General features: G+C 52.5%; 13 protein-coding genes and 1 non-coding gene across 14 annotated transcripts; 8 read left to right on the plus strand and 6 right to left on the minus strand.

The window, feature by feature from the left end:
* Window positions 1-414: 414 nt before the first annotated feature.
* On the plus strand, window positions 415-1,431 carry BBK36DRAFT_6131 (UPF0005-domain-containing protein; the record flags this gene model as incomplete). The annotated part of the gene is made up of 3 exons (XM_024898359.1): window positions 415-576; window positions 689-862; window positions 940-1,431. 3 exons carry the CDS (start codon window positions 415-417, stop codon window positions 1,429-1,431), a joined length of 828 nt encoding a protein of 275 aa, XP_024748034.1.
* Window positions 1,432-2,378: 947 nt separating this feature from the next.
* BBK36DRAFT_1177213 (Septin) lies at window positions 2,379-4,047 on the minus strand (the record flags this gene model as incomplete). The annotated part of the gene is made up of 7 exons (XM_024896048.1): window positions 4,026-4,047; window positions 3,752-3,827; window positions 3,564-3,680; window positions 3,412-3,499; window positions 3,211-3,348; window positions 2,677-3,144; window positions 2,379-2,616 (listed from the first exon to the last, which is right to left on the minus strand). Exons 1-7 carry the CDS (start codon window positions 4,035-4,037, stop codon window positions 2,379-2,381), a joined length of 1,137 nt encoding a protein of 378 aa, XP_024748035.1. The 5' UTR covers window positions 4,038-4,047.
* Window positions 4,048-5,737: 1,690 nt separating this feature from the next.
* Window positions 5,738-7,061, plus strand: BBK36DRAFT_1177215 (WD40 repeat-like protein; the record flags this gene model as incomplete). Its single annotated transcript, XM_024896049.1, has 3 exons — window positions 5,738-5,846; window positions 6,003-6,100; window positions 6,165-7,061. 3 exons carry the CDS (start codon window positions 5,738-5,740, stop codon window positions 7,059-7,061), a joined length of 1,104 nt encoding a protein of 367 aa, XP_024748036.1.
* BBK36DRAFT_1135894 (RNA-binding domain-containing protein) lies at window positions 6,858-8,366 on the minus strand. The gene is made up of 3 exons (XM_024892797.1): window positions 8,346-8,366; window positions 8,215-8,290; window positions 6,858-8,147 (listed from the first exon to the last, which is right to left on the minus strand). The coding sequence occupies exons 2-3, from the start codon at window positions 8,268-8,270 to the stop codon at window positions 7,235-7,237; spliced, it is 969 nt and encodes a 322-aa protein (XP_024748037.1). The 5' UTR covers window positions 8,271-8,290; window positions 8,346-8,366; the 3' UTR covers window positions 6,858-7,234.
* A 601-nt stretch (window positions 8,367-8,967) lies between these two features.
* Window positions 8,968-10,888, plus strand: BBK36DRAFT_1177219 (hypothetical protein; the record flags this gene model as incomplete). Its single annotated transcript, XM_024896050.1, has 6 exons — window positions 8,968-9,112; window positions 9,196-9,345; window positions 9,414-9,805; window positions 9,895-9,961; window positions 10,014-10,654; window positions 10,736-10,888. The coding sequence occupies 6 exons, from the start codon at window positions 8,968-8,970 to the stop codon at window positions 10,886-10,888; spliced, it is 1,548 nt and encodes a 515-aa protein (XP_024748038.1).
* Window positions 10,889-11,577: 689 nt separating this feature from the next.
* On the minus strand, window positions 11,578-13,901 carry BBK36DRAFT_1123626 (hypothetical protein; the record flags this gene model as incomplete). The annotated part of the gene is made up of 3 exons (XM_024891080.1): window positions 11,578-11,882; window positions 11,979-13,595; window positions 13,643-13,901. The coding sequence occupies 3 exons, from the start codon at window positions 13,899-13,901 to the stop codon at window positions 11,578-11,580; spliced, it is 2,181 nt and encodes a 726-aa protein (XP_024748039.1).
* Window positions 13,902-15,555: 1,654 nt separating this feature from the next.
* Window positions 15,556-19,278, plus strand: BBK36DRAFT_1177226 (hypothetical protein; the record flags this gene model as incomplete). The annotated part of the gene is made up of 8 exons (XM_024896051.1): window positions 15,556-15,627; window positions 15,719-15,785; window positions 15,852-15,861; window positions 15,930-16,881; window positions 17,760-17,848; window positions 17,931-18,046; window positions 18,128-18,804; window positions 18,868-19,278. 8 exons carry the CDS (start codon window positions 15,556-15,558, stop codon window positions 19,276-19,278), a joined length of 2,394 nt encoding a protein of 797 aa, XP_024748040.1.
* Window positions 19,279-19,537: 259 nt separating this feature from the next.
* BBK36DRAFT_1123577 (hypothetical protein) lies at window positions 19,538-21,196 on the minus strand (the record flags this gene model as incomplete). The annotated part of the gene is made up of 1 exon (XM_024891070.1): window positions 19,538-21,196. The coding sequence occupies one exon, from the start codon at window positions 21,194-21,196 to the stop codon at window positions 19,538-19,540; it is 1,659 nt and encodes a 552-aa protein (XP_024748041.1).
* A 289-nt stretch (window positions 21,197-21,485) lies between these two features.
* Window positions 21,486-23,068, plus strand: BBK36DRAFT_56518 (hypothetical protein; the record flags this gene model as incomplete). Its single annotated transcript, XM_024898272.1, has 2 exons — window positions 21,486-21,671; window positions 21,725-23,068. The coding sequence occupies 2 exons, from the start codon at window positions 21,486-21,488 to the stop codon at window positions 23,066-23,068; spliced, it is 1,530 nt and encodes a 509-aa protein (XP_024748042.1).
* Window positions 23,069-29,231: 6,163 nt separating this feature from the next.
* BBK36DRAFT_1177233 (hypothetical protein) lies at window positions 29,232-31,688 on the plus strand (the record flags this gene model as incomplete). The annotated part of the gene is made up of 3 exons (XM_024896052.1): window positions 29,232-29,446; window positions 29,512-30,885; window positions 30,941-31,688. The coding sequence occupies 3 exons, from the start codon at window positions 29,232-29,234 to the stop codon at window positions 31,686-31,688; spliced, it is 2,337 nt and encodes a 778-aa protein (XP_024748043.1).
* A 1,396-nt stretch (window positions 31,689-33,084) lies between these two features.
* On the minus strand, window positions 33,085-33,189 carry BBK36DRAFT_t132. The gene has a single exon. It is a non-coding gene; the product is annotated as a tRNA-Ile (tRNA).
* An 8,215-nt stretch (window positions 33,190-41,404) lies between these two features.
* On the plus strand, window positions 41,405-45,242 carry BBK36DRAFT_1177237 (hypothetical protein; the record flags this gene model as incomplete). The annotated part of the gene is made up of 4 exons (XM_024896053.1): window positions 41,405-42,234; window positions 42,306-42,955; window positions 43,008-43,655; window positions 43,714-45,242. 4 exons carry the CDS (start codon window positions 41,405-41,407, stop codon window positions 45,240-45,242), a joined length of 3,657 nt encoding a protein of 1,218 aa, XP_024748044.1.
* Window positions 45,243-48,758: 3,516 nt separating this feature from the next.
* On the plus strand, window positions 48,759-50,353 carry BBK36DRAFT_1177248 (HAD-like protein). The gene is made up of 5 exons (XM_024896054.1): window positions 48,759-49,151; window positions 49,183-49,482; window positions 49,521-49,707; window positions 49,833-50,043; window positions 50,148-50,353. The coding sequence occupies exons 1-5, from the start codon at window positions 48,789-48,791 to the stop codon at window positions 50,320-50,322; spliced, it is 1,236 nt and encodes a 411-aa protein (XP_024748045.1). The 5' UTR covers window positions 48,759-48,788; the 3' UTR covers window positions 50,323-50,353.
* Window positions 50,354-62,311: 11,958 nt separating this feature from the next.
* BBK36DRAFT_1160892 (hypothetical protein) lies at window positions 62,312-63,187 on the minus strand (the record flags this gene model as incomplete). Its single annotated transcript, XM_024894327.1, has 1 exon — window positions 62,312-63,187. The coding sequence occupies one exon, from the start codon at window positions 63,185-63,187 to the stop codon at window positions 62,312-62,314; it is 876 nt and encodes a 291-aa protein (XP_024748046.1).
* Window positions 63,188-68,167: the final 4,980 nt, after the last annotated feature.

A 68,167-nucleotide genomic window follows, 5' to 3' on the forward strand; every position in this document is an offset into this window, starting at 1 on the left:
GTTCGTGCAGCTCTCGGTCAACCTACTCCGGACAACTGCCCACAGCGACTTTGGATGCTTCGAGAAATCGCACCTTGATAGAAGCCAAGAGCTCAGAGCTTCCTCTCCCACCAATCACGTACCGACTCTGCCTGCTGCACAGCCACAGTGTCATTTCCAACAAAGCAACTCATCCGCACCCGTCCCGCCCACCAGCCACACCGGATCCCCTCCTGACCCAGTAATATATCGTCTACATCATCTTCCGCCACAGTGATCGCCTCTTCCTGTTAATCTTCACCTCTTTCCTTTCACCTCAGCTTCCCCCATCGCATTCCTCCTCCAACCACAACAACTCCTCCTCGTGAGAATCCCCAGCTTTCTTATCCTCATCGCGGCGACAAAGAGAGACGGCGCGCGACGAAAAAGAGCATCATGGCGTCCACGGCGAAATACCAGCCCGCTCCCCAGCAGGAACCCGACGACGACTACACCCAGGCGCCGCCCGCCTACGGCACCGCGGCCTCGTCGTCGCATGATCCCGGCCTGTTCGCCGAGCCGCGCAGCAGCGACGACAACATCCCCGACGACTTCAAGGTTCGTCTCACTAGATTTCTCATTCTTTCTCTCGAGAGAGAGTCAGCGTCGCGCATGACATCTCGCTCCTATTAAGGAAGCTCTTTTGCTGACGTCACTTCCAACAAAACAGTTTGGAGGCTCTGTCGCTGAAGCCACCGTCGACATCCGCAACCAGTTCGTCCGCAAGGTCTACAGCATCCTCACCGTCCAGCTCGTTGCCACCGCCGCCCTGAGCTCCATCAGCTTCTTCAGCGATGCGTACAAGTCGTGGATCCAAAGCCATCCCGGCCTCGTCTGGGCATCTGTATGTCACCACCACAATCCACCTCCTCCAACTAACACCCGTCGCGAAGAGCTTCAGCTGACCCATCATGTCTACAGCTCTTTGGCGCCATGATCTTCATGGGCCTCACCTACTGGAAGCGCAAATCATACCCAACCAACCTCCTCTTCCTCTCCCTCTTCACCCTCACCGAGGCCTACTCCATCTCCGTCATCGTCTCCTTCTACCAGACCTCCATCGTCCTCAACGCCACCGTCCTCACCGCCGGCGTCTTCGTCTTCCTCACCCTCTTCGCCTGCCAGACAAAGTACGACTTCACCTCATGGATGCCCTACCTCTTCGGCGCCCTCTGGGGCCTCGTCATCTTCGGCTTCATGTCCATGTTCTTCCCGTACAGCTCGACGGGAGACCTCATCTACGGCGGCCTCGCGGCGCTCATCTTCAGCGGATACATCCTCGTGGACACCCAGCTGGTCCTGCGCCACCACCACGTCGAGGAGGAGATTGCCGCCGCCATCAGCTTGTACCTGGACATTATCAACCTCTTCCTCGCCATCCTTCGCATCCTCAACAACCAGTCTAACAACTAATGGCGCCAAGGGGCGATGGACAATTCGCTGGCAGCGGTTCCCTTTCTTGTGCATTCATGCAAAGAGCTTCGAGATTGTCACTATGGGCTCTTCTTCCTTCTTTTTCTTGTCTCTTCGTCTCAGCAGTTTTGTAGGATAATGGGATACAGCGGGTGGACACGGATGGGCAGCCCGCCTTGTTATTGTGTATTGTTGCTACTGTGCATTAATTGTTCATTTTGTTTTTCCTGCTTCACCTGTATTTGTCTGTGCTGGAGCGCAGAAATTGATTAACCAGCTCGTGTTTACTTAATTGATCAACATCTCGTCTCTGTGCATGTCGAACGTCAACGGACATGCGTGATGAAGGTTGTGAATGTATTTGATATCTGCATTAGAAGTCCACTACAGTAGCTAGAAAAAATAATAAAGACAGTAAAAAGAAAACAGGGAGACCAATTGACAACAGATGGCTATTGATGCGGCTAGTAAACAGGATACCTTGCAAGAGGGAGCATCGAGAGCAACGGCAGCCCCCCCAGCTCCTCCGGTAAGAGTGCCAAAGCATGCCATCCACTCTCGCCTCGCGCATTATTATGCTGAATAGCCGCACGCTTCCCACCTTTGTCCATCCGAGGCATCTCTCCTCGTCGGGGTATACGTTGTGTTCCAACGGCATTCCACCCTCTCCATTTGTTCCACCAGGAAAGTCCCCCCTTTCCCTCTCAGCCTCGTATCGTCCACCTCGGTACCACTTTGCGGCTCGTCGTAGGTCGCGATAGAATAAGTAAATGCAAAAGGAGAAGAAAATCAAACTCGATTCTGTAGCGGCCGGGGGAATGTTCTGATGTCTTTGCTCTTCAGTGAGTACGAGAGGTAAAACCCAACGCCGGCAGCGGTAAATAGACCAACGTCGCAATTTGCTTTTATAATGCCGAAGAAAGCCCTAATGCGTGATTGAGGATGGTTTACTCGTCGCCGTTGAGGCTGGCATCCATCGCGGGCGATGGCTGGGCCGTGGTCTCGCGCTGCATGCGGGCCTCTATCTCGCGGAGCTGGGACTCGCGCGCCAGCAGCTCCTGTCGCTTCTCGTTGATCTCGCGCTGCACCTTGAGCTCGATCTCGCGGAGCTTCTCCTCCTCGCGTCGGAGCTGTTCCTCCTTGAGACGGACTGACTGGGAGGCCAGATCCTCGGGGTTCATGGAGCTATCAAGACTTTACACATCAGTTCACCGTCGCATCAAGACAGGGGAGTGGTATACATACCCAGAGGCACCGCCATCCACGCTCTTAGACAGTTTCTCGGTACGGTAGTTCTCATACAAGAAATCGTGGGTGATTTCTTTCAGGTCAGCCAGGTGGCTGTGGAGGAGGGCTGATCGGATGGCCAGGAAGTCTGAGTGGCGAGGGTTCTCGACTTCGACGACACCCCACGGGTACTGGCGGGCTCGGACCTGGCGGCCACCAATGTCGACAACGTCCTCCGAACCGACAATGGCAAAGGGCATGAGTCCTCTGAGCTCGGCGTTCTCCTCAACCGTGTCCTCGTCATCCTCCTCGATGTCGTAAGGGAAGTTGTACACGGGGATTCTGTAGTGCTCAATGTCCTCCATGACCAGCTTCTTTGACTCTGCCAGCTCCTGAGGAGTCAGGGTATCGGCGCGGCCAATAACGGGGATAACGTTGACACGGGGCGCAAGGCGCTTCATCAGTTCGATATCGAGCTCCCGGAGGCTAGTGGAGAGGCGCGTCAGTACGAAAAGGTATAGCCATCTTGGCAGCAGAAAGGTGATTGCTTACCCGTGACCGGTGGGGGTGATGAAGTAGAGCATGGCGTGGACACGGTTGTCCCTGAAGCGAGGGTTACGCTTGATACGAGACTCCTCGGCCAAGATGTCGTCATATTGTCTCTCGAGGTAGCCAACGATTTCTGAGAAGCTGTACGCGACGGTTTAGCATGCGACGCAGCATGGACGAAAGGGCAATGGGTGCGGGGCTAACCTGGCCTCGTTGTCAATCTGGTCGCCAAATCCGGGGGTGTCGACGATGGTCAGCGAGATTCGAGTGCCTTCCTCGTCAAGCTCAAGCTCTAATGACGCGGTTAGCAGCTGTCCAGCAAGATAGTGGACCATTTTGGGCTCGATATCACGTACCAACCGTAAGGGGCTTGATCTTGACGCCCTCCTCAATGTGCGCGTTGGTAGCATCGTCGGCTTCCTTATGCTCGAGGACAGACTTGCCGCAGAGCGTGTTGACGAAGGTGGTCCGGCCTGTAGCGAGGCTGTGAGTCTGGAAATTCTTCCTCGGAGTGCATCGCGAATGGGGAGGAGAGTGGCCATACCAGTTCCAGAAGCACCACACACCATCAGGCAGAACTGAATGCCTTTCTTGACATTCTTCTTCCTGCGAATAACCTTCTGCAACGTCGAGAACAGTTAGCTGCGTCTTCTCTATTTGTGAAGCTCCTTCTGGCCCGCGTCTGGACGCCACGGGGCGCGACAATGGGCCGAAAGTGCATCAGGCACGGCCATGGTTCGGGCGGGCGTGCATCGTCATTCGCGAGCTGACACGCCCCCCCCCCCCAATTTTGCGGGAAACGGAGAGAGCACACGTACGGAGGACATCATGGAAGGCGAGTTGTGGCAGAGAAGGCCCTAGAGCGGCGACGGAGCGGTTGCAGAAGCTGGAGCGAGGAGACAAGAGGCAGAGGCTGTGCCAAGTCGAAGCTCTTGCAGGAGGAAACGGGGAGAATTGGTGCGGTGGTGGTGATAAGAGCTGGAGGACCAGGAGAAGTGCTAAAGGGGAAGAAGGCGTTGTTCTGGCGTCTGGGTGCAATTTCACCTGCTCTTGCGGCGTTCCCTCAGGGGCCACCAACGCCCAGCCTAGGCCTAGAACAGGCAGACCGCCCCTGCCACGTCCCCCGGCTGTAGCTCCCCCCAAGCCCCTATGCTGCCAGTGGACAGTGTCCATTGGCTCTGGGGCCTGGTGCGACGCTGCCAGCGGAGCGGCGCTAGCCCGGAAAGGCACGCCTGCACTATCAGACGGAACTTGATATCTGCAGCTGAATATTGAACTGGCATGGGTAGAGGCTGTTAGCACGTTTGCGCCAATCTCCGTGCGAGCGTCCCAGCTGCAACTGTGGCAGATCCTCGTACTTTATTTCCTCCGTGCCTGGTGAATGATTGAAATGATGGGGTGGCCTTTTTACCATCGCGATTTGGACAGCTGCGTCGTACAAGTATGGGCCTCTTCGGAAATTCACCGGGAAACACAGCAGCTTGTAAGTCGCACCGCGCATTGTTTGCCATCAGCCTCGACGTCGACATGCAGTGCGGTATTCACCGATGAAGCACAAGCAGCATGAGCGAATGCCTTGGTGCTGATACTGACTTGCAAGGATGACAATACAGAGGTTCTCCTCCGTTGATTCCACGAAGCTACAGCCTTCAAGGCTTTGGCACATCTTGGTTGAGCTCTCCAATCCTAGCTAGAGTACTTGCGTCGTAGCATTACTGGCGATACAAGATACTCACAGCTGCTTCATCATCATATACATAGAGAAGCCTTCGGAGAGCATTGGAAGCTCTCTGTTCAAGTCGCAATAGATAGAACAGCCCTACTTACTGCTCTGAACCACGTCAGAATTGAGATGGTACATGCCTCGGTAGCTGTGCGTACCTTCACCTGCTCAACGTCCCCAGACCAGACGTCGAAAGGGGCAACGGACAGCCTTCTAGCGCTGTGCCACCTCCAGCCGGCGGATCCCTAGCGCCGAGCTCGACCTTAAGCTTCCGACAGCCTGGAACTGAACTCTCAGCATCCCGCTACTGCTGTCGCCTCCGCATTAAAGCACCGAGGCCAGCATACATAACCAAGCCAGGCCCTGTGCATCATCCATCCAATGTGCGCTCATCAGGGACACACCGATATCCGCCTTGTCCATCGCTCGTAACCCATCCGGCTGTTTGAAAGACACTGACGATCCCTGCTCACTTCGATATATTCCGGCCTCAGGTACCAAATCCCCATCTTCACTGCAGGCTATTATTAGCCATACCGAATCTGCCCAAAACGGACAGCTGACGGGACCCAGTCGCAGTCCGCTCGAGATTGCCGAACATCGCCATTATCATCAAAACAACAGTCAAAGGTAGGCGATTCCTCGCTGCAGACACCCGCTCAGACGAGGCGAGCAACAAGTCTGATCTTCTTCTTCACAGAAAGCCTCGGGTGTTATCGGGATCCAACCTCACAGCTCACCTGATCACCGCTTTCTGACTTCATCTGAAGGCATCCGCTGCTCTCGGTGTGAGGCCGCTTCGCCGCTATGAATGTACGGCTTCCGATAGAGTCGTCGTCGCCCACGGCGGTTCTCTTTGTGGCCTTCAACAAGGATGCGAGCTGTTTTTCCGTGGGCTTGGAATCAGGGATATGCGGTATGCCATGGGAACATGTTGGACGAGACTCTCAACAGCCGGCTAACCGTGACTTAGTCTTTCAAACCAAATCATGCCAGCTCAAGGGATCGAGAGGTTGATGCTGTCGTGGCTCTTATGCTCTGATGACGTCCATAATAGCTAACATCTGACAAGATTTTAACGCTGGCATCGGCCTCGTCCAAATGATGGGCACATCAAACTACCTCGCCCTGGCCGGCGGCGGTAAATCTCCCAAGTTCGCCATCAACAAGGTGAGCACTCACTTCGGTTTAGGGTATGCGGAAATCGCGGTTTTTTGACGCGGTGTACGTGTAGGCCATCATCTGGGACGACCTGAAGGGGAAAATTGCGTTGGAAATCACAGCCGTCAGCGCCATCCGCGGCGCCCAGCTGAGTAGAGAGCACATCGCCATCGTCCTTCAAAACAGCGTGCGCGTCTACACCTTCTCCAAACCCCCCGAGCTGCTTCACAACTACGAAACGGCGGACAATCTGCTCGGCCTCTGCAGTCTCTCGGAAAAGAAGCTAGCTTTCCCGGGCCGCACTACTGGACAGATTCAAATTGTCGACCTCAGCACCGGCAACGTCAGTATCATCCCGGCTCACTCATCTGCCCTCAGGGCCATCCAGCTCAGTGCCGACGGAGAGCTGTTGGCGAGCGCCAGCGAAACGGGCACCCTCATCCGCGTCTATTCTACCAGTAACTGTGCGAGAATAGCGGAGCTCCGCAGGGGCATTGATCCGGCGACCATATTCTCCCTCGCCTTTTCGCCGTCTGGATCATTGCTGGCCTGCACCTCCGACAAGGCGACGCTGCACATCTTTGACGTGCCTCAGCCCAACAAGGGAACGGGCGGCGCTCGCAGCTCTCAGCACAGCGGTCAAGCCCAGGAGGCAGACCCGGGCAAATGGGGCATCCTTAGCAGGCTCCCCTATATGCCACGAGTCTTCTCCGACGTCTACTCCTTTACCTCGGCGCCCTTTGACGCCGGTAACGAATCCACGTTAGGCGGCATCCCTTTTTCCGAGGCCACTGCTCTGGGTACCACGAGGCCACCCAAGGGCATCATTGGGTGGATCAGCGAAGACAGCCTCGTGGTTGTCGGCGCAGGCCAACAGGCAAAGTGGGAAAAGTTTACGCTGGTTACAGGTGAGGACGGAAAGCGTCACTGTGTCCGCGAGGGCTGGAAGCGATATCTGGGAACTTCGTAAAGGAAGAAATATACGGACTGCCTACTACACAGGGATACAGGGAAGATGATTTATTTTAGATGCAGCGGGAGGAAGTACGGCGTTTGTTCAGAGCAGATTTATGACTGCTCAGTCGAGTGTGGGAAACGATTTGCTTTTTGGGTATTGATAGTATGAGGGCTTTGGATAATTTTCTAATCTTGATGACGCCGAGGAGACCGGCTTCTACTCTTGCGGTGCGATCTTCTCCTGCGGTCGTCGTCGTCTTCATCTTCTCGCCGCCTCCTGTGTCTCTCGCGCTCGTCGTCTCTTCTGTGAGATCTGTCATCGCGTTCGGATCTCTTCTCCCGCCGTCTTTCAGGATCCTGTGAATCATCTCGAGATCTATCTCTGTGTCGCCTGTGACGATCTCTCGAGTCGTCTCTGTGTCGATGTCGTCTCGATTCGCCCTCCACTCGCTTTTCTTTCTCCCCTGACTTGTCATCCCTCCGTGATCTTTCCCGTCGGTCATCATCATCGTCCCTATCCCGTCTTGATCTGTGATGCCTGTGATGCCTGTGACTCTCTGACTTCTCTTTCTTATCCGCTCTCCGTCGAGCTTCCTCCACCTCCTTCTTCTTTTCCTCAATCAAAAAGTCCTTCATGGGGTCATCGTCGTCGTGGTCTCGCATCAAGAGCGCCAATTCCCTCTCCTCAGGCAGAAGCGGTCTCTGCACCTCCTCTTTGCCGCTCTCGTCCTCCTCCTCGTCGGACACAGCCTTGCCTTCCCTGCGCTGGATATCTTCCCAGCCAACCTTGAACTGCTCCTGGTCCTCGTCGTCTCGCGGCTGGTATCGTGCATGGTCCACCCTAAGCAGTCGTCCGCCGATTTCTGTGCCGCCTAGATTGTCTACTGCGAGGTCGGTGCTCCTCTGGTCTTCGTACTTCAGCCAGCCAAAGCCCTTTGACTTGCCCGTCTCCTTGTCGCGGACGAGTTTGAGGAAGACGGGTTCGCCGTATTGGGAGAAGATGGTGATGATGTCGCCTTCGGAGAGATCGTAGGGGAGGCCGCCAAAGTAGACGAAGGCTGTATCGCGGTAGTCGACATGCCAGGACGCGTTTGGAGAGCTGCCATAGAGTCAGCTTTCGCCATGTGATCGATACTTTTGCTGATCAAAGGGCCATGGGAACTTACATTCCGTTTTCAATCTCCTTTTTGTTGAGCTCCTGGATGGCGCGTATTTGATTCATGTTGCTCTGCGCTCGAGATGGACTTTGCTACAGTTGACTCTCCTTGCCGTCTTCAAGCGATCAATTGCCCAAAATGATGCAAGGCTGAGCTCTGTGCTTCAATCGCGGTGATGTCGGCTCATCAAACAAGGCTGCGAGCTTTAGTGACCGGCTGCCCACTAGAGCGGCCTGGAGCTCCCCCATAACGTCTGACGACCGCTGCCGCTAGGCCTTCGTTAGCGCTGTGTTGCTGTCCCGGGTCATCTCCGGCCCTCCCCAAAGCAGCACAGGCGACCCTTGTTCGAATCGGTCCCGATGAAGGAAACGCTGCTGCTGCAGCTATCTGGAAATCTCTCGCCCTCCAAGGCATAGGCTTCACAGTTCTTGAACTCTGAGCTGTAGCTTGACGAGCAACAGTGGTAATTTTCGCTTGCTGGCAGCTTCTTTTTCCCGCCACGTCGCATCATTGTTGGCATCTTGAGCACGATGCTCCACCAAGATCCCTAGACCTTCTCTCATCCCACCTTACCTTAGGAACGAACTGCTGCTACGACTTCAAGCGCGAGCGTTTCCCCCCTAAACAACCCCGCGGCCGGATCAACGCGTACGGTCTAGACGGACACGCACATGCTCCAACTCGGCGACCGTTTGCCTTCTTCTTCACACGCATTTCGGGCCTAAGGACGCTGCCAACTCGGCGGTGCGGAGACTCGCAGCCATGGCCAACAGGATATCGACATATACCATGACGTCGAGGAACAGCGACAGTCAGAATGGCGAGCCCAAGAGGAATCTGTGGACGTCAATGCTAGAGTCAGTTGCCAGCGGCAAGAGATTACCGGAAAAGAACCTCTTGGTCTTGGGTACGAGCGGGCGTTTCTCCCTGTGTATAGGGGAGCAATCCTCCAGCTAGTCGGGCGGATTCACTGACCGAGTTTCACTTCAGGAGGCACTCCGGAATCGCAACGGGAGTTTCTGGAATCGCTGGCCGGATCCGAACCGAGGCGCAACTTTGACCGGCAAAAGATCCCGCCGATTGCGAACAACTATGCCCTGGGCTATACGTATTACGATGTTCTCGACGCGGATCAAGACGGTTAGCCAACCTTTCCCCGCGAATTGCCGGATCGTCGACAAGGCGCTGGTGACTGATAGACTGCATAGACACGCTTGCTCGAGTTTCTCTCTACCTCCTTTCCCAGCCCTCGGGCGAGTTCGCTTCCCTCATCGCCCCATTGCTTACGCCCGAGACGATACCGAACACGGCGCTGGTAATACTGTTGGACTGGTCGCACCCTCATCTATGGCTGCGACAGATCTGGACCTGGTTGCAGGTGTTTCAAGAGGTTCTGGAGCATCTGAGCAGGGATGTGCAGACCGAGATGGAAGACGTCATGAACGCATGGAAAGAGAGGGGAAGAGGAGGCTCGTCGGTCAACCTGGACGGCACGCCCTCTGCGACTGTCGCCAATGGCGATAGCAATGGCTCACTACCGCTTGGTCCCGGCGAGTGGACTGAGCCTCTTGGGCTGCCATTATGTGTTGTGTGCCAGAACGTGAGCCTGATTCCACGGCCCTCCCTCTGCGCGCTTTCGGTTTGCTAACACAAGTACTTTAGTCGCAAAAGATTGACTTCCTGGAGAAGAACAAAGGGTGGAAAGAGCCGGACTTTGACGGAGTGCTGCAAAATTTACGAACAGTCCTGCTGAGACGTAAGTGTGATAGCCGCTTCTTCAGCATTCGAAGTTGCTGACCATGACTTAGACGGCGCCTCTCTCATATACACATCACAAGGCACAACGTCTCAACTTCCCATTCTCATCCATTCAACCCTTGGCATCACCTCTCTTCTGAAGCGCCAACCCCTGAAGCACAATGTCATCGACCGAGATAAGATTGTTGTCCCCCCGAACTGGGACTCATGGGGCAAGATTAGGGTTCTGGGCGGCTCATTCGATACGGAAAAGGTGTCTCAATACTGGTCCGAGGATATCAAGATACCCCTCGGCGCCCCACCTCCAAGCATAGCGCTCCCCGACCCCGAAGACGACGACGAAAATGGCTCCGGCCAGCCTCCTCAGGTGGAGAGCGCCATTGCCCTTTACGAGGACTGGTGCAAGAATCCGAACAGCGGAGGGCTCGCCCTTGTAGAGAGCGCCATGAACGAGGGGACGGAAGTGGCGGTCGAGAGCGAAGACACGCAGGAGTTCCTGGAGCGACAGCTCAAGATTCTGGAGGCGTACAAGTCAAAGGTACCGGAAAAGGCGACGGATGGCTCCGCTTCCGGGGCCGCGCGGAAGGTGGATTACGGCGACGAGAAGACTGTGAATGAGCATATTGGGCCGGTGCAGTTCAATATGGGCGGCATTCAGGTCGACGCTGACGATATGCTGCAACGCCTTAAGGTAATGATTATCCCCCCTCCCTCTTCTTCCTCAAACCCCCCCCCAAAAAAAAGGAGGATCTAACCTTCTCTTCTGCTACAGGACCGCAATGCACACATCGCAGCCGATGCTCCCTCGACCGAGCCAGAGGCCGCAGTTAGTAACATGGCCAAGGACTTTGATAACGAGCAGCTGCATGATTTCTTCTCAGGGTTGATGAACAGGACGGCGGGCGCGGGTGATGGTGGGCGCTGATATTGAAGAGAGGAGAAAGATTGGTTGGGCTGGATTGGCGTACCTAGCTGGTTGTGTGTGTGTGGCTGGTGAGAACATGAATCATTCGTCTTTCTGATTACAAGCAAGCAGCTAGTTTTTGTTTCTCTATGAGCGAGCAAGCATGGCTTATGTGAAAGATTTTCAGAGCAAGAGGGGAAAGGTTAATATGCTTGGAAAAAAAAGAAAGGGTTTATTCTGGTCAAGGGGAAAGGGAAGGGAATAAGGGGGGCCGGGGGTGGAAGGATGGTGTCGGTTGGCGCGAGTGAGGCAAAATCAAATCCATGCAACTTGTAGAAATAGATACCCTTTAATGATAAGGATGAAAGATGACGACCTAAAGTGAAGACTTGCATCATTCTTATGACTCTTGATGGAGAGCAAAGAGGATCCTGTTTCACACGTTGATTTGTCTATATATAGGTACCTGATATGAAAGTTGAGTTTTGTTTTGCCATAACCTCATCCTTATTTGTCCCCTTCCATCCAAAACGCAAAGAAACCAGATCCAAGGCAGCCAATAAACCCATGGAGAAGGGATCAAAGATCAAGATATTAACAAAAGACAGGGCCGTAAAAGAATAAACTCCCCGACCCTAATCCAAATCCATTGCCGACCCGCATCAAGTCATAACAGAAAACGACAGTCAGGGGGGAACGAGACGGCAACATTATGCCTTCTGCCGCGTCGCCTTGTACCGCACATTCATAGTCTTCCTCTCCAGGCCCAATCCCAGCCTGGCCACTACGACACCGCCCAGCAGGCCGGGGAACAGCCATGGGTGCTGCAGCATCTCGGCTTCAAAGGCGTTGATCGTCTCCCGTGCATAGGCAGTGAATTTCTCATCTTCCAGCAGCTCGCCCAATCGGAACAGGTTGGACACGGAGACGCCGTTGGTGGAAGGCAGGGACGTGTCCATGCCGTCCTTGAGACGCAGGATCGTGTGCGGAGAGTTTGCGGTTGTCGAGTAGAAAGCTCCGGCGGGATCGTAGAAGAGCGAAACTTGGGTTTCTGGGGAAAAAAAAAATTAGTACGTGGCATCGGGAAACGGCCGAAGATGGAAACACTTACTCTGCAGCTCGTCGGCGAATTCAACGTAGCTTTCGTCGCCGGTAACATCAAAGAGGTCCAAAAGACCATGGATCAGATACGCATAGTCGTCCGCAAAACCTTCAGTGTGCCTGCCGTCGCTCCATATCCGGTACAGGATCTTGTTCTTCACGTCCCACAGCTTCTCCTTGATAAAGGCCACGCACTCCTTGGCTTTGTTCAGGTACTTTTGGCTCTTCTCCGGGTTGAGCTCCTTCAAGGCCGTCGACGTCCGCGCCAGAGACGATACTACCAGCCCGTTCCAGCCAGCGACAACCTTGTCATCCACATCAGGGTGCGGCCGCTCTTTCTCTCGCCTCTTCTTTAGAGCCATTCTGGCAGTTTCAATGTTCTTCTTCACCGTCTCGACGGGAACATTAAACTGCTTGCTCAGCTCTTCGGGCGTTTTCCGTATCCTCAAAATGTTTTGGTTGATAAAGTCGTCGTTCGGGTCATGGTCTTCGTCCACATTTCCGTCTTCCTGCACGTCCCAGTAGGCTTCCACCATGGGGCTAATATGTCCGTCCTCAGAATTGACAACGGAAGCAAACTCGCGCCGCGTCCAAAGGTAGTATGCTCCCTCTCTCTTCTCACCGTCTCCCTTCTTCGCGGATGAGTCGGCAGCTTCAGAGGAGGCAAAGCCACCGTTGGGCAGGGCAATGGGCGGAGATGTAAGATACTCGCCAAGCTCGACGACGACATCGTAAAATTCGCTGTCCTCCTTCCCACCACTCCTTTGCCACGCCTCGAGGTATAGTTGTAGAAGGGATGCGTTATCGGTCACCATCTTTTCAAAGTTGGGTATGCTCCAATCGGGGGTCACTGAGCACCTAGCAAAACCAGTCCTCCCAATATGATCGTGCAGTGCGCCATCGCGAATCTTGCGCAGGGTATCCACAGCCATGTCCAGTGCATGCTTACACTCGGCCTCGCCCACGACATCCTGGACTGGAGAGGGGAAGTTGACAAGGTTCAACAAAAAGGCCAGCTTGGGCGGCGTCAGGAACTTGGGTGCCAGTCCGAATCCGCCATACACCGGGTCAAACGTCCCGGCAATGTGTGTATAAGCCTCCTCGAGCTGGTCAAGATCCAGCTCGCTGGACACGGCGCTGCTCTCGCCCGCCTTGGCCGCGGGCTGGTTGGTCGCCGGAGCAGCCCATCCAGCGGGAGCGATCTGCTGTTGCTGTGGAGCCGCGATGCTTCGTTTCCCCAGCGTGCCCTCGGCCGCAAATTCACGCAGTTGGCCAATGACCTCGGTTGCCTCTTTGCGGCATCTGGCCTGCTGATCCTTCCAGATGTTGCGCACTTTCTTCAGGATGACGAGGAAGTCCAAGGGCTCGTCGCCGTGCTCCTCTGTGGCCCTCCTGGCGACGCTGGGGCCGGGCCAGTAGGTGCCGCCAAACACGGGCTCCAGCTCAGGCGTGAGGAAGAGGTTCAGCGGCCATCCTCCAGAGTTGCTGACGGCCTGGACGTAGTTCATGTAAATGGTGTCGATGTCGGGGCGGACTTCGCGGTCGACGATGATGGGGATGAAGGAGTGGTTCAGGACGGCGGCGCAGTCGGGATTCATAAAGGACTCGATAGCCATGAGGCGAGAGACTGGGAATGCGTCAGCGAAATCCAGCGGATGGCGGGAGCATACTCACAGTGACAGGCCCTATATCCGATGTGCAGGAAGATGAGCTTGTTCTCCCTCCTCGCCCGTTCAACAGCCTCGTTGTCCAGCAGCTGCCACGCCACGAGACTGTCGGCATAGGCCTTGACAAATGGCGAGCTGCCCTGCTTCGCGCAGTTTTGGAGAGGCTGCAGCTTTGCTTCTATGCTGTTGCTGCTGCTCTCGCCTCTCTCCGATGGCGGCGAGGACTTCATGGCGACGGCAGACGCCGTCAGCTCCGAGACGACCATGGCGGCAGTTGGGCTTTCGCGTGTTCGATTGTAAGTAGAGGTCGATGGATGCGTCAACTCCCCCGCCAAGCACTGGGATGCGACTCTGTTTCGTCACCCGTCGAGACACAAGATTGTTCTCTGCGTTTCTGTATGTGATGACATGTGTTAGCCATCAACCGCGTTGCGGCTTTTGCGACTGTCCGCGACGAGCAGCACCAGGTGAGATCAGGCAGATGCCGTACCTACAGGAAGTAGAACAGATAAGGCGCCGGGTCTTATCGCGGGTTAATGGGAGAGAAGACGTAAATGCAGGGAATCGATTCGGGAGACGTCGGTGCAACGTTGAGCAGCGCCCAGCTATATTTGTTGCGTAGCTTGCCAGCTATTATCGGGACAGATGATACTGGACGGGCAGACGTCGGGATCTGACCCCGCCGAGGGGCTGACAAGTTTGGACGGTCTGGATACCCTAGACCAAATGCGGGAGGGGCGAGGCCAGGCGATGAGATGGACAAAGTGACTGGTCGATGCTGCTGATATGGCGTAGAGTAACTAGAGATAGGTAAGTAGCTATTGGGCTGAATGTGAGTAGCTGAGGCTGGGATGTTTGTGAGAGGTATGTATGTATGTCATGGAAGCATGGAGTTGGCCTTATTCGTGGTCGAGGTTACATTGTGCTGGGGAAAGTGGATTGACTAGCATGAGGCTTGTCTCTTTGACAGTTGCGTAAACACTTCATACACCTAACTCAATCAACACGCAACCCAAGGAATACCTAGAGAACTGGATGTTATCGCATATATGTTGAATGGACCATCTCTTTGGTGGTGCCGCTTGCCGATACGAGTTGCAGCACACCGCGATGCTCAATGGCTTGCCACTATTGAACCTTACACCCAATATGCCATCCATCACATTCGACCCAGTGCTAAGGTATCCGTCTGAAGCTATGTGTAAGGGCAGCGTCAAATATGCCATGTTGGCTGTCCTACTGTACCTTAATCCCAGAATACAACTCCCTCGCTTGGTTCATCAAGCCGCATCTGCAGATGATGCGCACTTGGGTTTCACGGCGCTGTTGCTCAACTGGACATGGAGATTTGACGTGATTGCTTCATCTTTTGAGCAGCATCATCAGCCCAATACATTGCGCCATTACATCATCATTGACGGCACATGATGAGGCTCAAAGCGACTGATCCTGTCATTCTACTACACATTCGACAGAGAGACAAGAAATATTAGCTCCTTATATCATCCAGAAATGGGCATCCCCGGACGTGAATACAGACAGGCATCAATCACTTGTGCCTCCTCGTGCAATCACAATCTGCCAGCCAAGATGCTGCAAGTTGCCGTGTCACGCCCCCCTCACAGCGCACCGGCCACAGCGCCTCGCCCAGTAGAAAGCCCCTGACGGCGTCGCCCAGCAGGTACCGCCAGGTGGTTCCTACAGCGCTAATGCAGCGTCTCCTGCACGCTGAGCCGCTAGGCGCTACGTATCCGCAGGGTACCTCGTACATGTAACCTCGAACCTTTACGGCATCTCGGACCAGTCCTACAAGGTAAGCTTCAACCTTCGTCATCTCCTTCATCCTCCCTCTTTTTCCCTTTTCTTCTTTTTTCCCATTCCGATTCTCTTTCGCCTCTTCTTCTTTATCCTCCGCACTCCATGGCAGAGCCTCAGTACACAGTCTTCATCAGGGTTCCCATCCCTCGCCGGGGATTCGTCGATCCACCTCCCGTACGCCTCTCTACTACTCCATCCATGTCTGCCGCATAGCTCCATCTGCAGCAGTGACAACATCGCGACACCTGCTAACACGCCCGCCCAGGTCAGTTGGGATGCCGCCAAAGACGAAGCTCTTTGGAAGATTCTCTCCGGCCACAAGGAGATAGACTGTATGATGGGCCCCCTTTGCAGCAGATGTTGAGAGGCCGAAGATGATCTTGCTAACAGATGCTCAGGGAACCTAGTGTATGCGACTCCCACCATCACATGCCGTGCCGATCCATTCTCCTGAACTGCCGACTGACCATTCCCAGCGCCGACCGGTTCGAGGTCCCCGTCGACTTCCTGGTACAGCAGGTGGCCTACCTGAACGAACGACACCAGTCTCACTTCCTCGCCCAAGTTCGAAAAGCCACGGCCGCAGCTAAAGGCTCGGCCACGCAGTCGCCCGTTCCTGGAGCCGACGCAGGACATCTGAGGACGCCGTCGGCCTTGTCGATCCGCCGCGATGTGTCCACGCTGCGAAACGAGAGCGGCGCCCCTGGCCCTGCCATCAACTCGCCGATTCGCCCGGCTATGTCTCGCAATACCTCGGCCACCACGACAGTTATGAGGGATGGCGGCGGCGCTTCCCCGAGGATAGGCACTCGTCCCAGCCTGCGAGCGCTTGATCAGGCTGCGCGGACGCGGCTGTCATCGCTGCCCATTCCGTCGCCGTCTCCCAAGTCTCCCGAACTACCCGTTGCCGAAACCAACAGAGCGAACTCACCCGGCCCAGCCGAGTCGAGCTCATCTTCCTCATCCGACGACGAATCATTAGCGGTCCAGTCCCGCATCATCCGCCGACCACCACGATATCAGCCGCCGCAGGACTCTTATGCTGGCTACCCCGGCGACGAGGATGACGAATCGGAGCCTGCGTTTAGACCGTATAACGCACCGTCTGCTGGGCCTTCGTCGCCGGACCTGTCGTCCACACTGAAGCTGAGGAGCGGAGATGGCCGCAGCGGGGCGAGGCGCAATCCAAGGCCATTCGCGAAAGAGTCTCACCACTCACAGACCTCCGACTCATCAGCGAGCTCCCCTGCCATGCCGCTGCGGCCGGTCAAGGCACGAGAGAGCAACAACGCAGACCCGTCGTCCCCTTCTCGTCGCGCAACAGACACTCGAAGCTCGCGGGACAATAGTGAGGGCACGCCTAGCATCAGCAGTAGCTTTAGTGACTTGGATGGTATGCCCTTGTATCTGACCATCTTTGCAAGACTTGTCTAACATGTTCGTGGATACAGATGCATCAGTTACGCGGTCCGCCATGGAGGAAGCTCTAGCGAGCCGGATGGATCGCGGCAGCGCAAGTCGCTTCAGCTTTCCATTTCGAAGCCGCTGACCTTTTAATCCCTCCATTGAAGTTTGTGGCTCGGGCGTTGTGTATGCTTACGGGTTGATTTAGTCGGGTGTTTGGGAAAGCTTCATAATATGGATGGTGTGGCGTTATCTGGTTGGATCAATGGTAGTTTGGTGACACCTTGATGACAGTAATCCACGGAATGAATGTGAGCAGGACGTCAGTGTGTGCTTGCTGATCATGCGTCCGGGAGATGGCATGGTTCTTCCTTAGTAGAGTAGCCAAGATTTCTTGGGCATTTCTCTCTCGCTTGATGCCTTACGACTCTCATCTAAATCATGAATATTTGTTTAAAACGACCAGGTCTCTAAGGCGAGATGAGATATACGGCTGGTAGATGCTTGCATCACCTCCTTTCTCTGTCACATACCAACCTTGGTAGCAGCGTTATGTTGCGGTCAGAGCTGCACTGGCACTGACAGCGCAGTCGGTAACATACGTGCTTGCTCTTTGTCGACGGCTGCTCACAGCTGGCACTCGGCTCTGCGCATTCAACACTCGAAAAGCTTCTATCAATGTCTCCGTGTCCCTACTTAGCTCGCAAGGCACACAAGGTTCCTGAGGCACGAACTCCAAACTGTTAATCTGCTTTTATCTCCTTCTTTGCGCATCAGGTTGTTCCCAACTGCTTACCAACTCTGATTATCTCCTCTCCACCTCACAAGCACCCATGGTGAAAGAAAGGGCATTCTTCTTGCCTATTTTCTTTTACTCTCCAATCTCCTCAAGTAGAGGATAGAGGCACGGAGAAGCTGCAGTCATGTTTCGTCGTCTGTGGTCCGGCCTCCCAGAGGACGTTACTTTCCCCTCTGATCTCAAGGGCCTTGGGTTTGTCTCCCTGATCTGCTGCTTCCTCCAACTTCATGGCTTCCATCTTCGTTTTGTGTCTCCGACTGATGGCTTGAAATAGATACTTTATCAACGATGAGGATGAGATTCGCTCTATTGAGGACCCGGATAATTACTTCAAGTTCTTCATTAATCGCAACCCGCGAATTTGCGCTCGCCAGCGCTTTGCGTTCAACCGTGAGCTGCTTGCATCATAGCCCAGCCTACGAATGATGACTACCTCTGGTAGCATATAGCTGACAGTACGATGCTCTGTAGATGCCATGGAATCCATCGTCCACGAACGTCTGGAAAAAGAAGGCATGCAGAAAATCTGTCTCCCCCAAGGAGCACCCGCCACAGAGCCACACATACCCATCTTCATCACCCCAAACCTCGAGACGAAAACCCGCATCGTCGTCATCTTCGGCGAACCTACGCAGGAGCTCGGTCTCGTGGCCGGCCGCGTGGCAAACGGACCCGGAGGCATCAATGAAGGGAGCATGGTCTCGGTGGTTCGCGCCCTCGCATCGCAGCGCTCCTCTCCCGACGACGCCTCTCCGCCGGGTATCGTCCTGGCGAACACGGGCCAGACGTACTGGTGGCCTGAGGGAAAGAGGGCCATTACCGTTTCCGCGAGCGCGGCTTTGCCGCTGCCTAGCTTGTTGCATAGAGGGATTCGGGAAGTGCCGTCTCTGAATAGGATCCCTGGCCATGAGAATCCGACGGAGCATGTCAGGTCTATTTTTGACAAGGTGCTTGGTTCTATGGCAGGCGATCAGGTAGTGGTGGATGTCGTGGCTGTTGGAGAGGCGTGCGAGATTGTGGAAAAGTTTCTGGATGGCAAAGAAGCCTGGGATGCTTGGGGAAAGAGACTCGGTTCTCTGATCCTGCTGGGCCCGGTGTTTGAGGCAGATGGGTTGATGAACGGAGAGTTCAAGGATTTTTTGGCCAAGGTATGATATGTGGTCGACCTCTTGCCTCAGCAAAAGTATTCGGGCTAACACAGTCATTTCCAGAGAGCTCGTGGCTATCTCCTCTGCTCTGAGCCCCCCGGAGTCCCTCTGGCCCCCCCTGAAGGCAACCCGGAGCTCAGTATCCTCCCCATGGGCTTTCCATGCGTCTCTTCCTCCGAGCCGTCCTACGTCGAAATGATTCTCATCCAGGCACGATCTCACATCCTCTCGCATCTCCAGTATGTTGCTCTGAACCCAGATTACCAGAATCACGTCATTACGGCGGCTGATTGCCTGCGCCCTGCTCTGACTGAACAGGACTGGAACGAGTTACCCGAGCACGACAAGCCAGTGATTACCAAGGCTGATCCGGCCGAGTTGAAGAAAGAGTTGAAGCAAGCGAGGCGCTGGAAGAAGTTTGCAGAGACAGGAGTGGCTCCGGACACAGACTCGGAGTCGGACTCAGACATCTAAGGGGGTGATATTGAGGATGATGGTTTTCGTTCGGCATTTCTTCCGTGCTTTGGCAGACATACGCTGAGGTCTACATCCTCTTGGAAGTGAACTTGAGATATGATGGGAAGCAATTATTTGCCATTTCCAATGAATAATAATAATAATACATGACATTCTGCAAGTCCTTTTATCGGACAGCACATTTTGATACATTTGCGGCAATGAATAACCAACCTCATAACCCCATGGTAGCCAGCACAATAGTGAATGAAAGCAATTATACCTTAAAGAAGGACACAATGCCCGGCTTTGGTGCCTGCACATCCTCCAACAGCTCCCGCGTCCGCTTCATGCGGTCCTGGATCACCACCTCCTCTGCCTCCCAGCGACTTTCCGAGTCCTGCGACGACCCGCCGCTCCAGAAGGAGAACATGGACGACGGAGAGCCAGACGCCTTCTTCTTCTTCTCCTCCCTTGCCAGTCTCGATACCATGACGGACCAGTTGTCCAGCCCCGTGGACAGGCAGTTTCTGCACGTGGACTTTGCCTCGCGGGCGGTGTCTTGGCTGAGTTTCGGGCTTCGGAGCTGCTCCTCTGCCAGATCCACGCCGTCTCTTGTCCAGGCTAGGCCGTCGTCTTTGGAGCCCGTCGCGTAGAGGATTTCGCCAATGTAGAGGTTGAGAGCGGCTTCCTGGCAGCGCTCAAAAGGGCTTCGCCAGGGAGGCTGGGTGCCGTCTGGGGGAGGAGGGGGGTAATCAGGAGGAGCAAAGAAGCTGAGAATCTGTCTGGTGAAGGATTGGGGTTTGCGTTTGGGGGTGGCTGCGCGGGGAGGATCGTCGGAGAGGGAGCGGCGGGCTTTTAGGATGGAGAGGTAGATTGGTAGGGCGGAGGTGACGTCGCCCTTGCGGGCTATATGGTTGGCTGTGGCTGTGAGGGCGTCAAGGAGGTTCAAGGAGGGAGGCTCAGCACGCTCCTTAAGGATCAAGGTCATTGGGTCGTAGGGCAACTTCCTGGGGTCCAGGCCGGAGGTTGCCTCTGCCAGGGCCAGTTGGTAGAGAGAGTCGGCGCCTTCGGTGTTATTCTTGAACTCCATGAAGCTGGCGAATTCCAGGCATGCCTGCACCTTTTGGCGCGGGGTCAGGCCCTTGGTCGCCAGGATCTTGGTATACCAGTTGTCGGCGGAGGGGTAGGCGGTTTCGCAGTCCTCCTCGCGCGGGGCGGACGGGTTCCCCGGCGGGATCGGGGTCGGGTGAGGGTTCGACGGTCCAATGACGAACTCGGGAGGGGTGACGATGTTGCGCGTCGTGTCTCGCAGCCAGCCGTCGACGTGCTCCGCGGCCTTGGCGGCGAGCATGATGGCCTCGAAGTAGCCCCTGCGCCACTCCTCCGACTTGGCCGAGATGTCGCATGCGATGAACTCGCCCGGCACCTCCAGCCGGGGATCAACTGCGTCCGATAGCTTCACCACATCCTGGCCGTCCACCGCGGGGTCTTCCAGCCGGATGACGACGCCGCGCGAGAGCTCCAGCGCCCGCGCCCAGTTGATGTGGCCGTTCTTTGGGTCCTTGAAGTTGTTCGCGTCGCGGAGGAACTTTCTCGTCAGGTAGTGCCATTCGGGCGGCGTCGGGAACTCTCTCTCGATGGCCTCTTCGTTGAAGGCGAAGAAGATGGTCAAGACGCAGATGACGACTCCCCAGAGCGTCAGCGTGTAGCGCACGACCAGCTTCGCCTCATGTTTCCACCACCGCTTTCGCTCGGATGTGAAGCGCCGTACTGAGTTTGGGCTCGATCTGGGTATGAAGAGGAAGGGGAGGATCGGTCGTGAGCGGTTCGTTGTCGTCGTGAGGCGGGACTGAATGGCGAAGCTTCTCAGGCATCGCGGTCGAGAGCCTGCGGGATGAAGCGCGAGCCTCCGGGTCACTAATCTGGGAGCCATGGCAGCGCTGGGCTGGAGGAACCGAAGTCCCGGGCTGGGGAGAGGCGGAGCAATTGGCAGAGAGATTGGTTCTTCTCAGCCTTATTGAGGGTTGCGACAATCGAGTCTTGGAGCATCATTTTTGTCTGACCTCACCGGCCAAGGTGGGTTAAGCCTGGCTGACTCATCACCACAAAATTCTTTAGTGGGCCGATTGCTTGCGTGCGTGTGAGCCTATCAAATAGTCTAGTATCTGATTCTTTTGAAGAAGAGAACTTGGAATGTTTTTGAAGTACAGCATGTGACCGTCATGCCTTCATTCTTAACAGACACCATTTCAAATCCTCGGATTCAGCTGTTGGCAACAGCAGCTGCTTCTGGGGCCGCTGTAGCTGGACTCATCTTCGGCTACCAAGCCTTGGAAAGAGAGGAGCGTCTATCGGAACTGAAGAGCTCAATACCGTCTTTCTCAAACGACAATGGCCGCTCTGGAAGGGTAAGTTGAGCCCTTGAGTCTACAAAATTACTCGAAGCTTATCATTTCTACAGTTGAACAGTTTTGGGGCCTCATCAGAATCAGGACTGGACCCTGAAGATGCTCGAAACATTGCCCTGGCTAGGCGTGCGCAAGCTGGCGACTTTGACGAGGAACTTATCCTAGAGCAACTCGCCCGCAACCAGGTTTTCCTTACTCCCGAGGGTCTACAGAAGCTGCGGGACTCGTTCGTCATAGTAGTGGGTTGCGGAGGCGTCGGTTCACACTGCACTGCTGCCCTGGCTCGGTCAGGAGTCTCAAAGATTCGGCTCATCGATTTCGACCAGGTGACCCTGAGTTCCCTCAACAGACATGCTGTTGCTACTCTGGCGGATGTGGGCACCCCCAAAGTTCAATGCCTTTACCGACGACTCATTGCCATTGCTCCCTGGATCAAGTTCGACCTTCGACAGGAGAAGTTTGACCAAAACGTTGCTGAAGCGATGTTGGCGCCCTGGGCAGAGGGTGGCCGCAAGCCAGACTTTATCATTGACGCCATTGACAACATTGACACAAAGGTGGCCCTGTTGAAGCACTGCTACGATAACAAGTTGCCTGTGATTAGCTGTATGGGGGCGGGATGCAAGGGAGACCCTACCAAGATTGTCATTGGCGATATTGGAATAAGTAAAGACGACGGACTCTCCCGCGCGACTCGACGACGACTAAAGCTTCTGGGAATTACCAGCGGCATTCCTGTCGTGTATTCTACTGAGCAATCTGGCGAGGGAAAAGCTGAGCTGCTGCCACTCCCCGAAGAAGAGTTCCAGAAGGGATCTGTGGGTGATCTCGGAGTTATGGCCAACTTTCGAGTGCGAATCCTCCCAGTTCTGGGGACAATGCCCGCCATATTCGGACTCACGGCTGCCAACCACGTCATCCTCAGGATCACGGGATACCCTATCTCGTACGTCCCGGGCAAGGCGCGGGAGAAGATGTACGAAGGTATCCTCACCTATGTTCAAGGCTCTGAGGACAAGCTCGCCCGATTGTTCGTGCCGGACACTACCGGACTCAAGACGCCTCTGACGCTTGGGGACGTGGCATTCCTGACCGAGGAGCTGTATGGCGGTCGCAGCATCTTGAGTGGAATTCCTACAAGGCTTGTCCTGATTAGGTGGAAGAAGCCGGAGACTTCGAGTATGACGGTTATTAACGAGGGTAGCAAGGACGAGCAAAAGTGCTCTACAATCCGCCTGGGAGATCTTGTGTGTATGACGAAGGAAGAGGCCACGAGGCACGAGAAGGAAGTCTTCAAGGCAGGCAAATCCGTGGAAGAGTTGTATGATGCGGAGACTATACAGCGGGTGGAGGAGCGGATGAAGGAAGCTGAGAAGTATGAATGGTTTCGCAGATAGATTGCTGAATACTTCATGAAGATTCACTTCTCCATATCGTCATCGCCGGATAGACACCGAGCCTTCCGGTTTCAGGCTTCCTCGGAATGAGAATATCTCTTCTGCACGGTGACGATATCTATCCTGGAAACACAAAAAGGCGGCGGCTGCTCCCGATGGCACCCAGGGGGACATGCATATGCCAAGTCACCATAGGGGAAAAGGCAACAAGTCAGCAGACCCTTTTGACCGCCTTGACGATATTATTAGAAATACTACTTTGAATTGTTGGCGGTATTACAAGTGTGGCCTAACTGCATATTGCAAGCATTCGTCACTTCGTCTTATCTTTGAGCTGTCACTCATCTGAGCCGCATTTGCTGATGTTTCTTCCTTTACAGAACTCTGGCAACCCAAGGTAGGTTAATTAAGAGGCGTTTCTGACCGGTTGCTTTCCCTGCTCCCATGTACGCTTTTTCTGGGACTACCTGCAGGGGTCGTAGGTGGATTTTCTTCCTCCGGGTGTCCGCTTTTGCATGCATCGTGTCTCCAGAAAGACTGAGCCACGCAAGATAGGACAGAGCATTTCCAATGAAGGCAAAAACGTGGGTCTGATATCATGTTCTCAAGAACGGAACTGCTTCTTTCCGGTGCCCTACTCTTCATTCTCACCGAGCAATGCACAAGGACACGCGAGCAAAGCAAGGGGGAGACCCCAGACCAACGGAAGGCGGAATGTTGTTGCGTAGCCATTAGGCCTCATCCTTGCATTAATTACAAGTCTGAAAGTAAAACGCGTCCCAAGTCATAGAAGACTTTTTGGTGTTCATTGGCGTTTAGATTATAGACTCTGTCTGGTATAGAGTAGTATTCAACAATGTGATGGGATGAGTGATAGGATTGCATTGCAGCGGCTGGATTAGATGGCAAGCCACCACTCAGTGTAGAGACTCCGGTTCCAATGAATTAAATGACTTAAAATTCTCTCAAAAGCCATCAATATAAGAGAAGGGGGGCTTGAGGGGGGGGTTCGAACCTCAGCCATTCCTGTCTTCCTTTTCCTTCTAATTTGACTAACAGGCTTGCCGTTCCTTGCAAGGATAGTTATTCGTACGCAAAAGCCATTTAATCCATTGGAAGTTTTCATTTCTCGCCTTACAGCCTCTACCTCCCAATGTTCCAGGATCTGGATGGTCACCTCTTATTGGGCCAGTTTTGCGCTGAGATTCCTTAAGAGCGCCTCTTCGTCTGCCTTTTGCCTCCTCAGAGATATTCATGCAAGAAATGTCAAGGCAGATGTGTTGGTTGCCTGAATCTGAGTTTCGCAACAAGTACCATTCCGCCGAGAATTCTATCTCGTGGTTTCCCAAGGTGGCATACGTGTGCGAGTGATACCTGAAAGATGGGGAGCTTTGCCGCTGCTGTCGTACTTATTGTGACACTGAAACAGGCACGCGTCAGATAGTGGTTGCCTCACGAGAAGTGCTGCTTGAGAAGGGGTTTGCCACTTCTCAATAGTAATGACTATTGATTGTTAGGTGCTTTACTGCATATGCGATACGCCACCTCATGATGTTTGCTACCGAGGACGATAACGATACCCTTGCTGCATATAGTCTGTGTTTCGACACCACCTTGAAAAGAGCATCAAAACCTATCGTGGAGTTCGGATATGATTTTTCCGTGGACGCCTCGAAAAATGAGCAGATATAGACGTGATCTTGGAAGAGAGTGGCGAGTTGTTCGATGATCAAGCGAGAAAGGCGGCGAATGGCACCACTTGCTGCCCAGCAGCAATCAACCAGCCTCCCCAAGTTGATTAACTGTTCAATGCATTGCCTCTTCCAAGTTGTAATAATGAGGCTTGCGATGAGATTCGTTAAGCACGGCGATCTTTCTTAGATACGAAAAGGGTTCAAACAGTCTATTTATGGCTGTGGCGATATGATATTGGTATGAGAGCATTGGACCAACCCGGCTATTTTATTGGACTACAATATTCTCCTGTTGTCGATCGTTCATAGTTTCGGAGAACGCCAGCAAATCAACGAGGAAGGCAAAGGTGATCGGCAATCAAGAGAACTGCAAAACTCCGGTTCCTATATTAGGCATACGTCCCAATGGACAAGCGGGTATCAGAAAAAGCGAGACTAAAATTCGGGGATCAGCACACAGAGCTACAATTACGCGCATCTTTTGCAGCGTTAGGTGTCGAGAGAAATGTATGCTCTTGTTCCAATTTTGTATGCGGATATTATTTTTTCAGTCTCGCTTTTTCTGATACCCGCTTGATGGAGTTTATTTCGGCATCAATTCCACCTGTTGCCTGGACTCACAAGAAAAATACGAGCAAGCAGGCGTAAGAACGCGGAAGTGCTGTGCAGTTGGAAATGGCCTTTGCAACTTCCGTAAAGAGAAAACAACGAAGACGTCTTTACCTATCAATAAAAAATGAATGTAATATAATTGGTCGGTGCGGGTGCTTACCGCTCGTATGCGGTTGAGCCTACATCTGACGTGTTGTGTGCTGATTTTATATGCATTTCAAACAGCAACATAAAACCAATCACACGTACAGCTTTTATAATCAACTCGACTGCCGAAAATCGCCGGGAATAGTGAACTTTTGATTGTATGAGATATCAGACGTCCACATACTAGCTTACATGCAACTGCCGAGTCTTATTGGACTTCAGTCGACACCTTTGATAGCTCGCAAATCTCACGTGCATACATGCGAGACCGGAATTTTTGAATTACGTTCTTCTCCATTACACTATTAAGGTAGAGAATGACTTGGTGTTGGGTATTTGAGTTCATGGAGAGAGGTACAATCCATTATCGTGGCCTTGCACAGAACACAGCAAACCTTTGATACAAATCCATACCGATGCAACAACGTATACGTCACCAATGACAATATATATTCACGAACTCGGGTAGTTGTCCTGCGTTGGAGAATATATACGAGGAGTATGACGTTTCCATAATATATATGTCAGCTCATCATGTACGTGATAACTGGACATACGTGTCCTTCATTACCTGCATCTCATTTGTCGGTCTGAACCCTTACATGCTCAGGCAGGGAAGTTTCATAGGCATCGACGAAGGCCACGATATTTGATATTCACGAAGCCTGTGAAAGATATGATCCATTCACGGCGACCCCGAGCCATTTCGCCACGGAATATGTTACCTTCATGATAGATCAGCATAGCAGCTGTGTGGAGGGGGGCGAAGTCGGGGCTTCGTCACCTCTCTCGCCCCAAGACGGCATGAATGCATGTCAAGTGTGAAGGCTCAAACAGCCAATAGAGGACAATATCAACATGCCTCCTTCTTTAGAATCCTTGATAGCTGACGATGGCTTTACAGCACATTCGTCTTCGGGCACATTGTCTCGACCAACAATATCTTGATATTCTACCGTACATGCAGTTTAGCTCGCTTCAAGAGAACGCCGCCTAACACCTGATGCCCCTGCCTAACTTACAACCTATAAGGACGACCATAGGACCCTGAAGAACAGCTGGGGACCATTAGAATCCAACCGAACATAGACGCCTCGCTCTGCCTTGTTCTTTGTCGCCGAACCAACCACCCAAGTTTCAAAAGCCCAAAGCCTGCGCCCCTTCAGGTTCTTGCGCCGTGAGCGTGTGTTGCCATCTCGTGATGATTCGACAAAGAATTTGAAAACTCGGCGAGTTCAATTCGGTGAGGATTTGGAGCTGGCATCTTGGTGGACAGGCAAGGCATCCGAAACTGTCACCACAAGCCAGTGAACGTGTGAGACAAATAACATCGGGGTCTCTAAAGGGATGTAAGGCTTCGGCAACATAGGCACGCGCCCGTTGCAGCTCTCCCTTCCGCGACTCACCCTCTCACCGGCGCATCGTCGCAGTCTCCCTCGAATACTCATCACCGGCCGAAGAGGCGGACCCCACGACGACTTCGATCGAAAGACAAGGCAGCCCTTCTCGCTACAATGTGCCCATTCACACCAAAACACATACGAGAAAGGCGTCCTGTTACCTAAGACCTGAATGGCAATTAACGTAGCACGCCGTGCGACTCGAATACGACGATGGTAACACCTGAGTTGTGCGGCTGAGGGCGATTGTGAGATGCGGCACCTGTTTCGGACAGCAATTCAAGGTTGATATTCGAGCCTGGTTTTTCTCTTGCCTCCGATGTGGATGGGCCATGTGAAAATTTCGTCGTGATTGTGCCCGTAATTGTGCCCTGCGCAGATGGACAAACAATTGCATTGCTACTGACATGGCTTCCAGTGAATGGCTGGGCGCTTCTTATTGTGCATGTACGGCAAACAATTTCTCATCGAAAAAGAGGGTGATATGATGAGTGCTCTCAAGGGGCAAAAGGATAAAAATATCAGGGCCATCGAGTCAGCTGCAATCTATGTTTGCTCCAATATTTCATCTAGGCAGTCGTCGTAGCCTGCCGTTTGTAGAGTGGTGAGTGGTGAAGGTTATACTGGATGTGAAGCGTAGAACGTACTCGTAACCGCTGGAGAAGCTGTTTTTGCCATCCGACCAGTTGGGGCACATCGAGAAGGAGGATGTGAGAACAAGGTGACTATGCGGCTCTGTGGACGTTGGACGCGGCAAGGCAGCTATATGGGTCCCGATCAGGACTGCAGAGGTGACAGCCCTCTCCCCATGGGGTGTAAATAAAGCACTGAGCTTTAGGAACATTGAAGGTATACATAAAAGTAAGGCATCGTGGGATTCTGATTGAGATTGGCAGCTCGTTTGATGGTGGGCTTGGTGCCTAGGACAGAATGTCATAATAGTCGTACTCGGTGAGGTAAAGAATCCGTCTTCTCTTTATACATGCGCTTGCAAGTATTGACTCCTCTTCGTGAGCATGGGATGTTAATGATCCTGACCATCAGCATGCCCCAGTCACTGGATAGCACGGCCTTGTCGCTTAGGTACCTAGTAGCTGATGTCATGATTGTAGCACTGTGCAACCTATACCTACCTACCTTACGGGTAACTGAGGCTCTTTCAAGATGAAATCGTAGCCCCCAACCCGAAGCTCCTACAAGTTCAGCTAGGTAACTTATGTATCGGGAGCCTTCATGATGCCTGCAGCCTTATGTACATGTGCCCTACACTCCCTTGAGGTACTTAAGTGAAGGCGGGGCTGAAGTTGGTTACCCAAACGAGGTACCTTATGTTGTTTGCGACCCATCAGAAAAAAAAAATTACATACCTTACGTTCATACTAGGTAGTAATTACCCAGGCACTCACCTCGTAGTTCGCCGCGGCCAGTTGATTGCTTCCCTGGTGTATCTAACCTGGAAGTGTTTAAAAGGGCTTCCCCTTCCTCTTTTCCTGATGCGATCCATCACTCTCATCTGCACTCGTTTGCTTCTCCCTCTACAAAGAGATGCTGCAGCCAGACACAGAGACACATTGCACACTTTGCCGTTGGACTTCATGACTGTTCAAGAATATTTTTTACACACCTACTCTTTTCTTTATCATCCTCGGCATCGTTATTGTCTCTCTGATTACAGCTCCCAAGCATTGTAGTCGGAGCACATCGGTCTCTATAATAAAAACTGCATCTGCGGCTCCAGATCACGTCGGTGGTGGTAAGCGGACCCTTAAAAGTCCCCATGTTGTTGAGCCTCAAAAAAGGCACACTGGTTCGCGCCCCAGTGCCCCACTGAAATATCCAATCCCTACCCCCCTGCAAGCCACCACGCTTGGGCTTAGGCGGGCCCCTGCGAGGTTGCTTGCAGCTGCAGCAGCCACCCGGAAGAAACCTTGGAAGGCTGCACTTATTAAGCAACATACATCCACCAGCTTTACTCCTTCCAGACTCTCACAAAGAGCTTCACGATTTCATTCAAACCCTTCTGCGGCATCTCCAGCACCGCTAGGCCGCGCCCGAATCACCGCCCTTGCTGCATCTTCGGAATGCCCTCAGCTAACGGCTCAAGCAGTACTAGATCCGATCCGGTTTTGCGCGCCTGACTGGTTACTGAAGCCTCGTGCCAGCCCTGTGTCCCGTCAAAATCCACTCAACTCATCAGCCTTATTGCACACACTGGCTCCGGCTAGCCCCCAACATCTGCAGCTACCTTCAGCTTATCACAAGTCAGCACAAATACCAAGTAGTACATACATCTCTCAGCTCCGCCACATCATGTCTTCGGTCCAACCTGATATCTCCAAGATCTTTGTCAACTACCTCCGCAACTCCCGCCAGTTCAGTTGCCCCATCTGCCAAAAGGACGTCAAGCCACCAACCCTCGATGGCTTCAAGAACCATGTTCAGGACAGCGCGGCCAAGCATCCCACCGAGGAGAAGGCCATTCTGGAAGCGTTCCAGAAAATGAAGCTTGGCTCTGCCAAGGCGCAGTGAGTCTCCTTCGCTATGACGTCTGACTGCATAGGGCCATGTCACCCATTAACCTCCGACACAGAAGCCAGCCTACATCTGCCACAGATAATGACCAAGCCAGACGGTCAAGGAAAAGGTCGGGAGGAACAGCCGCCCTTGACCTTCCAGACGACCCACAGAATGCTGGTCGACTGCAGCCCAACAACAATGAGGGCTCTGATACTGAATCTCGCAATAAGAAGCTTTGCTCCCCGAGTAGTAGTCCCCCGCCCTCCGCAACACCCAACAGGCGTGGGCGTGGGAGGCAGCAGGTTGACAGCGCCAAAGAGTTCGACCGCGGAACAAAGGGCTCGAGCACTCGGCAGCTCTGGAGCCCTGTCACTGGTGACCTCCCGAGACCTGCTCAAGCCGCGCCTCCAGCATCCGGTCAGCGGTCGGGTCAGCGGTCGGGTCAGCGGTCTAGGCAGCCGCCGCGCGCGAGAGTAGCCCAGCATGAAATGGAGCAGCCTGATCCTGAGCCGGGCCCGTCCGCCCAGGCCGACGCAGAAGATGTTTGGGAAGAGGACCCGTCTGTGACCCAGATGATTCGCCAGCCGGAGACCAGGCCCATTTCCCAAGAGCAGCTCGTCGCCGAGGTCAAGGGCATCTATGCCGGGCTTGTGATGGTTGAAAGCAAATGTATTGAAGTCGACAACGCCCAGTCAGCGAATAAAGACTCGCCGCAGCAGCTCAACAACGAGCAGTGGCAGGCTCTCATTGCTCTTCACCGCACACTGCTGCATGAGCATCACGATTTTTTTCTGGCGAGTCAGCATCCGTCTGCCAGTCCGGCGCTTCGACGGCTGGCATCCAAGTATGCCATGCCTGCGCGCATGTGGCGCCATGGAATCCACTCATTTCTCGAGCTCCTCAGACATAGATTGCCTCTGTCTCTCGAACACATGCTCACTTTCATCTACATCGCCTACAGCATGATGGCTCTTTTATACGAGACTGTACCGGCCTTTGAAGATACGTGGATCGAGTGCCTTGGAGACCTGGGCAGATATCGCATGGCTATCGAGGATGATGATATTAGAGACCGCGAAACTTGGACGGCCGTTTCTCGATACTGGTATTCAAAGGCGTCGGACAAGCTTCCCACGACGGGCCGGCTTTATCACCACTTGGCTATTCTCGCTCGGCCCAACGCGCTCCAGCAGACATATTACTATACTAAGTCGCTGTGCGTCCCGATCCCGTTTCTCAGCGCCAGGGAGAGCGTCATGACTTTATTTGACCCAGTTTTAAGTTCGGGCCCCCCCAGGCTTGAACCGGTCGACCTTGCTTTCGTTCGCATACTTGCAATCTTCTTCTGTGGAAAAGAAAAGGATCTCCTGGGGACTTCCTGCAGGCAGTTTTTGAGCCTTTTGGACGGACACATTGCCCGCATGACCAAGGGTTGGCTGGAAGCCGGGTAAGCATATGTGGTCTCTGATTTCGGCTGTTCGTTGTTACTGATCCTTCTACAGGTATTATATGGGCATCTCCATTACGTGCTCCCTCCTTGGCTTTGGCAGTGATTCCAATGTGTTAAAGAGCGCCATTCTCCCTAAACGGTCCGACGAGATGGACGTTGCTGGCGAGACCGCCTTGCCGGAAGCGGTTCCGACAGACACTTTTCATCAATCGCTCTCGCTGGCGGTGCAAACGCTCGAGATAGTGATTCAGCGGTGGGGGGATATGAATATATTGCCCTTTATTCACACACAAATGGTATTCATCCATCACTTATCAAAATTCCCCTCTGCGATGAAGCACATTGAACAAAAGTACCCCTGGAAGCTCATTGCGACGATGCTCAACTATCTGAAACAATCATGCAAGACTGAGCCTCGCATGGACAGCGAGGCGTTTCCCGGAGCAGAAAATCTGGATCATTACAGGCCACTTCCGGAAGATTACGCCATGCGAGGGCTGATTTACACAGAGGAATACTTTCCACTCAAGTGGTTCGCGGGCGAGGCTGTTGAGGAGGACGAGAAGTACTTTGAACAAGCTTCGATGGTGGACGTCAGAAAAGAGAGAATTTTATGGATTGGACGACAAATCGCTAAACAAGGCAAGTGGATTTTATGGGAGGCGGAAAGCGCGAAATTTACCGTGCCCGCCGAGTATAACGTTGAATATACTCCTAAAACGCCCGCCGAGGGCGCCCGGGAGATTGTCAGTCTCGGTGCCGATTCGCAGAACATGAGTTCTCCGCGTCAAGCATACTGAAAACTCCATCAATCTCCACATACAGTGTTTGGTAAATCTGCATGCATGGGCCGTTCGACGGACGTTTGATCATTGGAGCGAGAGGCGCCTGGAGCAAATGCGCTTAGGCAGCGTGTGGAATATGCTTTCTTTACGTGGTTTGTTTCTTTTGTCTTTTCCCAAGAACACTCCCTTGGTCCCCTTTGTTTGATTTTATCATTGCATTGTTCTAGAGTTCTCTTTATAATATACGATGTTAAGAGATACAATCGAGGCTCCACCCTTGCAGCCAGCCCCTGAATTTGAATGTTACATTTTCTGGGGAACGCTGGGGAGATGTGACGATCTATTGTTAGGTTGCCTGCGACAGGTCATATTGGGCTTGCTTTAGTCCATTTCGATGCATAGTACTGTGTACGTAGTCAAGGCTTACTGCTGCACAGCGGAGAAATTCAAAGAGATCACGATCGACTGGGGCACCGGCATCTGGAACCGGAGTAGATATCTCATCACAGGTCTTTTCTGGTGATGAAGCGAACGACGTTGATCCCGCATAGAATAATGTGGGCAAAGAATCTAGTATAAGGATTTGGAATTGTGTCAGGTGGTCCTATTGCACACCCAGGTGAACGACGTGCGGTTGTTGGTTGTGAGGTCTGGGCATTGGTCAATCTAGATTCAGTTGGCATCATGACTGTAACGAACTGCCGCCTCTTCAGGGAGGTAGATCATAGCTCAGCCCTATAACTACATCTCTGCAACGGCAACGACAGATCAGGTTGGTTTATGACTGGGCGCACATGTGTTGTGTTCAACGCCGGCATCGAACCTCACTCGTTCCGAGACTGCCCCCCTGCTGGACCCGGGACCCGCCCAAGTTCATACTGAGTACATGTACGTTCATGCCGGACCCGATAAGACTACTGGGTAAGGCTATATTTATCCTCTATAGGGCTGCTGGCATGGGGTTTGCTCACATATCAACCAGATCAGCTAAGAACCCCAGACTATCCACTCCTCCTGGGGAAATGCGGCTCCTCGAGGTACGTACTCATTCTAGCTCAAGGCAGTCTTTCCTGCATATGCAAGGCAGAGCCGGCTGATTTCTAGAATATTACCACTAGGAGATGCCGGCATATTGCACGTGGTGGAAGCATGGCGAGCAGAGCACGTGGGCACCACACTTCCTTTAATATAGGAGCGGAGCTCTTCCAGTATAGTGGGAGTAGGCAGATGATGGGAAGCTCGGTGGGCGTGTAAAGTCACGATCTTCTTTGGATCAACTTGAGTGCACGAGACAAGGTAATGTAGTCACATATCATATTATCTTTGATAGTGTCCTGGGAAAGTTTACGAGGTTGGGGCAAAAAGGAAAAAAGAGCAAAAAATAAGGAATTCGACGGCAACTGGGATGTTTTGCTCCCGGCAGGGCTTGAACCTGCGACCTTCGCATTACCAATGCTTTTTAGCGCAAGGCTTGAAAGTATTAGTACGAAGCTCTAACCAACTGAGCTACGGAAGCCTTCGATTCGTTGGAGAAGTTCGGTCGGTAGCTCGACTATGACGGCTGTGTTGTTACATCGCACGGACTTGCGACGTTGTGAGAGCCCGTTGAGGGGGTTACAGTTGGAGTTCTGCCTGGAAGTTGGAGTATAGGCTACGTGATGGAGTCACAATTCGGGTCTATATTTGGCGATTCCCCCCGACGAAAGGGCTGCATTTGATGGCGATTCCTGTACAAAAGTGCTTTGACTTGAGACAAGGCGTCCGTGGTCTGGAATGTAAGATAAGCCTGCACTGACGGAAGGCCTTCTTCTACATGATCAATGGTGGTAATCGTGCAGCCTTCTGGGGGTCAGGCTGATGCCTCCTCCCTTTTTGGTTTCCCCGCTTACCCTACTTGTTTCATCATCGTCGTCAATGCGTTTCATGGTTGGGGAAGATGTACAGTCTCTCATATAAGGCAGCAGTCTTCTTCCTTTAGGCAAAAACAACGGTGACATGCTCACCACACACGCTGGCTATAACTGATGAAGAGGTTGTCTCATGCGCCCTGAAGGAATTACGGGAGGGGAGTTCGGTGACTGATGACGTGATCTGAAGGTTACAGTATTGTTGTGAATACTATATTTGAAGGGCGCATGTGTACTCCTTACACGCAAAGGAATGATGAGGGGTAAAGAGTGTGTGTGTGTAAGGTATAGAAAGTGGTGGATGCGGGGTTCAGCCTTGCGATGGGATCAGTCAAATATCCGGGCATAATGCTGAATATCGTATTGGTGCACATCAAATATGCGGCAAAGACTTGATAAAGAAACATTCCAGGGGCACGTGAGGGGTTTTCTGGTGCTGTAGCCGAATTCACTCAGAATGACCTCAGATTATGGAATACAGCTTCGTTGTGGGTTGCTGCAAGACCCCATCTCTCAAGCTTTCGGTGACGATAGTAACATGGAAGGTAGGCATCCACATAGGCACGTCGTATGCCTCGTATGCGGTCCCAAAGGTAACGGACCCCAGGCAAGTGTGTTAGTTTTCACAATGTCCGAGTTCCGGCCGGTCATGCCGGGGTTTTGGTACGAGGACAGTCCTGGTATTTCGTGGGATGTGCGTACTATTTGTATGTCGACAAGGAATGAGACCACAGACCCCAAAGCTTGACTGGGAGACATGATTGCCTGATTACCCTCCCGGCGCTACAAAAAGGGGAGCTGCGGGATTGTAACACGCTTTCGACAGGACATTGGGTAAAGCTTGTTGGCCAGAGGTTTTCCTTCGGGATCGCTGGTAGCATCCTTTCTCCATTAGTACCCTGTTAGGTGTTGATGATGGGTCCTTTGTAATGAAAACCGCGCTAATGCGGTTGCCTTTTTTGCCTGCACTTTTTACTCGCTCAAACGTGATCCTTTTGAACGGGTTGTTACACAACAGCGATTCGTTAATGCTTGGTACCTGAACTTATTTAGACATCCCACATCGTCCAGCGGGAGTGCCGGGCTGAAATTTTTCGATGTATTCTGCAGGAGATTGTCTGGAATATTTGCTTTCTTTTGTCGTGGGATCAGCTTTACTCTTGGATAGCAGTGCCTGTGAACCAAGTCTGTTGATAGCGGTGTGCCTGTGGCTATCCTTGACTCCACACATCGAGGGTATGCAGTCAGCCGTGTAAGTGTATGAGTTGTCTCACCACAACACCTTGATGGCCGGGACATGTCGCAAGAGGATTCTAGCTAAGTGAGGAATGTGACGGGAAGACGTCGGGTCGCCTTCTTGTCTGCCTGCCGACGGGATCCTATAGCGGCGCTCCGCCGCTCCGCCGTTGTACTAGCATGGACTCACAAGGCACCTATTGTATCTCAGGTAGGCAACTGCTCGTAGTCCATACAATGTCTTTCCGTGATTGGGTTCGGAAAATTCACGCTGAGGGAGTTTCGTCTGCAACTGGCCAGTAGTCCATGAATTCAGCTGACGCCTAAAAGCGGCTGAAGAGAGCACAGGGTTATCTCGCTAATGGACGGAGCTTCCCATTGGCAGCTCAGCAATTATCGTACACCGAAGAGGAACTCAGCTCTTAACTGTTCAGTCAGGCAGCTGTACTAATTTACCCTAATTTGTTCGCGCAACGACGTCGGTATATGAAACATTTAGGACCCAAGTATTGAATCTCAGGCGAGATGAGAGCGCCCTCGACGTCACCCATCGATGCTCTATGAGCTGCGAAGAAGATCTAGAACAATCCCGAAATCATTTACAGTCTAAACGCGGCAATGTCATGTTACAAACTCCCACGAGGCTACCATTCAGAGTCGGAGCCTCAGCTCTGTTGAACTACACCCCTTTCATGAACTACCAACCACCAACCACAAAAGTTATATGCGCTCACAACACAATCGGGAAGCCCTTGCAGCCTCGCATAGCTACTCACCCGACGGTCATATCAGACATGGATCCGACATTCTCTCATACAGCTACCTCTTCCAGAGCATCCGAGGTCTGCGCGAGTAATTGCCAGCAACGAGGAAAATTTGCTCATATCGCCACTCTTGGCGGCATCTTCGGCTCAAATCAGTACTATCTCATATTGCCTTACGCAAGAACCGAGCTTTCTCCTTCTCTCTGAGGGTGATATCGCGTTGGCCAAGAATCTTCAGCGGAGTATATGGCAAACGTAACCCTGTGGCTGAGTTTTCGGAACCCGATCTTGCCCAAATACTCCGAGTCGCCAAGGGGAGCAGGCTGCCTTGCTGTATGCCTAAACATATCCACAAAAAACTGCTTATGAGAGTACCTCTCCAAATATTACATGGGGATCATGAGACCCGTCTTTGCTGCGAGTGATCCGGTCGATCTCCAGTGGAGGGACGGCTCGTGCTCCGTGAGCGGTCCAGTCGGATGCTAGGATCAAGGAATCGAATCCTGTCCTAATCTAGTCAGCGCATAAGAATAGTATTACAAGGACTGCGGGTACGGTGACCATCCATGTACCTCCTGGTAACGCTTCGCTGCACTCCTGGAGCTGTGTATGGCCCTTTGTAGCCTACCGAGCGTAAGAGCTGTCGGGAGCTTCTGCCTGGCTTACTATATCCCCGGGCTCTAGGCATCCCAATGATGACATCGTCCGGAGAAATTATGTTGATAATTGAATCATCCTCCGAGCAATAGAAATCGGTGAGACGACAAAAGGAGTTTGTAATTTGATTCATGAGCTGAGACAAAGAAGCGTTTTGCAGTTCCCGATCGCGTATCAGTACCTTTATTGGGCTTAGTAGAACGGTTGCCTACTTGTACATGTTAGGACGAGGCAACCAAAACTAAAATACCGAATCCTTGATGGGAATCATAATGTAGTAGCGGTGAGGAGTAGGGGGTTGATAGAGAAGGGGTGCAAACTTGGCCCTTACGCTAAGTACATGCATGTGCAAAACCTTCTTGGCAACTTCAAATTGCGCTTGACGCACTCAAGTAATTTTGATGAGTGCTTTATGCAGTCGTTTGGTTCAAAGGTTACGCTCAGCACCTTATAAAGCTGAAGCGTGAGCAGGAAAAGCTGTCTCGGGTCGGGGGTTGAACTCTGATAGGATGTCGTTCATAGGGTCATCCCCGTTACAACCGTCAAGAAGTGCTATAAAACCAACTCATCCATACTATAAACTTGAATCTAGTCAGTAAAATGATATCTGCTAGTCTAACAATCTAATTCAGGCGTAGAAGGCTTGAAACTATGCCATATGGAGTTCAACATTTGGACAATATCGTCTGCTATAGACTAGCAGATGGGGTACGGAGAATTTGACATCGATAATTGCCCGTTCGTATCAGGGGATGAAGTAAATTTTACATGTATACTCTAACTGTTATCTACTTTTTGGAGTAAATGACACCGTTGCTCACAACCCAGTGGACAGTTGGCTCAGACGCATGCTGTATATTGACTTGCATTACGTGAGCGACATCGTGGATGGCTGCTTGCAGACGGAAGTGAATTTCCAGGACTCAAGTTTATCTTGTTGCTGGTGAATAACTATCTCAATATATGTAGTACTATATCAGGAAATCCTAAGTTCATTTCGATATGATTTTGTGTGGAGTATGCTCGTTTACACACACTACAGCCATCTGATAACATACGTACCTATTATTCTACTGTGTGCAAGGCAAGCTGGAAAATAGAATTGAAGCAATTTCTTACCTAGGCACGTATTCATACTCAAAATAAATCATATACGGAATATCTTCTGATGTGTAACTATTGGCTTGTCACTGGATCGACGAGAATTTTGACACTCGGATAGACACTTATGTTCCTTAGCCCTTTACTGGCGAGTAGTCGATTGCTCTGGTGACCTTCCTAAACACTCAACGCCACTCTTGGTGTATGAGCCATCTTTCATCCTTACATTACATATTGTGCATTTGAAGCTGGCTATTTCGTACAGCTAGTAGTTCAGAGTCCAGAGCATAGTTATCCAGGGTTTAAACGAGTAGAAACACGAAGTATATCAGTACACCCAACCTCCTATTATACGCTATGAGCTTTGCCGTGCCCCTGTATAGCTGACGGATGACTCTGATAGGGGCACAGCCACCACCATTGGCGAAGGCTCAACCAGCCAATCAACCACGAAGATCCTAACTTCAGCTCCAAGCTCTGTAGCTGTACAAACAAAATACGTGTAGTCCTCACCGAGCATGCATAACACATCGAGCCGCAAGCCTGAAAGATACTTTATTCAATATGGCGATATTGAAGGGGCCCAAGAAAGGCAACCAAGCCTCCTGCCGCATGGCAAACATAACAGATCATATTCAGAGAAGGCAACCACCTCTGTGGAGTCGAGGTGCAGCTGAACAACTGGCATCTACCTCGGTAATCCTCCCCGATGCTATGTCACTCACTGTTAGATTGCAGACTGGGCGTCGAATTCAGCTACATATGCCGCGACGCCTGGGTCTCGACCGTCGACCGATCCAGATCGATTAGCCTGCCATATCACGAAGCATGAGGCAACAAGGCCGTGTATGCAATAATTAGGCAATAATATCTCTTACTGATATGTTACCAAATTGTGTGGCCAAAACTTTGACCACAACGTTACCGAAAGTGTTTCGAAGGCCACTTACATGCAAAGACGACACGGAAGCAGAGCCTAAACAGCTTTTCTTTATCAAAATATACAGTAGCGCCAATGATTTGAAGCAGGGGGCTTTGAGATTTTTGGGATTTCAGGCCGAGACATGGGTCATTTGCCTCAAGAGCGGCTGCAAGTTTGGCCGTAGTGTAGAAGAATGGGGTTCAGGTGCATATAATCATTGGGCAGATCTGCATTCTGACTGTATGTGTTACGTGGGCTTTTCACAGAGTAGCTCTTTTCTGATCTAGAACAAAGTATCTATACATAGATGGTAGCTGGGGCAATGCCCTGGCTTTGTATCTCCGATTGGATCAGAAAAGAGGATCTCTAAGGCAGACTTGGCGGTGGGTTAAAGTCCAGGCCTGCTGAGTGGTGATTGGGCAGCCATCTTGCAGTATGATCCTTTGAACCCCAGGGAATGAGCTTCTGTTCCTCTGATAGCCCGTGAAGGGAAAGTAAATGCGGTCTATCAATGGACTATTTTCTAGAATGCTTATTGATGAAGCAGATAACTGGGGAGATATCATGTTTCAGATAGATAGAATGTATGGGGGTTCTATCACATGTCTGCGAGCCGTGCAAGCAGCCAACTCGTTCCTGACGAGAGAAGCGTTCGGAAAATCAATCCTATGAGACTAAATGAAGATATAATTGCTCATTCAATTGATCAGGGCAGTTCCAATCTAGTTAAACGAAATACGGTTGAGATAATGGTAAATCTAGATGCGGATGCCACTCCGCGCAAGGCTTGTCAACTTCTCGCCACCATTGAGATATTTGATACATACTTGGTGACTGTTGCATTTGAGCTGGTGCTTCGTGAATTACTGCCAGCATTCAAGCTTTCTTCTCCCTGGAAGTACATAAACGATCTGTAAAATTTGGTTCGAACATAAGGACGCTCATTCGACGCTTGAAACGAGGAAATCTTGACCCTTTAATGTAGATAACATCAATAAGCCGTGAATTATCACCATATCCACAGAGGCTCCCTTTGGGGCTCGATCGCAAAGAACTTCCAAAGCACAACAAAACTCTGGCTTGGTATGTCTCGGTAGTTGTTGTAGATGCCTTATAAGAGCAACTATCCCCGTCATTTATATGTATGAAGACACTTGATCCTCTCCAACACCTGAATTCAACGTCTTAATAAGAGAGGATATATCAGGTGGATGATTCAAGTACTTAGGAGTAATTTCAAAGCGATATGGAACATAAGAGGAGAGTAGAGTAATCCGAGGATGATGCAGTGTTACCTGACAACTACTACCTGCTTAGAAGATAGGTGAGCAGTAAAGACTGTATCTGTCTCTTACCTTTCTCAACTTTCTCTGATGAAGTCTCCATTTTATACTCCGCCGGTGAAGATATAGATGAGGTTCAGAAACCTTCGAAGAAGCCGTATTCTGGTAGTTCACTGGAACGTATGAAATCGAGGCATAAAGGGTGACGGCTGGTACGGTGTAGCAGTATTCTTCTTTCAAATTCACATCTTGACCCATGATACAGCTTTAACACTTTGAGTTAGGCAGAACTTTGCCTCCTAGCCAGGGGCTTGACTATCGGTCAAGATTGATCTTTTTTGACGGTTCATACGAAGTGCGCCTGTAGAATCGGACTGGACGGTTCATACGAAGTGCGCCTATAGAATCGGACTCCAGCACCTGTGGATCAGGCAAAGCAGACATAAGTTTCAAAACATAGTACCAAAGCTGCACAATACTCAAACCAAGCATCATAATTCATATTTTATACCTGGAGACCATGGAGCGTAGTACGTCCATTATAACGAGAGTGGGAGATCGACGTTCTGTGCCATAGAGGACTCTGCATTGGTTGATCTATGAAGGGGCCCAGGGCTATCCAATAAGCTGTAGAGGGTACGCTTCCATCGCTAACATCCGCCCGCGGTATCTTGATTGGTGAGCGAGGTCGAGAAACGGAGGCCTTTTTGAGACCTCCTAGTAGCGCTTACAAGTAAAGATACCTATATCCGGGACGAGTTATTGGATGTATCTCCATCAGCCGAGACTTGATAGGTTCTGTTCAATGATCAGCGAGATCGACTTGATCTGGGAGCTCCGATAAGATTCGGGAAATGGAACTCACACAGCTGATTGCCTTGAGCTACTGGACGGGAACAGCCGTTGAGATATCACCGTTGTAATCTAGCAACCTCGCAGAACTGAGATGATCTTGTTCAGACTCCCGTGTATACTCTCACATCGAGGAGTCCTATAATTTCCCTACCTTACCGCACCTTACCTTCATCATTGGCTGAGTACATGTACGAAGATCGCGGGGCTATTCCGCATACGTCACAGCAGCGAACTGCGCATCAAAAGAATAAAAGTTGAAGTACCAGGTTGGAAGACACGCAACCAAATCAAGAACTGTTATGTTGGCTGTTGCACTAACTTGAAGCTTGCTCTAGAAGCCAATCTTGTGGCGCCGAAGCCAAATCGAAGGCCGTTATCAGATCTTGTCCATCTGTTAGCAGCATCTCTGTTTGCGAGGCCGTCGCGGAATCTCATGGATGCTGAGAGGGACAACACTGGCCAGCCTTGTTTTTCGCAATTTAACGTGCAGCTGTCCAATGGGAATCGAATCCTTCGCAAATGGCAGTGCTCGCTCACGTGGCTGTACCCCTTGCTGGCCGGAACTGTCTCCGACAAGTCGGTAGGTGGGCAGGTAGCTGTCTGCACACACTGCCACCCACCTTACCTTGCCTTATCTCTCCATCACCCCCCTTATCCATCTCCATCTCCATCTCCATCTCTCATCTCTGGTCTTCCGTCATTCGTTCGCCGTCCTCGATTCATCCTCCTCGATCTGTGGCAGAGCTTGAAGCTTTGGCCATGGCCGTCGGGCCGTGCTGAGCATCACCACGGCGCCTCGACGAATTGCGGCCTGCAGCTACAGCGCGATCAATCCTGCCACCGGCCACCTCCACGATAGCGAAAATCACCCGCCGCTCATCTTTGCATCTACAACTTCGGTGCAATTCGCAACCTCGCGGGCGTCTTCGTACGACAGACAACCGCCTGGCGATCGTAATCATACACTTCGAGAGATAGACACAACCTCACCCAACGACCCCTGAGAATGGAACGGCAATCGGAGAGACGGAGGGAGGGGTCCCAGGAACCTGCGGCCTCGGATTCCGATCTGAGGTACACGGGGGGTCAATTCGAAGAAGCCGATACCGAGCGCGGTGTCAGCTTCAGCGAATTGGCAGATACGACCCTATCCAGTTGGTCTCATCCGGAGGACAACGGCTCTTGCGGCGGCCTCAATGACGAGCCCATGGTGGATAAAGCATCAGGCCCCGAATCGTTAACGGACTCCTCCACCCAATCACAGGAGTGGAAGAACCCGCTTGATGTCGGTGATGGCGACCTTACCGCGGCGAACCAGACCGACCCATGGCGTCCTTTCCCACGATGGGCTCCGACGACTTCTACATATGCCAAGCAGGTGGCCTTTAGGTTTGCCATGCGAGTGTTTGACGCGCTATTTACATCCCCTGCAAAGGTCTCGGAAGGCACAGCTGCTCCGAGTGAGCAGACCGATCCTGGACATGCATCAATGCCAGGATATTCGCCAGCAGCATGCCCAGCCAACTGGACACGGCCGCCGCAAGATATCCGGACGGAGGAAGAACTGCCAGTTGCCCAGAATGCTGAGAACATGGCCGAGGTCCAAACGGTTTGCTCGGACCAAAGCTCTGTCGACACAAACCGCTCTCAAGACTATGTCTGGGAGTTTACCCGCCATCTCTACCAGCGAATCCGGCCCCTACTCACGGACGATACCGTGTCATCTGCACTAGACTTGCTACCCGACCTGCTGTCAGCGTTTGCTCTGCAAAAGGGCCAGGAGTCTCAGGCTCAAATAAACCAGGACATTCGGTACTTTGTCTACAAGCATCGGCTGTAAGTTCTTGATATGTCCTATTAGTCTCTTTATACCTGTGATTCTTGACGTCCTAACACGAGTGACATAGCATAATAGCACAGTTGTTGGGGGCTTTTTACGAGATCGAGAGACCCCCAATCGCAAATCCCATATCGGGCACAAGTCCCATGTCGGTGACCGAAAGAATCGGTTTGATATGGAATAAAGCATCACAAAAAGGCAACTCGTCAGCCACTGAGGAGTGCCCAGATCCTGTCGTTGATGCTGATGGCGAAGGCGACTTGCCCAGGGACTTTTCCCAGTATCGGGAAGCAATTACAGCTGGCCCGGCTTTCCAATGGCTTGTTGAAGAATTCAAGAGAGAGCTCAGTCCATCCTCAACTGGCCTACATACCATGGAGCGGATATCCAGCGATATCTTGAAGGGGTTGTCTAAAGACCAGAAGATTGGCAAGCGGCATCCCTCGAAACTATCGAAGCTGACATTTGATGTAGCATGCGACATCTTCGCATACATGGAGGAACAGGGATATGTAATGGATGCTGATGAGGCCCTACCCAGAGCAATTACGTTGACGGGTTCCAGCACCAACGCTCAAGCACTCACTATCAGGCAATACGTGTGTCAGACCTGGCCAACGATCAAATGCCATCTGGTGCAGGCTATCCAAGCCGCTTTACGGGTATACAAGGCTTCTGGATATGATGCCTCGAAACCGTTCCAAAACTCTTCCAAATGTAGGCTGAACATTTCTGCAGTTAAGCCGTGCTGAACCTGACAGTTACCTAGGTATTGTTGAAGGTGTCGGGACGGAGTTCAGAGTCTCCATTGGCGAGAAGATGATGAACGTTGAAGCGGTTGGAACCGCTCGATCGCTCGCAGATATTGGCGAGCAGCTTGGATGGCTGGCCACAACTCTCAGCTCCTCCCATCGGGAGCGCGTAATTTCGTTCTGTCATCCAGAAATCAGCGGATTCAGTGCGCATCTGAAAGAGGACGGCTTCGACAGCATTTTCATCTGCAGAATCAACACTGAAACAGAACAATTGTGGGACAACCCACCCGATATCAACGGCCAATGCTGGTATCATCTCTTCAACAACCCAGTCGTTGTTACCGGCTACCCGACCAAGCCAAGAATTGGTTCCATGGTTGAAGCCGGATTGGAGTTGCCCTTGGATATGATGGCAACTTTGTCAGAGTGCCAATTCCTGACGACATGGGAAGGAAGGACGGTGATCAAGGGTTTCTCGACTATGCTAATCCCCACAAAGGCGCAAGATAACATCATCTCTTGGCACTTACTCGTTGCCGAAGCCGACAAACGGCTGTCATACGCAGACGTTCGGGTTCAAAAGGGCATCTCGATTGCGCCGGAAAGACTCTCAAACTCCCGCCACGTCCTGGGATGGTGCGTGGAGGCTCAAAACGACATAGGTAAGGTGCCCCGGAAAGGCGACGAGCGGAATCATTCTCTAACGTAAGTGCTTTGAAGGGTCTCCCAATGCAAACTACAATATTGGATGGTCCGGCCTCCCGCTGGCTGAAAACGACGTTTCCTGGGGACCTGTTACGACCAGCCTCGGAGTCGGGGGCTTTTTCAAGCTCAGCTCGGATTTCGAAAGAGGCAACAGGGAGCGAATCATCTCTAGCTTTACCGACACTCACTATGGATTTCTCGTTCGACACATTGGGCAGCAACATTTCCTGCTATGGGACGTCGGTGAAGTGCACGGCTACCTTGACGATGGCTCCAGAGTGCACCTTCACCTCGTCAGAGCTTCATTATGGGAAGACCACAGAGAAAACCCAAACAGCTATTATAATGATCAGATCAGAAAACTCGACAACTTGGCTCTTCAGAAGCAAGATGCGGCCGGTGTTTTATTGGACGCTGGAAACCTAGACGCCGAAGCCGAGCGAAGAGACCCAGCATACTCCAGCCTGAACACGAGGATGCAACGCATTGGGTTTCTTATGGAGAAAGCCATTGACCAAGTGCATAAGGCAACAAACAGTCAGAGCACCTTAGTGGGCAAGCCAGTTCGCTTTTTGGAAGGATTCGACTTCATGGACGTGGCTACCCTCAGAAACCTGCACCTTCGCAGGCTGAAATTACCGTTTAGGGTACGATCCCGCCATGGGTGGACACATATTGTGCCGCATCTTCCTGTAGTCACGCTCTTTGGCAAACAGTTCGGGGAGCTCATCACGCCAGGGGCCAACAGCTTAACGAAGTCGTGCGATAAATGCGGATCCGTGGATAGACTACCTTCAGGGAGATATCTCTTGGCAGTGCCTGTCGACGTTCTGGAAGAGATACTCAGGATCCGCGGCAACAGGGACTCCCATCCCTGGCAGCTGATGAACGATATCTATTGGCAGCCTGGAGAAAACATCTTTGAGGACTGTAGGTGCACCGGCTCCGATAGAGGTGGGAACAAAGACGGTCGCGTTCAGGTGATTTATGAGGGAAAGCCTGAGAGCACGTCATTCTCGAAGTCAATCAAGCTAGAGGAAAGGGGTGCAGTCATTTTTGGTCACAGTTTCAGACTACCCTTCAGGTCGAGTCGCCCAGTTCTATCACACGACGGATCCTCTTCTTCGGACATCACCAGTGCATTGCAGAAGACAAACCAAGCTCCAGATATGACCGTCCCGGCAAAACAAGATGAGAACTTCGGTACCGATGAACCCCCGCTGTCTGACACCGCGAGCTTGACTACACGTAACACCGCCGGTTGGTCGAAAACAGAGAAAACAGAAGCATCGGGCTCGAACAATACTACTATCGAACAGCGGAATCAGGGATTAGCGCCGCCTTGTGCACAGACGAGTATCCCTCCTGCTTCTCCACCGCAGATTGAGCCGACTGAGCCAACAAAAGCTCCTCCACCGCAGACTGAGCCAAGTAAGCCAACAAAATCTCCTCGCAAAAGATCAGCAAAGAGGATGAAAGAGTTCTGCGCGTCGGTTTGGAAGAGGGTGAAAATGACCAAAGGCCGTAAAATGGATCAGGGGTGAGTTAGAAAGCGATTGACTGAAATGGAATATAGATAGTTATGAAAGATCACGACATATAGTACGGGTTTACGGGTAGAACAAACGATTTGAGTATACTAGGAGTTGGAAAAAAAAAAAAGCAATGTCGGAGTTTTTAGGGAACACAGGTTGGTATCAGGAAAATGAGGCTTGAGTTACAGCACGCCACGGTATCTTTTGATGGGAAATTGGATAAAGTACGTGGCTCTCAGGAGGAGATATTCTCTTAACTGTTGGTTGATCTATACAGTTTGTAATGATATCACTACAGCTTGGTGTTTTCTATTCTAATCACAATTGACTTGGCTTGTTCACCAATATTGGAAATCTCAGCCCAAAGGTTTGAATACCATGATTTCCCGGATAATGCAAATATGCTCATACCTTTTTTGCATTTTGACCAGCAGGCCGGCATGTAGACCATATTAGCATGTTAGATCGTCGCTTTGACGAAGAATTTAAGGGCATTGTACGGTGAGTGCTGCAGACCAGGTGTGTGAAGAGAGATCTGATGTCCATGGCCATAGAGTGTCCGGCGTCGATTCTCAATGAGGTGCGGGCCAGAGCATATATGTAGCTCGTCGAATTCAAAAATGGAAGCTTCGTCCTTGCGTAGAACAGTTTCAGGAGCTCCTTGTGTGAGCTGGAGATGAAGTATGCGGTATAGGGACCGGTAGCCAGAGCAGCCATGATGCCGCGGGATAGTAACTGTGCCGCGGATCGTAATGTTCGCGAGCAAAGATTGTGCCAGGATCTCTAAGAATTGAAGATGCCTATGGGTGGCATTTGCCCGCAGGATGACCTCCAATGGATTGTGAGGGCATGGTGCTGCGTCGAGGCTGCCGAGTGGCCAAATCGTGTAATTGTCGTCGATAAGTATTTGTGTAAAGAATAGGGTTGGTCGGTATCGTAAGGCTTTGTGTGCCGCATAAAGTCCAGTCGTCTCGAAAGCTCCGGCCAAGGAGGAAGAAGAGAAGAGGGCTTGCGGCTTGCAGCTTCGCTACTTTGCGATTTGTTAAGATGATGACGATGTGGCCGACAATCTAGCAACCGCATAAGCATTTTTCGACTTCCTCCTCTCGTGTCTCCTTTTGTATGTGCTTGGCGAGTCGAAGGGCTTGGTGAAAGATGTCGTGGTACTGAGATTAGTTGTGTAGCGGTATTGGCTCATGCTGAAGAAGCTATGCTGTGGTGGGACGGGAAGCCGCGGAATTGGACGTGGGATGTAGGAGTTGTCCCGGAAAGTGGTGCTATGCGGCTCGAAGAAGGAGTTAGTTGCCAGCCATGGTTGCGTTTGTTGTTCGATGGCCCATTCGATATGAGTGATAATGGGCTAGGGTGCTGTCAAAGCTGGGATCCTAGGCGTAGACGATGGCCAGCATCATTTGCGGTTCTTTCATTTGCTTTGCATTCTGTAGGAAGGTTTGGTATTCCATGCTGAGGAGGCACGGTAACGGTAAGAGGGTATACGAGTATGTTGCCGATTGTTGACTCGATTCGGTGCGAAAACGTGGTTGTTGTAGAAGAGGCAGGGAGGTAGAACACTTGCGCCTTTCCGACAACGCATCATGCGCTGCTTCTAGTTATACTTTGAAGTAAGGAATAAGCCATGCATCCAGGGGTCCTCTTTGTGGAGGGGACGTAAGAGTACCTTCACAATGAGCCGCATCTTCTTTGAGGACGACTGCTCCGGGTAGTGGGCAGATTTTGGCATCTGGTGCATCCGGTAAGACTGGTGGGTAGGAAGAGATGCGCCAGATGTTTGATCTGCCGACCCGTCTTGTTGGTCAGTTTCGTTCGAGAGGGAGTGTGGGAAAAATGGGCGGTTTATGTAGATGATGCTCTCTTGTGTTGAGCAGTGATTGAGTCTTACCCTCGAGAAGACGGCGGCGTGAGGATGAGATGCTGTGTAATTATGGCGGTCAACCCGGTGTGATACAGGGAACTGAATCATACATTGGCCGTTCCATAGCCAATCTTCAGCTTTGTACAATGTCTCAATTCACATTGCGTCTTTGTCAGTTGGAGTTGCACAGCAGTGACGAGGAAGGCCGTGCTTCACTCTGCACTGCACCAACTCTGGCTTGCCGGGCGTAATCATGTCAACATGGAGTTTGCATCACTCCATTCTCGCTCCAATATTATGTGTAGCGTTTAGTCTCGAAACAATCTTCGGTGACATGAGAACATCGGCGTATACTTGGCAATTCCCTAGACCAAGTCATTGATTCACACACCCCAACACACTCCGTTCAGTGACGGCTCGTTTGCAACCTTTATGAAAAGCAGTGATTATGATGACTTTAACTCCATGCCATATTTTAGTTCTTATAAGTCGAAACCACCATAAAGCTACTCATTATGTCTCCTCAGTAATTTGGTGTCCTCCTCAACCCTCCTTCTAGATCGCCACTCCGGGGAGATTGATCGTTTTCTATTGGTTATTCTTGTTCTCCATTTCCAAATGTAGAGGAAAAACCCTCTATTCTTCCCTTACAAGTAGAGTTGCGGCTTGATTGTCTCGATCTTGTAGTCGGCACGCCGCTGCAGAAGCAACTTGCACAGCTGTTCTTGTGGCTGCTCGCCTTTGCGGTTGTCTGTGCCATTATTGTTCTAGGAGCCAACAAGTTCGATAAACAGAAATGTCACCTTATACGCTGTCACGACGGCCGTAGGCACTATTCGCGTCTTACTGCTGCTGGTGCTGACAGTGACCATAGCGGTTGGCACGAAGAAGATGCTTGAGGGGCATGTCATTGTTTGTAACTTGTCCAGCTCGGAGGCTCTCGGCCGAGTGACGAGTAAGTGTTGAAAGACGTCTCGACGACTCATATAAGTTGTGAAATACTCTTATGGAAAAATGATCATCGATGCAGACATTTGCTCTGATAAGTCTGGAACGGTCACCCAAGGCCGAATGATTGCGCGCAAAGCATGGCTCCTGGGACACGGCACCTACTCCGTCGAATCAGCAAACGACGTGTACAGCCCTACAATCGGTCGCGTCTCCTTCAGTCCGTCTCAACCACGAGATACGTATGATATAGAAAAGAAGCCATCAGAGGAGGAAATCGCGCCGCTGGATGAGGTTGCAAAGAGACCCTTTCTGCAGAACTACCTCAACATTGTTTCACTCGCCAATCTCGCCGTCGTTGAGCAGGAGAAGAGCAATCCAACACATTCCGGTCAATGGACAGCTGGTGGCGCGCCGACAGAGATTGCGATTGAGGGTTTTCGCATCTCGCTTTGGGTGCCATCGTGTGCAGTTGTCGCATGGGCCGGCAGCGAACTGGAGGCATGCCGGGCAGTTCCCGTTGGCCTCTGAAGTCATGGAGATGTCGCCTGTTTTTCTGGATCTAATGACACAGGAAACACACATTTTCATAAAAGGACTCATACATGGAATACTTACAGAGATTAAGCTCGATTGATATCGCCTTCATCATGAGTATGATGCGGTTGAACGTGTTATAGAGACATGCAACAGCTTCTCTTATCAAAGATAAAATCAAGCCCCTGGACAACACTATGAAAGCCATCATCCTTGAAAACATGGAAGACATTGCAAGTCAAGGCCTACGCGTCCTCGGCCTCGCCCACAACATCGTCAACAGACTAGCCTCCCCTTCAGACTTCACGGACGGCATCATCCCTAGCAGAGACCGCTTCGAGCGCCAGCTCGTCTTCCACGGCCTCATCCGCATCTACGATCCGTCCCATCCCGAGTCCAGGCACAGCGTGCTCATGTGTCAGGACGCGGGTATCATCGTCCACTTGCTCACGGGCGACCATCCGCAGACGGCGCGTGCCATTGCCGCGGACGGGTGTACTCTCCCTCCGCCGGACAAGATGCGCATGTTGCCGGCGGACGTTGCGCGTACCATGGACGGCGTAGGAGTTTGACGCCTTGAGTGATGAACAGATCAACGCTCTTCCTCAGCTGCCCCTGATAGTTGCTAGATGTGCACCAGTTACAAAAAGTCCGGTTAATCGAGGCCCTCATAGACGAGTCTGCTTCTTAGCCATGACTGGCGACGGCGTCAACGACAGTCTCAGTCTCAAGCGATCAGACATCGGCATCACCATGGGCTCAGGCTCAAACGTCGCCGAGGAATCATCCGATAACATCCTCACCGACGACAACTTCACGTCCATCCTCAACACCATCGAAGAAGGCCGTCGGATCTTGGACGATATTCAAAAGTTCATCCTCCACATCCTGGTAGCCAACATCGGCTTCATCATATCTTTACTCACGAGGCGTTCAAGGATAGCGCAAACGACTCGGTAATTCTGCTGACGCCCGTCGAGATCATTTCGATGCTTCTCGGTACTGGTGCTTTGGCCGAGACGGGACTTGAGTTTGAGGCTACTGTCGCAGATATCCTGAATCGTCCTCCCCAAGATGTAAGCTTTCCCCCTATTTCCCCCTCCTCTACGATTAATAGTCTACTGTCACAATCACGCCCAAACTAATAGTACGTTCGTCTTCAAGCTTCGTTACGGCATCTTCACCCCGGAATTCATGCTTGACATGATCATCTACGGCATCCTCATGGCCGGCTGCCCTAGGCTCCTTCAACACCGTCATCATTGCCTTCGGCGACGGCAACCTGGGTTCTGACTGCATTAACGCCTACTCACCCGCGTGCCACACCGTCTTTCGCGCCCGCGTCACAGCCTACACGGCCATGACGTTGATGTTCCTGCTCTTCTCTTGGGAGCTCCTCGACTTGCGCCGGTCCTTCTTCGACATGCGGCGCGGTGGCAAGGGGGCCCGCGCGTGGGGGGGGGGGGGGCATATGTGGGGGAACATCTTTCTCTTCCTTCGCCCTCACCGTCGTCTTCTTCGTCCGTCTCCCGGACGCTGTATATACCGCGACTGAGTACCGTAGTTTCCATACACGCTGGGATTGGCTGGGAGTGGGGAGTCGTGTTCGTTGCCGTCGTTGTATTTGTTGTTGGCGCTGAGGTGTGGAAGTGGGCGAAGAGAGTCTATTTTCGGAGGCAAGGCCGGATATCACGGGGTTCAGCTCCAGTGAGTGAAGTTGCGGTTGCGTGATTGCTGGTTATCAGTTGGTTGGTTGGGGATTCAGTTGTGCTATTGGCGAGAAGAGATAGTGATATGGAGTGCAACGTTGTATGGCCTAGCAAAATCCTGAGTAATGCTTCCTACACATCTTCCCTTCGTCCATTGTGACCGCATACCATACTATTCGTATGGCTATCTATAGAGTTGTGAGAGATCATTGGATGGACATGTCGACACTCTACATGGCACGAATTGCAAGGCACTCACTCGGGCTGCTGGGCTGTCTCGCACGTTGTATCGGCCCTCCAAGGCATTGGTCGAAACCCCCCTGGAGCCGGCATCTTGCCACAGCCTGGGTGAAGACCCCGTTCCTAGCACTTCCCGGGACTGCGTCTCGGCTCAGATCTAACTGCAGGGATGGTTCCTTTCTGTCTTTGAGGATTTGCGGTGACTCGTATTATGCATGCTGTAATATGTATCTTGGAGGGAGTCAGATAAGGAAATAAGCTCTGATCTTAGGCCACGGCTCGATCATCGAGCACAACACCAAATTAGGGCAGTGTCCCCATAACTTCTTTCCAACTCTTGTCAGTATTGGGACATGAATCACGCGTGCCAGCTCCTGGTCTTAACAGTAGGGTGAGTTCTGAAGTGTTGTCAGGCCTCGCTTCAAGGGGGTGCCGAAGCATGTCTCAGTGAGATGTCAATGCCTGATCCGGAGACAACTCAGCAGACATCGGCGTTAAGACATCACCAAGCATCAAGCATCAGCATCAAGCGTTAAGCCTCAAGAATCCATTCCATAGCACTGCACTCGCCAAAAAGGATGAAGTCCAAGCTTTCAACAAACGCAACTCGTCTGGTGAGTTGCCCCGGGGTGACGTTCAGTCGCAGGGTGACGCCGGAATACTACAGTAACGGCGCCTCACAAAACGCATCTCTCGACAACCTCCAACAAGCGATTGCGCACACAACCAACGGGGACTTCGTTGTCAGAGACCAGCTCATCGGCTACTCGGCTGCCAAGACATGCAGAGGAGTCATGCACTCATCTTAAGCGTCGCTATCTCTCCAGGGTCGCATTGTCACATGGGCGGATGGCATCTAGCCGCACAGCTCCATGTGATGATGTGCCGCACATACTCGTACGAGTAGCAGCCACTGCTGCTGTTGCTACTGCTGCATGGGACGAGCCGCCGCTACTTTCTGACAAGTGGTAGATGTTTTGAAAGGGAGAAAGGATATGACGGGAATATCCTCACGGATCTCAGGTTGGGCTGCGGAGGGCTCAGGACCCCTCCGCTCCTTGTTTCAACCTTGGCGGTATATTCACCGCAACTCAAAGAAAGATGTCCCTTTCAACTCGCATTGACTCGTTCTCCGCGTGTGTTGAATTCGTCGGATCCGAGTCATGTCTTCGACATAGGGTGTCGCACGCTTGTGTACAGTTTGAGCCAAGCGTGTGTCGACCCTGGGCGGTGTTGAGCTTTCCGTCCCTACAGCGTGCTCGAAAGCTGTGAACACATCAGATATTTCAACTTAGCAACTCGGCGATGTCATCATTCTCATTGCATCTCAAACCACTCCGCAAGCGACAGTCGACAGACATACATACCAGTATCCTAGAGGGAACGGCGCATACTGTGGCAGATAACCGAAGCTCCCCTTATCAGAGAAGGAAACGGCCCGCCATGTCAAAGCGATCCGTTCGTCCACAGAAGGGTCTCATACCCTTTTAGGCAGCCTGTGCCGACCGTTTTCTCCAGCCCTGGGCTATATCTCATGCCTGGACAGGCAGTCTCCCCACTTGGTGGCAGATGAAGGGCTTTTCTCAGGCTTGCTTCAGCTAGCTGGGCCTGTCAGGGCACATGAAGACACTGTACTTGATGCAGGCTGCGAGTTTGTTCTTCTTCAACGGCGAGCTAGGCCGATATTCCTGCGTGGCTCTGCCCGCGAGACCGTCGGAAGCGGGGTTTGCTGATGCTTCCGTTCAAGGGTCAGCGTTTCCGGGTAATAGGAAGGATGCCGTAAGTCGCCTGGCAGAGGAACTCTCTTCTCCTGTCCATTGTCCATGTCGGCACTTGTCAACGGAGCCGGACGCTCTCTCGCTCGGGCAGGCCGTGAACATGAAGAAAAAAGGAACGTCTTGGCAGTCGTGATCTCCTTCAAGGACCAGGCCGGGGCCCATAATTTCGAGCGGAGTTTTCTTTGGCAACTTTGAAGAAAAGTGTCGTATGCCCACATTGTGACACGGTCGTGAGGAAGCAAACGGCCGGGGTGAGGGTGTAGACAGCAAAAGCACCAGAAAAAGACAAGAAGGGCGCCAAGAGTAGACACAGGGGGGGTCCGATGATGATCATGGAGAAGCAGACCAGGGCTGCGTCCTACTGACGGCGGCGGGCCTAGCCTCCCCCTGGAAGAGGCCTTGTCCTTGACGCACGCGTGTCTCTGACCATTCGGGATCCGCCTCAGGGCTCCATGGTCTCCCGAGCTCTGACCAATTGAATTCTTCCCAATAGCTTGGTCGTGATCGCCAGGCATGGGTTTTAGCGGAGTGCTCGCTGGGGCGGAAAGTCCCCTCACTGTGGAATACTTCAGTAGTAGTCCCTTTTACCCGTTCCTACCTACCACATTGACCCTCTCGGCAGAAGCCTGCATGGCAGCGGCGATGGAAGAGGAAGAGGCAGACAGTACTGGTATGAACACGTTAATGTTACAGTATCAGCACGCTTTGAAATGCCTGTCTGCTCGGACAAGTAGTACTTCGTAGACAAGGCGCTGAAGTTGACAGGACGTGAGATGGGGGTGCACACTCGGAGAGCTTGGGGTGTGCAAAAGGCCTTGGAGACAGGGGATGGATACGACGGGGACGGGGAAACCGTGCCGAACAGGGGTTGACCACAGCAGGGCCCGCCAGGGCGTAGCTTGACGTCGGTGTAGGGATGCTTGGTGTCCCGCATCTTCTTCGCTGGCCTTCATGTCTAAAGGGTCCGGCTCCGTAACGCTACAGTGTAATTACTTGTAGGTCCGACATGGGCTGCTGGTGAATAACAGACTTGCCCCCCGCTCACTCATTGCCTGACCGCCAGGGGGATGAGAGGAATTGCGAAGAACCGGAACGCCAGCCAGGGGAGGCGTGTCAGTGTGGCGAGAAAGATGTGAGCTCCATGGAACCGTGGTGGTGATCAACATAGCATTTCCGAGGGAAAGCCGGAGGAGCTGCACGAGCAGCACTGCCTGTTTGAACCATGTTGTTGTAATACGACCACCGCGTGCTTGAGCCTGCAATCAAAGCCAGCCAAGCCGTTAAGTCGTCATTTGTAGTGCCAGCCATTTCCTCCCGAAGCCCGAATTCGAAACGGAGTCTTGTGCGATTCTTAGTACAAAGGACAGAGTTGGGCAAGCAGACGCAACAATGCAGTTTTGGAAAGATAGAAATCCCTTGGTGAGCATTTAGGCACAATGGAACGAGGACAGAGAACTGGATATTAGAACAGGCAGGCAGAAAGGGTCGAATCACCTGAATAGTTGGCTTGTGACACCAGCCTGTGGTGTGTACTTCGTATAAGCAAAGCAGATACGGAGCAGCTGGATGGATGAGAGTCACCGTTTGGGACACGTTGGCGAGATGCGGGATGCGAGATACGAAATACGGAACCTGGGCAGATGACGGCATCTGCTCTTGGGGGCTGTGGCAGTTGGCGTCGTCCGTGATAGGTGAGGTGAGGTGAGCTCGTGAGAGTACTGTCGGCTGCAAATGCAGGTTGCAGATTGTGCGAGTACGGTAGTTGTAGGTCGCACGAGGTACGGCCTGAGGCATTCGTTATCGATATCGCGTTTCAGCGTTTCCGAAACGTGAGGTTGGGAGGAAGGAGCCAGCTATGTACATACCCCAGGCATCACGACGCCCGTCTAAGGATTCGGCACTTCGAATCATCACGTATCATATTTCACCACACATCTCCGTACATACAATCCAGACGACAGATTCCGACGGCGACAGGGCGCGACACAGCACTCACAAGCCGACGCACAGGCGCCTGTTTTTGCATGTCTTCGAAAGCCGCACCCTTTTCCTTTTGCGTCGCCTCAGCATCCATTTGCCGTTCCCAGCTGAGCGGTTCAACCACACCCCCTCACCTCAACTCAACACCACAAAAACATCCAACACGATACGAGACTGGGTCGTGCTAAGGCAGATTTAGGTACACGCTCCGCAGCCGCCTCTGTAGCGCCGCTCCAAGTACCGCCCCGACCGGCCGAGCGCAATCGGAAGCCGCCGGCAACCTCCTCTTGCTCCATGAACTACCTCGTATGTACCTTTCTAGCCTGGACAGAGCGTCGGGACTGGGCTAATTTGTGCAAAGGGGTATGCTAGTCGCAGCAAACTAGCGTTACAGAGTGTCAGTTCAAGTACGAGTATTGCATCGGTACGAGCAATTGGGCGTGGTGTTGAGATCGATCATGGCTCCGCCCTGCTTTCGGGTCTCCTGGCTACTGTCTTGATTAGTCCTTACGACACACCTTGCCGGTTACAAAGTACAAGCCTCCGAAAGCCTCGTTCTCCGACCGATCAGAGTAATATTCAACCGTCTCCCATGGTCTCTTCTCTGGCGGCCAAGGCAAATCGAATCAATGAGCTGTCAACCTGTCCTGGTAGCAGGGTTATTATCCTAACCGACATCACTCAAGCGAGCGGGAGAAGAGACGGATATACACCCGCCCATCGCTTGGAAAAAAGTATAGCCCAGCAGCTCGAGCAGCTGAGATACAGACAAAAGTAACGAGTAACATTGCTACCGGAGCTCCTCTCCGACGGGATTGAGGTATCCGTCTGCACGGGTTCCGGGGAGCAAGTCAAATTCCGCTCCCGCATCTCCGAGCGAGCACTTCGCCGACTATCCACAATTTGCGGCTCATGTCTTGCTTTGGTCGCCGTGTAAGTGTTAGTGTCGATAGCAACACGATCCCGCAGTCGGGTGCTAGAGGACCTCGAGACGAAGCCGACGGCCAAATACCTTAAGTGATTGGAACTTGGGATAACTGGAGAAAAATGCCACGAGGATTCGCGCGCGGCCCGCCGAGCGAGCACCGTCAGCACCGGGGCAAATCCGCTTCTTCTTCATCATTGGCGTGCTTTGCTTAACTCGGCCTTCATGGTTGGAGAGGGGGGTGTGCCACGGAGTACCTGGCATTGCGCGGTCGACTGAGCGCGAGTACTTGTGGAGCTCAGGTTTAGGGCTGCATGGGTAGGAGAGACTGGGAGGGGGGATGAGTCAATGAAAACAAAGATCTTCAGCTAACACGACCAGAGCACGAGCGAGATGGACAAACGAGCGCCCGCTGAGAAGACACCATGCGGGCTGTCAGACGCTTTTCCCCTCGCCATGCCCCTTGCTAGCTGTCTGTTTTGCAGCTGGAATTACCATTTCGAGAGATTTCGAGAGAATCAATGACGATGGCGATGCGTGATTCGGCGCTTCGTATTTCGTTTCTTGAACTGGCGGAGGAGTCACCCGGCCATCGACGATGCGATGGGCCATTCACCGCTGACTAAGGTTACCGACGAGTGGAAGCAGTGTGTAAATCTGGTGATATCCCCGATGAATCAGGTGCAATGCGATGCCTTCAAGGCGACATGGGCGGGGGCTGTTATTTCAGGGCTGAAGTTGAGGGGGGTGTTCGTCCCAAACTCCTGGGCTTTAACAGGTACGTGAGCGGTATGGACCGACTGATCACTGCGCTCAGGTACAGGATTTGGAAATCCTCTTGCTTCTTTTTAACTCTATACTGATCGGTTGGATTATCATGATTCTCCGCCTCTCTTTCGTTCCCTTTCGCCCTCTCAGCTCTCTCCATCCGTCGAAGGAGGTGGGGGAAGACCTTTCTGCCTCCAATGGGAAATTCCATGGCTGCACTTGCAGATGGCTGACACCGACATGCAACCGTCCGGAGAAGTGATGGTTTGTCGACGGCTTCCAGGTTCCGAGCCAATGGTTCAGCCGCAGAATGCAGGCCTCGAATTGACTGTCTCAGGTGGTGGCCCTCTTGCTATCGGATCACGCTCCGTCTCGAGGCATGGAGCTAGTACGAATCCGCAGCGTAAATCCGTGGAGAGAATCAAGGCACACGCCCTTTGGTTCCCGAGCACCACTGCCGGGTTTTGTCTCTGGAGCTGAGAGCTGAGCAGCTCGCGAAATCAAGCGGTTCATACATGTACGCGAAAACAGGCTGCCGTGAGTCTAGCCCAGCCATGCCCGGAAGGACGGTATGAAATGACATGTCTTGGACTTAGCTCGCACCCCTCGTCCCAGCGTTCCATGGCGCTACCAGCCTGACGGTACGCCAGCAGGCTCATCTAAACCTAAAGCTGTCCCAGCAATCTCGTTGGCACCACGTGCGAGACAAGGCCCAGGCAAGCACCGTCTCCGCGCTCCGCGACAACTCAGACGCCATCGCCAGCAGCTGCGTGCCTCGAGTCAACGCCTCCTCGTGACTGGCGCGGACTTGATTCATGGACAATGACGAACTTCTAGAAGTTCCGCCAGTTCCGGATGCGCGGGCAAGCCTTTGCGCCGGCCTGGTCTCTAGTCGTTCGGCTCGGAGCAAGTTGCCAGGAGGCGCAGTTGAATGATGCCGTTTTGCGCACCCTTTAGAGGAGCTACGGTACTCGCACTACGAGGGATTCGTGGGAAGCGGGAAGCTGCAAGAAGTTGCGTATTAGTCGTTCTTTGTAAGTTGTACGGAACACGCAAGGCACAAGGAGCATCGGGTCTGAGAGTGTGTGTCAGATGAGATGAGAAACTGATTCATCGATTGATGACAAGGAACAGGCGGCAAGGGAGCACTCGGCAGATGCAACCCAGACGCGGCCCTGAGGGCTGGACTCACCCTCGTCATGAAGTCGCCAAAACAGAGCTGCGAGCAGCGATTAATAATAGCCGCCTGAGAGCGAGACGGCTCGCATGTCCTAACCCTCATCGACAGCAGCAAAACGGAGCAGAACGAAAGCCCGCCGCCGAGTGGAAAGCCTTGACACCGAGCACCCGTGATACCAGCAATCGCAGCGGTAGTATTACACGTTGCATGTTGCGTACGAGTACTTTGCGCATGTTGCGTACATACAGTTAGTAAGTAGGTCGTCTTCGTTTGCTTCGTACCTGGGTGTGGCCGTCCATGCAGTTGTTCCCAACACCACCTGGACTCGTCAAGATCCGAGACCTTGTCCGCCTGTTGATTCGCTCGATGTGGCCTGATTCTTGCTGTATCCCTTCTCGCTATTCTTCAATTCCCGCCAATTAACCCAGATTATCCCGCCGCCACTAGGCTGTGATTCGCCCCCTTGTGCGTGCGTACGGCTGAAGTGACGCTTGCTTTAGTCCCGCATCGATAGCCTGCTCCTGGTGTTGCGTTTACATCCAACGTCCATCCATCCATCCATCCCGTTTTCATTAGCCCAGACCTCTTGAGCAATCCCGAGACCTCCTCTGGCGCCAACGCATGCACTCTGTCGATCTAGGGCGTAGCGCCCATCCGTGTCGCACATCAAAACTGGAGTCGTCTCGAGAGCAAACCCCCCTCCCTTCACCTCCCTTGCCTCGTGCCTGTTTTTGCTTTTTTACTGTTGTCTCTTTCCTGCGTCTCTAGCTGGGAGTGCTGGGAGCCGGGCGTTGTCCTCTGATAGAGTGCTGAGTCAACCTGCTAATGTTGCCTGATTCACATTGCAGTAACTGCCAAAGCAGAGCAAGCCTCCTTGCATCTCATCGACGGCTCTAGAACTCCAGGTGCTCACCTGGATACCCGGACTACTTATCCCGCACACGCAGCCCGCCAGGCCATCCGAGCCGGGACATAATCCCACGCTGGCGCCTTTTTTTCCCTTTTTCCTCTTGGCTTTCATCAATCGGGGACTTGGGGTGCCCGTCTGATAATGCATGTGTAATCTATCAATGCAGTTTGAAGCCACCAGCAGCAGCAGAGCGGGTATATGTCCGCAGAGGTGCATCACACCAACAAGCACTCAATGCTACCCATGGCTACAGGTGAACCATCAGCTTTGAGGCCTCAGACGACCAACAGCAAGTCGGTGATAGCACCATCATTTAGCCGGTCTGAACATACGCATAGCAGCACGTCGATTTAGTTCCCTACTTGAGCGGGCCTAGCCCATTCGTCAGCTCAGCACCGGACCATCTTGACAGCCACGCACGGTAGTAGTGATTCTGCAACTGCTAACTCCGAATCCTCAATTTGCAAACAAGTAGTACTATGTAAGCTGATAGGCGTCGGGAACAACAGAAGTCGAGAACCGGTCGAAAAAAGAGACAAGAGTCGCCTTCAAACAATGTACAGGCAGTACGCATCCTGCTGCCTGTGACAAATATGCCCTGTACAGGGAACTATTGTCTCGATTCGAACACGGCGGCTCTTATTCCGCGGCTGTTTTTTGCGCTCTCTGCGTCGTCTCTCCCCTTCCAAGGCTCGCTTGCGTTTTATCCTTCAGCCCAGCGTCTCTACCTGGATCCAAGGCAAACTCGATGCCGCTAGCTGTGCTTCGTACGAGAAGCCCAGCGGTTCCGTGTGGGAAAAGAACGGGGTAATGCTCCGTAGCCCATGGCTAGTCCGAAGCCGCGGGCATGCAGCTGGGAACGCCAGCTGATGGAGGTGGTGGCCAGGCATCCTTAGTAAGGCATTGGGTAAGATAGTGCTAAAACCATCGTGGTGTTGTTTGGCTGCGAATCCCCCCCCTGGACACACGAGCCGAAGCACACAACTGCCTCGTTCTAACCTTCTAAGCAGGGTTCGGACTACGGAGTATTATAGACGAATACTATGTGCTTCAAGTCTCGCTCTTCAATTACTTCACGATCCTTTTCCGCCACTTTCTGTCTACGTCCCTGTCTTCTCACCCCAGCTCAAAACGCCTCGAGGCATGGAGCACAAGCAGGCGAGATGCCTTCTTCTTTGCACACCCCCCCTACCCTCTCATTTTCGCCCTCCAACAAGCCAGAAACCTCAAATACTAACCCCCGTCCGGATATGCAGATCAGCGGTTTACGAACAATCGGGGAGCCTGAATCTCTGGACCCGCCTGCAAGAGCAAGGGGCGTTTAAGAGACATCCTGGACGCTCCAGGTCCAAGCAATCACACCCATGCAAAATGTCCCTATGCCGACTGCTGCTGCAGCTGTACTCCATACGTGTACATACACTTGTACATACACTATTGCCGTTGCTGCTGTCTCTCGTCTCTTCCCAGCCGCGCCCGCGCGGATATTTCCTCGTTTGGAAAGGCGGGCTGCTTCGCCTCTCCTCTCCCTTCTCGCAGAAACCTTGGGGGAAGCAAGTTTGTGCGAACATTGCATGTTCAGGTAATTGGCCACTTTGACTCTCGCAAATCCTACGTCCCCTATCGCCAACGCCAATGGCCGCCCCCCGCTGCGCGCGCCCTCTTTCTTTTGTCAATCTTATTGCTGCTATCTCTCGTGTGCTCAACCGTCCTGCTTGGCATCGTCGTATGGATGCATCCTGATGGCTCTATCACAAAATTAACTGGCCACCCTCCCTATATTCCTTCATACTACCCAAGGGGAAACGCCCACCCAAGGATAAGCCTTACGAATCACGCAATTCAGCAGAACAAGGGAAGAGGACTCGGCTTCAGAGAGAACAAGAGATTAAGCTTTTTAACTTTGCCTTTTAGAAAGGCTCAAGACAGCAGAATTGCAACCACCACCACCAGCCAAATCAGGCCAAAACGCAAACATATTAAACTGAAAATTGAGGTGTGGCTATTCCCGATCCTTGCCACCGCCCAACGAGTATGTACTATCGCCTTACTTCTATCTTCTGTTGCCTGGTTCTTTGGCGGCTGTCGGCCTTCGGCTCTCCCTTGTGGTGTTGATTTACTTTCCTAAAACGAACCTTGCAAACGCCCAATATCAATATCGATGCGTGCCCCCTCGATCTAGCTATGTCTCCCTCATGCTCCGTGCTTACGATGCAGCGTATGTCCCCATCGTAGCATTGCGCTGCCGCGGCATTAGCATCCGCCTCGCCTGTCCTGTCCGCTGCTGGATGCTATGTATGTTCCAAACCCTTCGATTTGCTGGCGCTCGCGGCCCCCTGGTTTGTGACCTGTTCCTCAGCTGCATTGCCGAATGTCTCGGCAGACAAAGCTCTACTACTACCACTACATGCTACCACATAGACATACCTGGAAAATCGTAGTTCTGTACTACACTCACTCCCGAATCTGTCAAGCAAGACAAAAAGCAAAGAGCTCCCAGATACGAGTAGTATCTAATTCATGCCAGGAACTTTCATTACGAAGCGGTGCTATTCCCGACACGTAGATATCTTTACACGTACGGAGTATCTTAACCCAGCTTACCTTATTAGTTTTATAGACAAGGAGGTAAGAAGTATAAAGTTGGAGTTGCACTTCCACAAAAGGCAGCCTTTCAACCAAACCCATAGCTGTATCCAGGTTCCCAGGCAAAAAACAGCCGTTTTACCGTCCTCGGCACACCCGCGTTTCAAAGTGCCGCTCCCTCGCACGAGCCACACACCGGAGGGATTTCCCGCTGGGATCCTCTTCTTAGCCATCCATACGTTTTTTTTGCTTTTTTACTTCTTTCTCCGTCCTGCGTTAGTACAACACACACATATACATATGTAACACTCGTAGTAGTACTCCGTAAAGAAGAAAGGCGAAGGAGGAGGATCGACATGGGGAAACCGAAAAGCACCAACCAGCCCAACCCGTTCCTTTTTTTTTCTTTTTTGGGGCTTTCATCAAGGGGGAAGAGAGGGGCGTGAGACAGACATGGCGGACGGGCGATTTTTTCGCGTAGAAGCCGATGCCTGTACTACATACATACCTTTCCAACCTATGTATGTATGTGTTTTCGTACAGAGCTACATATGATCCTATCCAGCGGGTTTCCATTCATTAGCGAAGAAATTCTCAGTTGTTGAAAATTCATGAAACAACTTGACAAAACAGTTTGATGGGGATGACTTCTTTCAATACGGAAATAAAGGGTCGGATATACATAAAACACTGTACTGGGGGAGTAAGTGAAGAGAAAGAGGCAGATAGATCTCCGTACTAGGTAGGTGTGGGGATCGATCGCCCTGGGGGATGACAAAACCGTTACGAGAAATGTTTTAACCAAGGGCAACAAAGGAAAATGAGAACGGAAGAGGAAAAAAACCGCCCGTTTCGTTTGTCTACCCGCGGAGAAAAGGTGAGACAAATCGGGGTTTGGTTGGTTGCACAGAAAAAGGAGGCAAAAAAAGGCCAAAGCAGCAAAATCGACTTCAACCTCAGCTCCCATTAAAGACACAAGTAGTAAATGGGAACTCATCCACAGGACACAATCACGGATCAGTAATACCAAAGGAGCACGAAATCAAGCGAAGATAGTATAAAGCAAGCAAATGATTGTAAAATGTTTGCATCTCGCGCGAGATTCGATTGCATCTATATACACCCATGACTAAAAAGTAGCTATTCCTTTTTTCCCTCTCAATAGCTGACCACCCATGATTTCCTTGTTGCTCCTTTGGTGAAAAGCAAGTCCAAAAGCAAACGCCATACTGATGCACTGCTCTGCAATTTGGTTTTCCCAGAGCTCCCTCCCAGTAAGAATGTCCCATAGACATGATACAAAAACTGTTGTAGACCGACAAAACCCAACTTCATGAACACGTCCCGAGACTTGTCGAAAGACAAGACAAAAAAAAAAGGAGCAGGACACTTTCCTCCCCGGCGCCATGCAGACCCAGCAGACAAGACAAGATAAAGAAGATGTAAGAAAAGACAAGAATGAAATGAACAAGCCCTCCTGAGGCTCGGAATTTTCGCCCGTGCGACCTGTTGGCATCTTCGTGCCTTCTAAATTTCCCAGCTCTTTTATGGTGTGCGGATGCCCTTCATCCGACTTTTTTCCTTGACAAATTGTGCGCGAAGAAGAAAAGAAAAAGAAAAGATATAGCCCAAGGCGTTGAGCGTTTAGGCAAGGAGAATAGGTCCCTTGCCGACGTCAAAGCCATGGCAGCCTCGCTCGTGCCGCTTCATATTGCTCCGGACGCTAAAGGCCTTGCCACAGCCGGAGTGAGGGCACTTGAAGGGCTTCTCGCCAGTGTGCGAGTGGCTGTGGATGCGCAGGCTGCTGGGCCGGCTAAAGGCCTTGTTACAAGTTTGGCAAATGTATCGGTCCTGGGTGGGCGGGAAGGGAATCCCGTTGGAAGGGTTGAGGTAGTGGTGATGCTGCCAGACGTAGCCACCCGAGGATGTTACGCTGAGAGGGCTAGGAGGCGGCGGCGGGAATGATTGGGGCAGCGGACGCTGATAGTGAAGACCAGGCACCTGAGGAGGAGGAGGAGGCGGAGGTAGACTCTGCACGGGATAGTAGTTGCTGGCAGGAGACTGGGCAGATGATGCCATGGCAGGCTGCTGCTGGGCAGCCGAGGTTGAGATGGTAGGCCGAGAGGGCGCCATTCGATGACGATGCGCATCATGGGCCTCTACAGGGGGAGTGGTCTCGTAGTAGCGGCTAGGTGCAGCGTGCGAGATGCTGCTGGGCTGGCTGGACGGAGAGCGACGGATGTCAAACGACGCCTCTGTGGACATGGGCGGTGTGGGTGGCAGCGCCCTGTGTCGAGAAGACGGGCGGCTCTCAGCCTTGGGATAGGGTCGAGGAGAGCTGTGCTGAGACTTGAAGGCCGCTTCGCTCGCCAGCGAGCCTGCGTCGGCAAGGCCCAGCAGGTTGGAGATGGAGGGCAGGGAGCACTTTGGCTCGTCCATGGGCGGCGACGGAGGCGGCCGGTAATATCCCGAATACTGTGTCCCATACGGGGGAGATGTGAAGGAAGAGACCAACGCCATTGTGAAGGTTGGTTGGTTGGTTGTTGAGGCGGGAGGGAAGAGTCAGAAAGGGTATGTGAGGCAGCCTCGAGAGAGAGTCGGGCGCAGACGTCGAGTTTGTCGTAAATAATGGTCCGTTTATTAGAGATCAGAGTCGAGAGTCATCGACTACTTCGACAGTGGGGTTGTTGGCGTTGATTAGCAAGCAAAGATGCACCAAATTCGTCCGTCGTCGAATCTTTCGATCCAAAGAAGAACCAGAAGGAGGGGGACTGGAGATGGTATATAAGTAGTATGTAGCTTGAGCCGCTCTGAGAACAAGACCAGCGGTTTGGGGTGTGGAGCGGCATATCAGATCTGTCTTCCGTAGACATTAAGTATCCCACACGCCAGGCTAGGAAGTGACCCCCCGGCCTTTGGACATCGCAGATATTAGGAGTGGGACACGCCCCCCCTGGTCAGGTCAGAAGAAGCCAAAGCCATCATTCCCAAGAAAAGTCTGGGAAGCTCGGCCCATCTAACCATACCAGGGGGGCAAGAGGGCTTGAACAACTGGGGTGGAAACGGGCGTCCAGGCCACTAAGACGTAGGGGGTGGATGGAGATGACATCGACTTGCAGGGCACCTCTAGGCTTTCGGAATTGGGGCCTCGCAGCACTTGTGCCTTCTCCAAGGGAGGAAACGGACCAGGTCCAAGAAAAAAGTGGGAGTGCCGTTAGCCTCACCGGCAGGGGGTGGTGGCACGACACGAGGCGTGTCCCAAGGTGGGGGCCTATTTTGGGTCGCTCTCCTTGACCGGGACCGCGGATAGAGATCGTAGGCGTGGGTGGTATTGCATAGTGGTGGCTGAACGGAGCTCCAGGGATTGTCATCAGGGATCATTGTGTGGTCAAAGCCGTTGGCAGAGGTGGGCCGCAACGGAGAGCACTTGTGCTGTACAAGTAAACGTGAGCGACGAGCGCCGAGCGTCCCTGGTCCTAGACGCCAAATTTCTTCCTTCTTTCACAGCTTCTGGATTGGCATCCGCAACAGACGCGTGCTTGTGCTTATCCGTACCCCAAGTCCGGAGTACGAAGTAATACGCAGCCGCCGGAGGTGTGGCTTTCAGTCATGTTGTTGACTGCCCAGGCGCTGGCTTTGTTGCTGGCTTTGTCTGCGGGCTTGCAGATGGGGAAACAAAGGAGTTTTGTGTCGATGCGAGTCGGTCTTTGCCCAGACGCATCGACGACGGCGGCCGCATCCCCAGCTAAGGACTGCCTCGCATAGCAGCACATTGTTAGCTCGTTAGCATGCAGTCTGCTTGCCTTGAAGCAGCAGGAGTACGAGTAGTGGTAACACGTCGTAGCGTTTCTATTCGCCCGTCGCCCGTAAACCAAAGCAAAGGGGAATCGTTGAGGCGCCCCGAGAAGCCGCCCCGCGTCGGAAATCCCCCCTTCTTTGGAGCTCCCTGGCACAACTTGAGACGATCTACGACTCGCGGACCGTGGATCACGGCGCTCCGTCTGCTCCAACGTGCCAAGCTGATGAGTAATGCCCGCGGATGCGTTAAAGGTGACACGCGAGTTCGACGCAGGACCTGAGCTGGCGACGGCGCTCCGTCGTTTTCTAATGCGATCAAAGTCGTCATCGGGGCGTCACAGCGACCAGCAATCTCGATCCGTTTGATGGACGGACGTAAAAAAAGACGGTCTGCGGACCTGGACAAGGCTGTGACTCTAATGTCGTACTCTGGAATTAACTTGTCCAGTCAGACAAATTCATACCTGTTCGAGTCTCTAGACTCAACGCCTCACGCCTTTTCTCTGTCTCCAGATCATGTCTTCCACGACACCCGATCCAGTCTCGAGTTGCGACGGGATCCTCCGCCCCTTCGGTGAACACCTCAACTCGTGCGGTGGCGGTCTGCGATGGACTTCGGCAAACTTTCGTCGTGGAACTCGTGCTGGCGCCGGCGTTATCTCGAGCTGCAGCCAGGGCTAGCTCCGTTCTAGGCCTTCCATCTCCAAGCGCTAGCAAACAGTTAATCAATGCCGCAAGTCGCGGTTTTGCAGCGCGGGCGGGCATCACCTCGTGGCGTGGCGTCCAGTCTGGAGTGCGCCTCGCTGCCATGGGGGACGCAGTACAGGCTAATTAATGATCGTCGTGCTAGCAGAGGCCCAGGGAGCAGCCAGTAGATTGTCATCGGGTTGCGTGATTCTTTCAGTTAGACCTAGTCGATGCAGGCGCCACTGGTTGAGACCCTGGCTCTGCCAGCATGAGCACAAAGGTGTGTCATGATCTGCCAGTATCAAGGAGGGCTCACGGGGGCAGGGGGTTAGCTTGTCTCTTCATTGTTCTCAACGGAGTGTGGCCCGCGTTTGGGACCTCTTGTCACCGTTTTGAGCGTGTCCGCCTGCTTCATCCAGGCCGTAGCAGGTACAATACGGTACCAGAGAGCTTCAAGTTGTGTCCTCCTCAAAGGGCTGATGCTACGTGCGTCGTCATAACTAGGTTAATCTTCCTTGCTCGTACTTGTAAGGTCGGGGGGTGCTGTTGAACCCCCAAAGAGACTGCAAAACGGCAAAACGCCCCGGCGCTCGGCTGAACCGTCCTTCTCTCTGCTCGTGCGAGCTGAACATGGACTCACCAATACCGACTCCGTATGCGCAGCTAGCATACGAAGTGCGAGCGTTGCATGTTGGTGTATAGCTGCATTCTCAACTGCTGTTGTGCGGAGGAGCACCACCTTGTCAAACTGCCGTTGTTCGATCGCCAGCTAGCCATCTCCAACCAGCGCGGGCCTCGAGTTCTCCTGCACGCTCGCGGCTCTCTTGATGGGGTCCATGGCTATCCCCCTCCCAAAACAGAGAAACCATGCAGTTTCCTCGTCAGCAGGGCCTTCGAAAATTTTGTCGATCTTATTTCCCAGATGTTGCACCCTTGACAGGGGGTGAGGTCTCACGGTCATTGAATTACCTAGTATTACGGGTAATTGCAATCCGTTAGGGCAGGTGTCTGGGTCCGCGTGGAGCATATCCATATTTGAGCCGCTGAAATGAGCTGTCAAGATGTTCTGGAAGGTCAGTGTCCTGCCCCCCGGGCGACGGAGATGTTGAACTTGATGTTGTCGTAGGGAGGAAAAAATAATACTCCGGAACAGTCTCCCGGACACTTCCCTCCCTACCGGCGCCTTGGTCCGGGTTGGAGGGAATAAGAGAAACCGCAAATGACGAGCCTATTCAAGCCTCTTTGTCAGCCCGTATAGCGTCCTTCATCGCAATACCAAGGCACGGGCCAAGTACCAACGAACATGTACGAACCAACTTGAATTCGCTGTGATCATCACGGGTAAATGCAATCATGCGTCATGGACGATGGGAGGCTCGCAGCCCATGCTGAACCAGCTTGCATCCCTTGGGACAGTCATTTACTCTGCAAATTAGCAGTCTTCGCCCATTCGTTGACGTCGAAACGCTTGTGGTATTTGGCCGAGGAGGTTCAACGCTTCTTTGTAGCCGCCGTCGTACCTGAGGCACTCCGTGTGCTCCTTGCTCCGCACCAACTCCGCAATTTTGGCACACGGAGTTGAATGAACATCGCTCTGCCGGCCAAGTTGTGAAACAGAATGCCGATGAAAGCGGCCGGCTCCTGCTCTCCATGACGACGCCTCTTTCTTGAGAAGAGTGCTACCATACTGTATGTGATGCCCGTATCGAGACGACACTGTAACCATTGTACAGGCTGGGGAGGCCGGGGCCTTGGACGTGGCGAGATATGGCTGACTTCCCCTGTGGATTTGCCTCGGCCCGCAGAGGCACCCGCAGAGCTCACAAGTCTTGGGCACGAGGACTGATCGCCATCATCAAAGTTTAGCCTTGAGGCATCACTCCACTCGATCTGCCAATGGCTATCAGTATATGTACCATGAAAAGTTGGCGAGGCTGCACGGAGGGATCGTCCTCGATGATACAGCAGGAGGCCAAAGGTACGACGTTCGCGAAGCAACGGCGTACAAAACTTGCAAGAGGCAGGAGAGGCAGGATACAATATGAGCCGGTTCCAGAAGATCTGCCTCCATGACGAATGAATAAGGTCCCTGGTGAGCTAGTGCCGGGATAGACTTCCAGAATAGTTTAGGGGGCGCTGGCTGGGTGCGTTGATCAGCAACGTGCAGGAAGATCCTCCCGCCCGCCAGAATGAAACCCATGGACGCTATCGCTGTTGCACGGCTTTCGAGGACGGTTAACGCCCAAGCTCCATATGAGCCAACCACCAAGCACTCACGGCACGGGGCAGCACCAAGTCGAAGCCGACGTAGCATTCGAGCTTCATCACCAACAGCTTGGACCATCACCGGCAAGGAAACAAAGTCGGGCCCCTGCTCCGCGGCTCACTTGTCCAATTCAGTCATAACAGTCCGACCTTGTCCGAACCTATCGAAGCGGTGGATCGCTCCGCCCAGCCGACGGGAAAGCGCCGATGCTAGCTCCAGGACCCAATGGACGCACAGTCCAACTCGGACTCGTGTGAAGAAATCCAGACTTGCAGGAGTCATTTGGCCCATGGACGGTGTTGGGCTGTGGCAAGAAGGCGAGCAACGACGGACGCGCCCCGACGATGGGACCAGGTCGCAGTATGCACTCCGTACTCCGTACAGACGGTGAAGTCGCATCAGTTATGTCAGCTAATTACTAGGAGTTATTTTTAGCCCGGGCTTCAAGGACGGCGATAGCAAGGGAGCACGGAAGAGCAGACCACGTAGTACGCTGTAGCCACCAAGATTGCTACAGCTTCATATGCCCGAATGCGTCCTGACAGCCGTCAAGCTGCCATCGCGCAGTCGATCAGCCTGAGCGGTCTGCGCATCAAACAGGTTGACAGGCAAGGTGCAATCGGTCATGCGTCGCCACCTCACGGCTTCGGCGACTCCTCGTATGGCCAAGGTCTGCAGGAATCGAGCTTGGTCTGGCTTCGGTCTCTTCAGTGATAGTTGGGTCGATCTGCAGCCGATCGCTCTCTGTG

This window comes from Trichoderma citrinoviride, assembly GCF_003025115.1.
Source record: "Trichoderma citrinoviride strain TUCIM 6016 unplaced genomic scaffold BBK36scaffold_10, whole genome shotgun sequence".
Taxonomy (NCBI): Eukaryota; Fungi; Ascomycota; class Sordariomycetes; order Hypocreales; family Hypocreaceae; genus Trichoderma; species Trichoderma citrinoviride.

Coding starts and splice junctions, on each gene's coding strand:
- BBK36DRAFT_1135894 (XM_024892797.1), bottom strand. CDS start 8,270: ATGAATCAAATACGCGCCATCCAGGAGCTCAACAAAAAGGAGATTGAA. Junction 8,148..8,214: donor AAGGAGATTGAAAACGGAAT/GTAAGTTCCCAT, acceptor ACTCTATGGCAG/CTCTCCAAACGCGTCCTGGC.
- BBK36DRAFT_1177248 (XM_024896054.1), top strand. CDS start 48,789: ATGAAAGCCATCATCCTTGAAAACATGGAAGACATTGCAAGTCAAGGC. Junction 49,483..49,520: donor AGTTCATCCTCCACATCCTG/GTAGCCAACATC, acceptor TTTACTCACGAG/GCGTTCAAGGATAGCGCAAA. Junction 50,044..50,147: donor GGTGGCAAGGGGGCCCGCGC/GTGGGGGGGGGG, acceptor ACCGCGACTGAG/TACCGTAGTTTCCATACACG.